The following is a 58,886-nucleotide window of genomic DNA, read 5'->3' as shown; positions in this document are numbered from 1 at the left end:
ATTACGCTCATTTTTTTCATTATTTCAGGAACACGTTGATGGTCTGGATCGTAATCAAACACAATCCATTGAGAGGGAATGGCATTTGAATTAATTTTACAAAATTCATAAATTATTAATAATAATTAGCACGTGGTCCATCAGCTGACACTTCATCGTGGCTCGAACCATATTGAACAGACATAAATTCTTGTCATACTTTTAAAGCGCTTCATCATCACTTTATCAAATATACGTTGCAATTCGATAACTTTGATCATTTTTCGAATCTTTTATTGCTATTTTTGTGTAATTAATGTAAATTAATAGAAGTAAAGGAATCAAGTACTGGAATTCCATGACACCCACAAGAGTGGGGCTGACAGGCAAGATCGTCGTAATAGCATCATAGGCTCCCGAGCCAAGGGATTTTTTGGAACCCCTACCTGAAAAATTCTCGAAAAATTCAACTACGTCTCGTTTTTCTGAGGCACCTCTTCACTTGAGGACCTACGGGCACGGCCCGGGGTGGGGGAAGCATGCGTTAAGACGGCACTGCCTAAGGTTGGCACCAGGCGTCCTCCTTTTTCAGTTTTGAATCTGGTAACCCTATCTGAAGACCACATAATCAGTGTCTTCACTTATTTGTTCGATCATCCTTGTTGTCCGAATGTTTTTGTGGAAAGAAATAATTATTTTTTCTACATAAAAAAAAATCGATTATTGCAAATGTACGAATTTTGTTACCGAAATTTTCGTCTCATGAAAAAATTTCATGGCAAAAAATGACAAAAGAACTCTTCCTATCTCTCTTTCATCATCGCATGAGTTGCCTGAAATTTCGAGATTAAATGGCATCACCAACAGTATATAAATCAAGCCTCTGGAGAGAGTAGGACGTCAGTGGTCTCCGCCTTGACAGTGCTGAGAGATGTCCTCCCCCCCCCCCCCAAACATCTTTCGTCTGAATATCACGTGACTCGGTGAAAACAAACACGATCCTCCGTTATTTTCTTATGGCATAAATAGGAGTTTAAAACAATTAATGAAAAAATAATTTCAGCATGGACGAGATAATTCCAAAATTAATGAAAGAGATAACAATAAAATTAATGAAAGAGATAACAATAAAATTAATGAAAGAGATAATAATAAAATTAATGAAAGAGATAACAATAAAATTAATGAAAGAGATAACAATAAAATTAATGAAAGAGATAACAATAAAATTAATGAAAGAGATAATAATAAAATTAATGAAAGAGATAACAATAAAATTAATGAAAGAGATAATTCCAGAATTAATGAGATATAATTTCAGAATCAATGGCAGAAAAAATTCCAGCATTAATTAAAGAAATAATTTCATCATTAATGAAAGAAACAAATTTACAATTGATGAAAGCAATTATTTAAGAAGTGATGAAAGAAATAATAATTAATAAAGGAAATAATTCCAGAACTAATGAAAGAATATTCAAAAAATAATGAAAGAAAATTCAAGAAATAATGAAGGAAAATCCAGAAAATTAATGAAAGAAATGATTCTCCAGTATTAATGAAATAAATAATTTAACCTTTTTTCACCTTTAGATGAGTTCTTCTCTCTATCCTTTTTTTAAATCTTTAAAACCCAATATTTAAAGACCGAACTGTACATTTCTATGGAAAAATTTCCAGGCGGGAAGTTTGTTTTGACCGAGTCCCGTCATTTCCCTGCATTTGATGTCGCTGCAGTCGCGGTAGCTGGATGCTTCCTCCAGTAGTATATAATCTCTGTCGTCTGCTTCTCTCCAGGTTACTCGTTTTGGGCGTCTCCTTGTGTCCTGAAAAAATTACTGAACTGGCAGTTCGAACTTCCAGTTCTGTTTGTGAGCTTAGCTTGTAGGGAACCGACTTCTTCTCTGTCGTCTGCTCATTAAGCGGTTATTTGTTTTGGACGTCTCCTTATGCTCAAATGAAATAACCGAACTTTCAGTTCAGATTTCCAGTTCAGTTTATGAGCTTTGTTTATAAGGAACTGAGCGGAATAAAGAATATAGTTTTTTTACTTTAAGCTTCATCATCACCACATGAGTCGCTTTCAAATTTGACATTAGATGGCAGCACATTATAGTTCTGTCTATAGTTGCGCCTACTGTCAACCCCAAGTCGTAAACCCACCGAGATTACACGCAACACTTTTTGTATTTCCTTCCTCATGTTAATGTTACTTGAATAGCGGAAAATATATTCTATACATTTTGTTTGAAATTGAATTTTTTTAGTCAGGGTGACTAAAAAAAATTTTATTCCGCAAACTTCTCTCTTCGTGGCCCCCGTATCAGTAGCCGTGGCTCCCCTTCTGCCAGATTTTCATCCGTGGACCCCCCTGGAATATCCTAGAGCCCCCTGAGGCCATATGGCCCCCGGTTGAGAACCACTGGTCTAAAGAAGGAGTTTTCAACTTTTGTAAGACAGTTCGGGCAAAAAGAATTTCTATGAAAAGCCCAATGGCCAAATACTGCTTGCTGTACGTACATCTTGATTCTCACAGTAGCATCATAACGGGGCTTACGCACCACCATCGTGATATCTCACGATATATCACTCTCTCACATGGTGGCGGCACAGGGCTTCGAGGCTAATAAGGAAGCCCTTCATTATTGGAGAATTTTCACTTATTCTGAGATAATTTTTTTCATTAAATATCAATTTTCATTAATACATAAATTTAATATTTTTATGTCTCATTAAATATGACATCTCATTAATTTGAGAATTATTATTTTTTTTCATTGTATATAAATTACATGAATTACATAATTTTGAAATTATTTTTTCTTCAAATATGGATTTCCATTAATTGTGCAATTATCTTTCATTATACATAAATATGAATTTTCATTAACTCTCAAATTATTTTATCCACTAAATTAGAATTTTTCATTAATTCTGCGGAATTATTTTTTCATCAAATATGAATTTTCATAAATCATGATTGCTTACCTTAAAAAAAATCAAATTGCCTCCCTTAAAAATCATACCCCCTCCTTCTGTGGGGCGTGGGTCCCACGTTGGGAATCATGGACTTGTGACACCTCTCTTTCAAATGTTTTATTTTCTCGCTCCTTCTCTCAATGAAAGGATCTACCAATAGTGGAAACCTGAGAATTTGTAGAAATCAGGGGAAATTGTTCTAGGCAGATTATGTTTTTTACATGCTTGCAAGTTTCAAGGAGGTTAGAATCCCTTATAGGAGGTGGTTTTCTAACCTCCTTACTTGCAGGTATACAGGATTTCACTATCACAATCAGGTTTTTAGCGATTCAATTACAACAGGCGATGTGCTACTGCAGTGGCTCTCAAACTTTTGTCACCCGCGGCTCCGTTGCTCCCCCCGCGTTCACGGTTCACTTGCGGCTCCTCAGAATTGTTTAGCAAAAAAATAGTTCTTATAAAAGATCCATTACTACTGCTACTACTAAACCCGACATGCAGCTCGTTCATATTCCTCTGCGGAACTTTGAACTAACGAACTGGTGCATGTTGGAATGTGTGTATGTAGGTATATATAGTGAACCTTTTTTTTTTTTTTTCCGTGAAGCTTGTTTCTGTGTAATGTTTGTTATGTGTAGTGCTGCCACCTGCCATCAATTTTTCTAACTATGCATGAAGTGTAATGATTGAATAGTATACCGTTGTAGGCCAGTTGCTCTCCGCGGTGAGACTTTTTAACGGGGAGATCGGCTCACATTTGTGCCTCGAATGCAAAGTATGAGAGAGAGAGAGAATAGGCACACAAATCAATATCACTAGCTCGCCGCGACGGCCTAGACAAATTTTGGCGATGGCGATATACTTGGGAGCCGCGACGCACATTTTCAAAAACACTATGTACTGTACATGGAGATTGGGAGGAAGTTCTATCATTGAATATTCGCCATTGTAGTAGGTGGCGGTTTTCGGTCGAGAAGCAATTATTTGTTGTAATTCTTTTCTCGTTTTAAAACAAGCCTCGTTCCCCCCCCACCACCTCCTCAAACGAGATTTTAAAACATATTCTCAACTCATGGACTGAGACCAAATGTGTCCCTAAGAGCCACCTGAAGTGGCCCGAAACCCCAAAACCTAATTTTGTAAAAATTAAGTAAGCGGCACATATACAGATCACTTGAATGACCCACGCATGGCCCTCTCATACTGGAGCAGGGCCCCTAGGCTGGGACATTCGTCGGCTTCCCTCCCCCAGATCCGACTTTTCACGGGCCCTTCAACAGTCAATTTATAGAATGAAAAAACAAAAAATAATGAGAATCATCCCGAATCTCCAAGGGCTGGAGTCTTGTCAATAATGAGTCCGTGGCGCATTTGCAGATCACTTTAGTGACACGTGGCACAGTTCTAGAGCACTTAAACAGCCCGCAGAACAGATCCACGTCACTTAAGTTACCCGCAGCACAGTTCCGGTTCACTCAATCGGCCCACGGCACATTTCCACATGACTTGAGTGACCCACGGTATATCTACAGATCACTCTGGATACACCCACGAGGTATTTATAGATACTCAAGTGACGTGTGGTTCAGTTCCAGACCACTTAAGTGATCCGCGGCACAGTTCCAGAGCACTCACGTGATGCGCGACGCGCTTTCAATCTAGAGAAGCGGCCCGCACTCCCCTGTACGTTGAGCGCCCTTGAACTAAACAAAAATACAAGCAATTCACATTCATTCATACTGGCACAAAGGACTAGGGACTTTATTCACAGTTTGGCACAACAACAGACATTTAAAATTCATCAGCAGAGGAAACGGATATACATTGCTTATATAAGGGGGGGGGGGGGAGAAATAAAACAAGAATTTTTAAGTAACGAACGAATAACGATAAAAACTCTCTCACACTTTTCTGCACAATCCACGGGGGGATAAACTCACGAAACATACAGAGTGGCCATAAAATAACATGCGAATGAATTCGAGAGATATAGCTATTTCAGAGTATATGCGATCGGAAGGGAGAGGAAACAGAATACTAGCTCTCGCGCGGGGTTACGGCAACAAAATTTAGAAAAATTCAAACCTCGATACTCACTTTCATGCATTGCTGTTGATTAGCTCAGTGAAAAACTCATAAATGGCATTGGAACGATACCTGTAGCCATATAGGCGTAAGTAGGATTTTCTGAACGGAGGGCAGGGCCGTAGCGTGCCTTCTCGGGGCAGACATTTTCTTAGGGGGCTCTTGAAAGGGGGAAAAATATGCAAAATAAACGTATATTATTCGTGAGGCCCCATTTGGGCTCGGGGACCCGGGGGAAGTGCCTTGGTTGCCCCAGCCTAGTTACAGCCCTGATGACGATGGGGGTTTTTTCATACTTTTTCTTCCGAAAAAGGGGAAGGGGCGTTTCAGGTGTTTTACTGTAAAATAAGACCAAAATCTCAGCTCAAGAGGGGCCATTCAAAAATTACGTCAGCAGACTTTTAGCCATTTTTGACCCCCACCTTGTCAGCTAAAGTCAGCAAAACTCCCCGGGTCAGCAAAATTTCGTCAGCGCAGCTTAGAATATTTCATATCACTTTGTAATGCGTAAAAGGGAGTGTCACCATTTGAACTTCTCGAAATTTTGTTGTTGCAACCGTAGCCGTATAAGAGCTAGGTTTTTGTTTTTCTTCTCATCCTCCAGCGCATACCCTGAAACGTTTTTATATCTCGCATTCGTCAATTTTTGCTTCCGCTACAGGTTGCTATATTGGGAGAGTTAGTTTATGACCACCCTGTACAGCACAATACGATATTCTGAATGCTCAATATACAATATACATCGATATTTGTCGCAACAGAAAAGACGGAAGCGGGAAAAATGGCACATCCCGCAATGAGATTCAATTTTCCAACGCCGTGGCGACCCCAATATCGATTTCGACCATCATCAAATCGTATTTACAAGATGCACTCGTTATAGAGAAATATTTCAAAAGCTGTGCTGAGAACATTCATTTAAGCTGGGAGCTAGTAATATACATGTTATAAATCGATTATATATAAATGGACGATTGGAATGAATGAAACGACAAGAAAAACGACTTCAAAATGAGATTAGTCTTTTTACACAGGTTTGCCGTCAGCGTCATCTTCAGGTTTCGGTAAGGCTTTCACCTGGATGACACGGTAGCCGTCGACGTCGTCGAGTTCCTTGGACCAGAATTTGGCTGCGATCGACTTCTCTCCTGGAAGTTTCGGACGGATCTTGCAGGTGACTTCGACGTCTTTTCCTGGCTGGACTTCCCTGGTGGCAAAGTGGAGAAATGAAAAAAAAAAAAGAAAATTATCTCAAAAAAGATGCTCAAGTATTTTCAGATTCCAATTAACAATCGAATATTTACAGCAGCGACTGTTCATCAGAAGCTACGGAGTGTCTTGATGAAGAGATGAGAGAGGAGGGAAAAAGTTCCGAAATTCCTCGCCAGAGAGCGTGTTATTCTTTTATTCAGAACTCAACGATTAGAACGAAATAACGATCAAAATGATGGCCACAGTTACCGGCTGAAACTTAGAATTGCGTGCTTCATAACCTTTTTTTAATCAGTGTATGCTTTGAAATGTTGCATATGTAGTGCTGTAATGCTGCTATCTTTCAGATCTGGCAGACATTCCGTTGTCACACGGCAGACCGAGTCCTTCAGAATGTCCCTCCTCCCTTCATAAAGAGAATTCACATCATACATGCTCCACCCATCGCCCGCGGGACAAATGTGGCCTCTGATGTAATCCGCGACCTCAAACATAATTTTTTAAAAATCAACTAAGTGGCACATTTCCAGACCACTTAAGGGATCCACAGCCAATAAAGTCAGACCTCGTTAATGAGTCACTCTTGGGAGAGCAAAAATATGACTTGATAAGCGGAGTGACTCGTTAAACGGAGTAAGCCATAGCTGTACCGATTCCTGCTTGAGGAAAATTGGAACTTCCAAAAAGTGATCCGGTAAGCGGAGTGACGTGTTAACCGGGTGACGCACTAACGAGGTTTGACTGTATATAGAAACTGGAGTAAAGACTCCCTATACAGTCAAACCTCGTTAGTGCGTCACGCGGTTAACACGTCAGTCCGCTTACCGGATCGCTTTTTAGAAGTCCCAATTGTCCTCAGGCAGGAACTAGCACAACTATGGCTTACTCCGTTTAACGAGTCACTCCGCTTACTAAGTCATATTTTTGCTCTCCCGAGAGTGACTCATTAACGAGGTTTGACTGTACAATAACAAAGATGTACGCGAGCCGACGCGGAGGAATGCGAAAGTGGGCGTGACGGAACGAAGTAGGCAAAACATTGCCGATTTCAGCATGGGGAAACTTCCATCTTCAGTATTTTTTTCCGTTGTTTTCACATTATTTCATTAGTATAGCTGCCCATCTGCACATACACAAATGGTGATATCGCGTTCTGCCTATAATTGCACCAATCGATGGGGAAAATTAAGGGGTCTCATACCTTTTAACATGGGGGAAAAACTATGCTCAAACAGAGATTTTATTAAAAATACTATTTATAAGTATCGATTTATTTCAATTATTTTACACTCAAAAATTACACGATCCTTTAAGTTAACTTAAAAAAAAAGGATTAACTCCTTAAGGACCTTAACTCCCCGAGGTCAAAAAATTCTACAGTGGGGGAAAAGCAACCAACACATTTGTGGCACCAGTGTCTGAAAGGGATAAATTTTCGCTAATTCTGAATCCAGATCAGGTGGGGGGAGCCCAGGGCATTGTCGTCTTAAGAGCATCATGGGTCCCGGGCCAAGTGATTTTTCTTTTTTCTGAGGCTCTAACTGGCAAATTTCGAAAAATTCAACCACTTCTCATTTTTCTGAGGTCCCTATTATCTTGAGGCCCCCCGGGCCGTGCCCCCATGCGTTAAGACGGCACTGGTCCAGGGTAGCCCCTCCACTGCACTTGCACCCCCCCCATGCCCCGTGTAACGCATGGGTGTGCCCATGTAAATGTCGTGAACCATATGTTTTTGAAACCAATATATTAATAAGGGGCCATTCAAGTATTACGTAAGCAGATCTTCAGCCACTTTTGACCCCCCCCCCCCTGTCAGCAAAATTTCGTCAGCAGCTTAGAATATTTCATATCTTCAAAAAGGGGTGGCTGATGACGTAAAAAACCTTCAAATCCCCCTCCCCCCTTTGTCATCAAAAGTCAGCAAATCCGAAACTCCCCCCCCCCCTCGATGCTGACGTAATACTTGAATGACCCCTAACGTTTTCGTACAATATACAAACAAAACGGATTCATACTTTTTCACAGGAATCTTCAACGGTTGACCAAGTCCGGGACCTTCGATTATGAACATCCCTTTCCGCAAGCACTTCGGCAAAGGATTTTTAAGCTGCGCAGTAACCTTCAGCTCTTGTTCTTGGATCGCGTCTCCCTCAACCTGGAAACGAAAACACATTTGAATGGCAACGCGACACAACCTTGATTGATATGCATTTCACACAAGCGTATCGGATCAAACCAACGGGTTTTTCGAACCCGGTTGAAAACTAGAATCTCACTTCGATCTTGATGTCCGGTTTCCTGACCCTGAAATCATCTTGGGCGAAATAATCGAAATCCGTCTCTTCGACGGTGGCCATCGCCGAGATATTGAAAGACGCCTGGTCGACCAACGCCCTCTCGTAGTCGTCGTATGACACCATCATCGAAACGATTTCATCTGGAATTAGATAATTATAGGGGGAAAAATAATAATAACGTCGTAATTGAACTTCGCGGATCAATTAATTTCGCTGGAAAAAAATTGAATTTGTGGAAACACATGACACAATCGTTTTTTTCCCCCTCGTCACTGGAATTAATCAAAGCATTTACGTCTAGTGTATAGTCTAGTGGAAACGCATGGAGTAGCAATTATTTCACTCACCACTTCCCTCTGCGACTTTGGCTTCGAATTTCTCCTTTTTCACTAGGTTTTTAGGTTTGCCGTTGTACATGGTAGTGATGACTCTGAGGACACCCTTGACCGTGTAGGTCTTGCTCTCACGCCCTTTGTTTTTCATCATCAGCTTCACCTGCATGGAAAAGTAAAAAAAATCAATAGCGAGAACCATATTGGGATATAATTATTTAGAGCCTGGATTACACGCACTGAAAAAAGTGGCAGAATATTCAAGACATGCGCTAAAAAAATGGCGAAATATGCACTAAAAACCCCAAAAATGTTGTTTTTCTTTCCCTATCAAGAGTCATACTTTTTCGAAAATTGGGCGGTCCTGTTAAAAATTCGCAAAATTGCGAGATTCAATGAGACTTTTCGAATAGACGTCGTAATCATCATCAGCATCACTCCTGAGGGACATACACTGGATGATCCCCATATTAGAGATCAATGTTAAAATTGCCGATTTTAGTGTAGAAATGCGGAAATTTAGTGGGGTTTTCCGCCATATCAATTATTTTAAAAATTAAATTGAATCTTTGGTTTTCGAAATATTCAGCTCGCTTAGAGATACGAAGCCCAGAAAATCAAATATAAAATAATGAGCCAGACCCACTTTTGAGGTGGGTATTCATGCAATAACATTGATTTCAAATTTTTATTTATATCTTCTCAAGCGGAAAAATGAAAATTAATGTCTCCGCATTGTCTTATATTATCCAATTGCCTCAATCCATATAATTTAGGATGTTTGGAAATTAATTATGGGCCCATATAAATTAAATTCCGCAGCTTTAGTCAAGCATTTTTTGAAGGAAAAACAGGCAGATCGGTAACTTGAAGTTGAAAAAAAACTTCGGAATTTCTAGCTCCCATTAAAAAGACGAAAAAACGATTCATTTCTATGTTTCTTTAATTTAAATTTGTTTCTATCATGAATCGCACAGGAAGTCGCCATATTGGTTACGTTGAATGTCCATCGAAAAATCACGTGATCCAAAAAGCCTCATGGTTAATACGGGCAAGTTGGTCACGCTATAAGGGGTGTTCACCACTATTTATTTCCTTTTGATTTGCCCGCGTCTAAAATTAAGGAATAAAATCAAAAACAAAAAACCTTGTATAAACTTTTCATTTACACTCTTGAGAACTTAATGTAAAAGAATCAACTCATTTCATCTTCTTTAAAGAAACTTGTTTGAATACAAATACAACGCCACAACAGGCAAATTGCCCAACGAGGTGGCTGACTTAAGAACATCATGGATCCCCGAGCCATTTTTTTGGAGGCCCTACCTACTACTGCTACACCACACATGCACCCCGCGGAACCCCCAACGAATCGGTACATGCGGGAATGTGCGTGTACGTGTAGACCGCACACCTTTGACCTTTGAGACCGGAATGACGAAAAATGTGACTGAGCTTTCACAAAAACTTTGAAAATATGCGCTTAATCAGAAATATTTCTTCAATTTTATGCATTTATATTGCAGCCGCTGTGGTGGTCGAGTGGTTATAGTGACGGACTCGCGATGCGAGGATCCGGGTTCGAACCCCACAGTGGTGGTCGACTGAAGTTGGTTTTCTGTGGTTCCCAACTTCAAGGCGCAAATGCGAGCCGATCTCCCCGTTAAAAAGTCTCGCCACAGAGAGCAACAGTCCTACAACGATAAATCATTCAATCATAACACTTCACTCATAGTTAGAAAAACTGGTGGCAGATGGCAGCACTATACATAACAAGCATTACAGAGAAACAAAAAAAAACTTCACGTCAGGTTTCACTACACGTACACGCACATTCCCGCATGTACCGATTCGTTGGGGGGGGGGTGTAGCAGCAGTAGTAGGTAGGGCTCGGGGAATCATCCATGATGTTCTTAAGTCAGCCACCTCGTTGGGCAATTTGCCTGTTGTGGCGTGGTATTTGTATTTGTATGAAATTAATGTTGAAAAGAAGCCGAAATATCTAAAATGCATTTGCATATAATCCGGGTTCTCATAATTATGCTGCAAGATATTTAAATAAAAAACCTAGACAAGATCTTGCAACAACTTGGATTAATAAATTTATGTCAAATTTTGCCTCAACCAAGCTTTAAGCTCTATAAACGAAGGAGATGGCAAATAAAGGTTTTTAAATCCTTACGTACGTTTCGCCACTCAATGAGTGCCGTCTTCAGAGGAGAAATAAGTAGTTAGCAATGGGCTATATAAAGGCGCGTATACACTTGCACGCCGATCTTGTAGCGTACGACCCCCTGCTGCAGCGGTTCTAATCCGCTCGTGTGGGTACACAATTTTCATTTGTGTTCCTTTCTTTCCTTTGTGTCCGTTGAAAAAGCCAATTCCATTTTTGGGCCCAGTTCAAACAGCTCAAGAATCATCCACAACATCGTACAAATTGTTGAACAACCAATTGCGAATGCTTTCATTATCCGAGCGCTAATGCACAGTCAAACCTCGTTAATGAGTCACTCTTGGGAGAACAAAAATATGACTTGGTAAGCGGAATGACTCGTTAAACGGAGTAAGCCATAGCTGTGCCAATTCCTGTCAATTTTCGTCAGGACTAGTCTAACACATCTTCACTGGTTGCTCAGAGGATAGAATGATAACCCGTCTGACAAATTAGACGCTGAAAGGTCCCAGGGTAGTGAGATCTTTTAGTCGATAGCTAACTCTTTTGTATGCGCGATCCGGTCTCCCATTTGAAAAAGTCTCTCCTCAGAGAGCAGGCACACCTGCAACACTATACTGACAAGAAAATTCAAGCATAAAGTATTACCTTTACTTCAAAAATGGCAGGTAGATGGCAGCATGAACACGAAACAAGCTCAATTCGACAACGTAAATACGTTTGGGACACGCATACACTTTGAACACACATTCCGACGTGTGCCGATTCGCTAGCAAATTCCGTAGAGGAATATGTACGAGGTGCATGTACGGTTAATTAGTAGCTAACTTTTGTGTAAGGATTTAAAAACCCTTTATTTGCTATTTTAGTTGTTTATAAAGCTTAAAATAACTTACATATTTGAAGGGAATGAAGAAGAGGTGGCAGCACACTGCGTGGTTTGGTAAAGGTCGAAACACGCTACATTGACGCAACGTGATTTCACGTCATGTCACAGACGTTGTGAATTCGTGAAAATTCACAACGTCTCTGACGTGACGTGTCAGTGCAGTGGTTTCGGTCGTTAGTAACTGCGTAGAACGTAAGCAATCTGAAACACGCGATTGCTGAGTAGAGGAAAACATTTCAAGCTAAGACGCCTGCTCAAACGAGTAAAATACTGTAAAATCATGCGGTCCGTTAGTAAATACTTACGTTAAAAGGCGAGCCGATGACGATGTCGTCGAGGAGCTGGAAATCGAATTGAATGTCTTCGAAGTTGTCGTTGAGATAGTACCTGGAGAAAGAGTTTCCACACTGGCGTAGGGCTCGGAACATAACTTCGCGTTCTTCATTAGTTCCTGTGGCGAAAAAATGAAACACAATTGGGTAATTTTCATTTGCCTCAAGGGCAATTATAAGTCAAGAAACTGAAGAAAATTGCATATTTTGACACACAGGGACGGTCCTGAGTGTTTTGCGGCCCGGTGCAAAAACAAATTTGCGGCCTCTCTAAAACGAGTTCCCTCCATTGTTCAAGGGTAGGGCCGCACTAGAAACGGAAATGTACTCTGTTGCCCGGGAGTAGTATAAATTTTTTTCAGCCCACAAGTAGATACCCTTTCAGCCCGAGAAAGCGTGTTCTGCCTTCCCCCGTGCAATTTTGAACAAGTGGTTGAAGTTGAAGGAAGGACCCGGGTTACCACATATAAATGGTCCCCTACCCTTCTTGACTTCGGGGTTTGTCAAAACCAGCCAGAGGGTTCAGTGTCTGAATGTTAGGGATTCCCTGTCTAGTTTTAGGCTATTTTTCTCAGTTAGGGGCCGTTCAAGTATTACGTAAGCAAATTTTTAGCCATTTTTGACTCCCCCCCCCCCTTGTCAGCAAAAATTCGTCATCAGCTTTGCACCTCTGAATCCTAACTCATATTTTCATAAAGGATGGTTGCTGACGTAAGCATTATCCAAACTCCCCCTCCCCACTTGTCATCAAAAGTCAGCAAATCGGAAACCCCCTCCCCACATCGATGATGACGTAATACTTAAACGGCCCCTTAAGAAGTTAGGGTGGGAACATAGCGCGTCCGTATTTCCGATTCTGGAAACCCGCGTCACCTCCGATTGCTTAAAAACCCGAATTTCAACTTTTTTTAGCTTGAAATTCGGGTTTTTAATCAATCGGAGAAGACGCGGGTTGCCAGAATCGGAAATATGGACGCACTACGTTCACACCCTTAGACATGAAATCAGAATATTACTCGTTTCGAAGCCACTAAAACTTAGCGGCCCGGTGCGGCCGCACCCTTCGCACCTGCTCAAGTCCGATCCTGCACGTACTTACTTTCACTGTACTTGTAATTGTTCGTGATGTCTTCTCTCTCGTAAGATCCGATCGCTTTGGTGCTTATGAAACAACCGATTCTAGAAAAAAGAAAAAAATATATACGTATTGAGACAGTATATGACGTCATAATCACTGTTTTCTCAAACTCGTCTACGCTATATAGTTAAAAGCTTTAATAGAGGATAACTAACGTACGCATCGGTCTTGTTCTGAATGAGCTTCAAGGCAAGGTTCCTCCCGCGGAACTTCCAATACACGATGTCGGCATTGACTTCTGCGAAAAGGAAAGGTCCATCGAAAGCTTTCTGTATCTCACCACGTTTTATGGCGGCGACACTGCACGGACCACACCTGTACATGTCTGGAATCAAGATTTGTACGATAATAGAATTAGGCACTCGAATTTAGTAAGACGATAATGATCATAATGTAAGATGAAACTCGTACGAGAAAGGGGACAGAATATCACCACCAACCATCGGACTCTTCTTGCGGAGTGGCATCGATGGCTTGCCATCCACCGTAGCCACCGGGTTCCAGATCCGGTCTCTCCATCCACACCTCGTTCCACACGTGGAAGTTCCTGAAATGTTCAAACATCATGGAGGTTGGTTAATGACTAGAGCTCGGAAGTTTGGGCACTAAAAATGCTTAAAACACACACACACACACACACACACACATGCAGGACTCCTTCAAGCGCGGGTCCCTATGTGGCTGCACTCGTCCCGCAACTCTGAAAGCGGCTCTGGTCATTTTAATCGAGTACTGAACATGAATCTAAAATAAATTAGCCATGGTTGTTTCCCAGTTCATTTATGGTGGGAAAAAAAAGAAATTGGAACAACATGAGCTTCAGGATAAGAGCCTTGTCAGCTTTTACCCTTCTCCGTGTGAGCAAACTGATGACCTCTTGGGGCAGTCATTGGTCAACTATATGGAAGAAATGTAGCTCAGTGTTTCTCAACCTATGGTCCGCGACGATGGCATAGGTGGGTAGACAGGCAGAATTGATAAAATTAATTCATCCATTGTAATTGATATCAGTAATATCCATATGGGTTCAAATAAAATTATACCTTCATATTTCGGTTCATCATCCGTCATCGAAACGAATGCAGGAAATTGCGATCCTAAAATACGGGATGTTACTAAATTTTCCCAAAAATTGAAATCTATTGCTTTAAATGCAATTTGATAATTACTGCTAAAATTAGTGAAGTGTGTGGAAATAAATTATTGTACAAATCGCAGTAAACAAAAAATGTATTTCACAAAAAAAATATTCAAATGATCAGAGATGACCATATTTCATTGAGGAAAAATAGAATTCGGTAAACTAGATTTTAATGGCAATCCATAAAATACGGGACATCACCTATTGTCATTAAAAACAACGACAGGAGAGAGTAGCTGCAATCACCAATCGTAATTAAAATTCCAAAAAAAAAAAAAATCGAGGACAAATATGTGAAATGAATGTTTTCTAATTTTTTGCCATAATTATCATTATATACATTATTACTATGAAAACGCGGTGTATTCACACACAATTTTTTACTAGTAAATATTACAAATTCAAAGAAGTATCGTTGAAAAATACGGCACAAATGTTTTAAAAAAATATCGGAACAATTACAGGAATGTCCCGTAATACGGGACACAAGGGGTCCATCACATTGTTTTAGACACTTTACTGGTCCTTGTTTTCAGAAAGATTGAGAAGCACTAATGTAGTCCAATGCGCGCGAGCAAGACATGTTACGTGAAGCCTGGGAGAAAAACAAACAAACTTCTAATTTTTGTCATCTTTTCTCATACATGGAGCTGCGTTCGTCTGAAACAAAAAAAATTCATGTCTATAACATCATCAAGCCATAATGCAGGGCAACACCAAGTTCTATATCTCTCAGGCACTCACGCCTATTAGCGTTTAAATCGGATTGGAACAGTGAGTGGCTTTGGGTGACTATCTAATAGTAATTAATGCTAAGAAAATTTGAGATTTTAAAAGGAATAATCATATTCTTTTTGAAATTCTCAAAGACAAAAATATCCAAGTTCTGCAGAATATGGCCTCTGAAATTCACGAATAAACTTAGAAAAAATGTTAAAAACTGGTATTTATGGCAAGAAAAATTCGAAAAAGGCGTTTTCACAGAAAAAAATTTGGAAATAGGCCAAAAAGGCATTTTTGGCATTTTGCCTGAACTTCCGGGCTCTAGTAATAAGTCACACCTCTGTATAACGTCATCCCTGAGGACCACACACAAAAAAAGACGCCATAAACGAGGTGATTTAATAACGACTAAACCCAGGACAGTGATGTTATAGGCCGGTCAACATTAAAAGTGATGACGTTATACTAAGTTAGTTAACACCGTATGCGTGAAGGGATCCGAAAAGTTCGGGACCTGATGTTCGGATCCTTTAGTTGAGGAAAAAAAGTTTTAAGGTGTCCGACTATACCTTTCTTGTCACTTTTCTTTAAAATGGTTCTGGAGTGAACTTTAAATACATTTTTTTATAGAAAGTAGCTCGAAATGGTGAAAACAGTGACAAATTTCGGTCTATCTATTATATTTCCTATGACAAAGTCGTTTTTATGTCAAATTTTAGGTAAAATTCATGTGATATTCGAAACACGATTGCAAAAAATTTTATTTATGAAATGCTTTGTGATTTTCACAGTGCATTTAGCTAGTAATGTTGCAGGTTATGAACCAAAACTTAAAGGATTGCATGATATGCTCATAAGTTACACCCAAATATGTTTATGTACGTGTGAATTTTTTTAAATTTCATCCTACATTTTGTCTATAAAATACTGTAATTCAAAAAATATATGTGATAGACCTTAGATTTTGGTTCATGATCTCAACAATATATAGCAAAATATCACATTAAAATTTCGTAAGGATGCAATGCATCAATTTTTACAAATCATGTCACAAAGTCAAGTAAAATGTCAAAAATATCATTCTTCGTAAAACACGTTTAAAGTCTTCATTCGCGTATTACTTGTACGTAAAAACGCAACACTAAAGTGAACGTAACTTTGATTCTAAGCATCATATAAACAAAACAAGGCCCGTTTTGGAATCACAACAAATAGGGCTTTTATAAAAAAAAAAAAAAAAAAAAAAAATGAAAATCCATATTTTCTTCTAAAATGACGTTTTCAACGTAGTCGGATACCTTAAACTGGTCAAGATGAAGAATTCACCATGTTTCTGAACTTTCACATTCCATTACGAAATTTCTATCGAACTTTCCTTCATCAGGGGGCCTATCCAGACAAAATTCAGGTCTGTTTTCCGGACCCTTCACGAAATTCTGGATCCAAAAAACGGACCCTTCACAAAATAAAAGTGAATGAAGAACTATAAATTCGGCAATTCATTTCTTGATTATTTCACTAGAATATTCCGCTTCCCACAAAATTACTTATTTTCAGAAAATCAATGACCCTTTTCACAAAAAAAAAAAAAAGGAAAATTCACAAAAACAGGATCCTACAAGAAAAAAAAAGGGTCTGGACAGACCCCTGTTCATGTAATAACATTTCATTTTGTATATTTTCGAATTCCTTAATCCTCAGTTCTCTATGGAATATAAATGTATATAATATATTCACCTTCCGTGGTTTCTCAATCCTCTTATACACAAAAAAAAAGCAGCATGAAAAAAAATCAGACATTAGATCGTTACTTCAGTTGCATCTAATGGTAAATCAAGCAATTGATCGTAATTTTAACGTTTTACTGTACATGTTATTTTACCATGAGGAATCGACGTTCAAGTCTTCCATGGAGTTGCCATCGTCATCGTAGAAGTAATCGATAGTCAAACTGTTGTGGGTATCGTGCGCCGATGCGAAGTTGGTGACACTTCGAGCCGGAATCCCGAGAGCTCTGCAAACTGTACAAGAACCAAATGAATTTGTGTTTCTGGTTTGCGATAATGTGGGAAATTACAAACTTTATTAAACGCGAATCCCATTATAGCGAAACTTTTTTACAATTGAAACTGTTGATTTTTTTTTTTTTTTAAGCGATTAAGATACGGACTCACTGGATGTGCACACTCCAGAGAAGACCCAACACTGTCCGTATTTGACCGGCTTCTTGGTCTTGTAGAATTGCTGGAGGATGGCGACGCTACCGCTCCAGAAAGTAGGAGGTTGTCCACCGCCGTAGTCATTGGACCAGTTCCCGACCAGCACTCCGTTGTCATCCTGGGAATTTACCTTTATTGAAAGGTGGAAAATAAAAAGTCATCCCTTAGATAATTATTATCTATTAATTATCTTAATTACAGCGCTCTATGTAAACACGTAACCTTCAAAAAGAAACGAAAATTCAACAGAATGGCTTCATGGTGTCAACGAATGCTTACCACAGCAGATATATGTCTGGTCAGTTTGACAGGATCAGTTCGGTCGACGATCGGGAATTTGGAGATGTGACTCAAGAGATAACAACAGCACTCCAACACGTTCTCTTCAAACTAGTAAAAATATAATGAGGCATTAAATTTCTATATGGAAGAGTATAAATAATCCTTTGCCTTATATAATCGCAATCGGGGAACTACGAAAAAGGGGAAAATGCAACGAAAAATACGAAAACCTGAAGCATTTCAACACACTATGGGTACTTCAGCAGTGACGTCTTAACGCGTGGGCCAACCCGGGCACGGCCCGGGGGCCTCAAGAGAAGAGGGGACTCACAAAAATGAGATTTGTTTGAAATTTTCTAGAATTCACCTGGTAGGGCCTCAGAAAAACCACTTGGCCCGGGGGCCCATGATGCTCTTAAGGCGGCCCTGGTCTTCAGAGGATAAATATATTATCGTCCCTTCCCCATAATTGAATGTGCAAATTTTCACTTTTTTGGGTTTATCAGCTGGTTGGATTCCTTATTTTGCTGTCCAAGTTTTTCCAGAAACTCGAACGTTTAACTCCCTATTGAAACGCATGTTACAAAGAATTTTAGGGAAATGCCACTCATAAAGCAACATGGGAAGAGTAAACATTCAAATATCATTTCCCATGTTTTGGAAATTTGCACATTCATGCTTCTGGCATGGGGATGGGGGCACGATAGAAGCACTGTCAACGCTGACCGGGGATCCCTCTTGTGTTGGTAACAGAGTACTAACTCCCGGTTGCTCAGTGGAATAATATATGACTGTACAAGTCAAACTTCTTGGTCAGAATAAAGCTGAGCACGTTTAATATTTGCTCCGATCAGAACACGTTAGACAAGTGTTTGTCAACCGCTGGGCCATGAGGATTCAGTTTTCATTTTTTTTCTCATTTATTTTCCAGTGGTGATGTGTAATGTTACGAACTATGGACGATAGATGGCGCAATCCTTTATCGCAACCTTCCGTTGGCAACGAGAATTGATACCGGTTTCGGTTTATCGGAGGAAGATGCTATTGGTTAGAACATTCTAGAAAGTACCGCCACTCCAGACATTGGTTCAACCTCTCCGTACGGTGGCGCCGCCGACTAGGAAACTGTAAAATAGAATTTTGTAGAACGTTCTTTTTCTCGAAGTTTCTCCGGGGTTATAAATAGTGCGGCGCTCACAGGATGGCAGGCAAAAAGAGACTCGAATAGAGAGATTCACTGCAGTTGTGTTTTAACTTTGCGAAAAAGTTGTTAGCTCTCCGATCAGCTTGTAAATACGCGTAAATTGGTGTTTTGTAAATAAATCTGTGTTTGTCCGTCGGACCGCTTCTTGTTTTGCAATCTCGAAGTCTTGTGGAAAATTATCCGGAACAGTATGATCGAGTCTTCCACACTCCCAAAAAAAAAATCCAATCAACCGGGCCGTGGGCTTCCAAAGATTGAGAACCACTACGCTGGAAACCCTGAACTTGAAACCATCGTGTCAATTGCTAAAAACGTGGCTCAACACCAAAGTCGTTACGAAATGAGTATAAAATATCTGAAACCGCACGAGGAACTATTAAAAAAAAACATTAGAGAGAGGCTACTGAAAGAAAGTGTAGTTGTGCCCTACGATCCAATAGTCTCATTCAAGATCAACCCGATTCTCAAAAAGTTTAACTCAGCAACCAAAAATGCGCCTATACTAAAAACATTCAAGCCCATTTAAAAATGCAATAACACAGAATAAACAATGGGGGAATTTATTACCTTCCATATGAATGATTGGCATCTGGGTTACATAGGACTAGGCTGACCATATTTCTTCGAGAGAAATACGGGACATTGGGATTCCAAATACGGGAAAATACGGGACATCGCCAATTATCGCCAAAAATGACGCCAAATCCAAAAAAAGTTGCCAAATATTGTTGAAATTACGGAAAAATCAAAATGGTGGGAAATGAACAATTACTGCAAATTGAAGTGAATTAAAATGAATTCCACGAAGAAAAACGTCAACATGAATGTGGGAGATTAATATTCTCTTTTATAGTTGTAATTATCATAAAATAATTTATGAGTTGAAAAAATAATGTCAATCTTTGACTTCAATAAAAAGTAAATATTCAAGTAGGCTTTGTGTAAAATACGGGAAAAACCGGGACGACCATAAAAACAGAAAATACCGGGACTGTCCCGGGAAATACGGGACGTATGGTCACCCTACATAGGACAGACTAGCAGACTATAAAAAAGATTAAACCCTTTCAGACATGAGCATTCATTTTTTGGAATTTTCAAATTTTTTTTTTTTGCATTTTCGATACTCAAAAAATGCATTAAAAACACAAACGTCATCAAATTTTTTATTTCATTTATTCTTTTTTTTGTGGAGAAATATAATTCATTTCCTTCAAATTTTCTCAGCCGTTATGATACAGGGCATATTCATCTCTACACACAATTTTTTCCATAATTTTATCGCTAAATTTTATGTAATAAATAAAGCTTTTCCCGGAGGCCCTTTCTCCTGGAAGCCATATTAAAAAGTTCAACTTCAAGTGCTGCCCCAAAAGTTCATATTGACCTATATATTTCTAACTCAAAACTTACACAATCTTCTAAGTGATGGCTGCTGTAGAATTTTTCTTTTGACCTCAGGGAGTTAAGCCCTCACTTAGAAGATTGTGTAAGTTTTGAGTTTTATATATATATATATGAACACTCCCATTCCATTAAGATTCTTAATTTAAGAATCAAGAATGTGAAAAATCTCTCACTGTTGAAAAGAAGACCAAAGATTCAAATATTTCATGGAGCCAGAGTTTTTCATAAAGGGCACGGCTGATTAAAGCCCGAAATACACTACACTGATATTATGAATTCTGATTCATGAAAATTCACAACGTCTGTGACATGATGCAAAATCACGTCACGCCAGTGTAGCGTGTTTCGGTCTTTAGACCTCTACGAAGGCACTTAGTAAACGATAATAAATAAACACCACCGATCGCACTGCCATAACCTAAGTTCATTACAAAGCGGAATGTAAGAAAGTTCGAATAGACACACCCATTACATAGCTCCATTTCGCAAGCAACCAATCAGGACGTTGTATTATACTTCATTCGGACTGCGACGTTTGATTTGTATAATGACGCATATTTTGCCACTGAGCAACCAGGAGTTAGGATTTGGTGACCAACCAAGGTGGGATCCCCGGTCAGCGTGCTAGTGGTTAAATTACATTTATCCTCTGAAAACGGCATCAGATATTCGTATTTGCCTTTTGCGTTGGTTATTAAATTTTCAACTAACATCGTGGCCGTATCGCTGGCCAAACTTCGAACATTGACCACAAAAGATACACAAACCAAAGAGCAATGAATGAGACGAAACAGTTCATACCTGCCCATAGTTCCACGTACAAGGTCTCAACCTCGTCTTTGTTCCTCTCCAGATAAGTCCGCTGTCATTCAATACGTATTCCTGACGCCATGTCTGGTCCTCCATGTATACGGAATCCTCTGCAGATTACAAATGAAAGTAATTTTTACCGTATACTCTTAATTTTCGTATTTTGCGATTGTATTGCAGTAAATATTTTTTTTGCAAAATATAGTATAAGGTGGAAGAACTCACGTTTGCACCAAGGGTTGAACAGAAGGAAGATGGGCTTGGGAAGAGTGTATCTGAGAGCTTTGGCTTCTTCTTCTTTGTCCGTCTTGATCTTGGTGTCGACATCGACCAACCATTCACCAATTATACATGATGCTGCCGGTGTCACCTTATGAGAAATCGAGAACTTTTATAGTGTGATTCCGGCCTTATAAGCATGGAAATTCATCATAACTACAAGTACTGCTATTACTTGTGGAAGTAAGGGGCCGTTCAAGTATTACGTCATCATCGATAGGGGGGGGGGGTTTCCGATTTGCTGACTTTCGATGACAAGCGGGGGGGAGAGGGGGTTTGGATAATGCTTACGTCATCAACCACCCTTTATGACAATATGAGTTAGGATTCAGGGGGGGGGGCAGAGCTGATGACGAAATTTTGCTGACAAAGGGGGTGGGAGTCAGCAGTTTGCTGACTTTTAGTGACAAGGGGGGGGGGAAGGGAGTCAAAAATGGCTAAAAATTTGCTTACGTAATACTTGAACGGCCCCTAATGCATAAATGAATGTATTATATAAAGGTAATGTGAGCTATATTTTAGACGTAATAGGTAGGTATATGAACAACATCCACGTCAGGGGTCTTCAACGCATGGCCCGCGGGCCACATTCGGACCTCGGAGCTTTATTGTCGTGGCCCGTCGATCATTTTCAGAAAATGGTCGCGAAAACATTAAAAAAAAGATTAATTCTAGAATTACTGAAAGAAATAATTATAGAAAGAAAAATAAAATATTTCAGAACGAATTGATGAAAGAATAAATACCAGAATTGACAGAAATTCAGGATTACTGAAAAAAATAATATTTTAGAATTTTTAAAACAAATAATTTCAGAATTATAGTGAAAAAAAGATAATTTATAAATCAATACGAGAGAAATATAATTTCGTATCTTCCGATAGAAATTATTTCACAATCAATAAAAGAGAACAATAAATCGATTGAGAAGGAAAACTAATTTCAGAATTACCAAAATAAATAATTACAGAATCATTTAAAGTGATTTAAGATTGACGTTATTCTCAGAATTAATTAATTTAATCATTAATTATAATCAAAATCATCAGAAACTTTTCAGAAATAGTGTTAAAAATATTTGCATCACGAATCAAAATTGATAATTAGTAAAAGGAATAATTTCAGAATATGTCTTCAATTATTTTTGTCCTTGTTTAACTTGGGACCCAATTGGTCCCCCTTCTATTAAGGTATCACTAAATCACATGAACTGGTAGCCCGCGGGCTTCGTGGGAAGTTTCGATTTAGTCCACCGTGTCTGAAAGGTTGAAGACTCTAATCTGTGAGCATATTCAACCGACCATCTTTCAAAATGATCTTCACTATACAAGGATGACATGACGTCACTCTCCGCTACCATACGAAGGTTTTTAACAACTGCCTGTTGCGAAGATATATTTTGGAAAGAGAGAAAATTCAGCGGCCCCTGCGGGGAATCGAACCCACGTCCTTTCACTTTCAGGGTGAATGCCCTAGACCACTAGAGGCACCGAATCTCTCAATCGTTCCTTGGAGCTCGTGTACACTGAAAGGGACCGTACATGGACGGCCGGACCAGACTCAGGCCAAGCTCACAACTGCTGACGCTGCCACCAGATGGCGACTTATACAAGGATGACGTCACTCTCCACTACCATACAAGGTTTTTTAACAACTGGCTGTTGGCCGCTGTGGTGGTCGAGTGGGCCGCTGTGGTAGTCGAGTGGTTATAGTGACGGACTCGCGATGCGAGGACCCGGGTTCGAACCCCACAGCGGTGGTCGGCTGAAGTTGGTTTTCTGTGGTTCCCAACTTCAAGGCGCAAATGCGAGCTGATCTCCCCGTTAAAAAAGTCTCGCCACAGAGAGCAACAGTCCTACAACGATAAATCATTCAATCATAACACTTCACTCATAGTTTGAAAAACTGGTGGCAGATGGCAGCACTACACATAACAAGCATTACAGAGAAACAAAAAACTTCACGTCAGGTTTCACTACACGTACACGCACATTCCCGCATGTACCGATTCGTTGGGAGTTCCGCATGTGTGGTGTCGGCTCGGGGATCCATGATGTTCTTAAGTCAGCCACCTAGTTGGGCAATTTGCCTGTTGTGCCGTTGTATTTGTATATATTTTGGATATCTCCGTAGTCTAGTGGTCTAGGGCGTTCACCTGGAAAGTGAAAGGACGTGGGTTCGATTCCCCGCAGGGGCCGCTGAATTTTCTCTCTTTCCAAAATATATCTTCGCAACAGCCAGTTGTTAAAAACCTTCGTATGGTAGCGGAGAGTGACGTCATCCTTGTATAAGTCGCCATCTGGTGGCAGCGTCAGCAGTTGTGAGCTTGGCCAGAGTCTGGTCCGGCCGTCCATGTACGGTCCCTTTCAGTGTACACGAGCTCCAAGGAAAGATTGAGAGATTCGGTGCCTCTGTAGTCTATTGGCTAGGGCGTTCACCCGGAAAGTGAAAGGACGGGTTCGATTCCCCGCAGGGGCCACTGAATTTTCTCTCTTTCCAAAATATGTCTTCGCAACAGCCAGTTGTTAAAAACCTTCGCGTGATCTTCACTAGCCCTCACAGAGTTAGTCGATCTGCATGGTCTCTAAGTAACAATGTTGTTAGTGTAGCGTCTTCTATTATTTCGGGGAAGAAGGACCAGACCCCAGGTCTGTGCGCCCGAGCGGCGTGGTAGCAAGGTGCTCGTCTACCACCGCGAAGGTTGCCACCACGGTCCCAGGTTCAAGCCTAGGGGAGAATATAGATAAAATTTTTTCCTAACAAACTTGAGGCGACCACCGATAGATGGTGCCTTCGTTTCCAACCCAACTCATTAATGGCAGTAAATTGCGATATGGCCAGAGTTGGTGTTTGGTGAAATAGTAGACCCCCCCCCCTCCCGGTCTCCTGCTCTCGATATGGCTTGGCTTTGGACTAAACTAGAGGACACGTCCTACCGAGTCATGATAGTACTGAAAAACTAAAATGTCTTTTTGGTTCGATACAGTAAGAGATTTTTCCGGTGGCAACATAGCGTAGTTCGATCTACGAACGGACAAGGAAATGTTATAGCTGATGAAAATCATTTTGAGAAGAAAACAAATTTTTTGGAATTTGTCAAGAGTACTCACGGTGACGGTCATCGTGTCATCGTCCACACTCTTCAGCTCCGCCTGCCATCCGTCACCTGGCAATGTAATGTCCGAATCCACAACGACCGGTGTGAAAATCATCGACCCCTGAGAGTAGGACGGATTCTTCGCACCTGTACGCACGTGGTAACAGAGAAATGAATTAATTTCCGCAAAATACTTTACATCATTCCAAAAAAGACGCGACAGATAAGAAACAAAATATGTTCTGGGGGAGACGAAATATTATATATATCTTACTCTTGACGGTAAAGACCAGGCAAACGATGTCCTTTTCCTTGTCGAAAGTCCTCTTGAACTTGATCTTAAGAGCGATGGGGAATCCCCGACGAGCCACCAGAGCCGGTGTGTCTGACTGGACGAGGTCATAATCATCCGTATAGTGTGCGGCCGAATTCTCCTTGACGCACAGATCCACGGACTGCACTACCAGAACGCTCTCCTTCGCTGCGTCTGGTACTGTTCAAACAAAAGCAAGAGATAGACGCACCAATGTAAGGTTTCACAAACCATAATACAAGAAAACACAAGCACTACACACATTAATCTTCACTTAATTAATGTTCGGGGACATGGGGTGAAGTGCCCGAGGCATTTTTTTTTTTTGACAGCCACCCTGGGCCCCGATTTTCTATGTCCTGAAGGAAAGAAATACGGCATTCATAAAAAAGACACGTATTTTCACGGAATGTGCATAAATCCTGAAAGATCCTTACACGAGAGCCCCCAGAAAAATCAGTTTTGTCCCAGAAAATCGGTTACCTGGTGGTATATGCGGACACAGGCTCCTCGAACGTGGGGTTGGGCGAATGTGTACCTCGGCCCTTACGCCTATGCTAATAATACAATTTATCTTACACTAAACGGGGAAGGGGTGAGAGAAATCACACCTTTCGCATCAGCCTATGTATGGCGGCGATTCTTAACCAGATCTCCACGGGTCCCTTGGAGGGTCCTTGGAAATTTTTCAGGGAGGTCCATAAGCTTGAATGCGAAAACAATCAACTTATTGCTTTACATTATTGTGTACTGAAAATTATTCAGAGCAAAGGGTCCGTGACCCTTCATTGCTTGTTGGGCAGGGAATGGGAGGTCCCTGGCATTCGTTTTAGTGGCGCAAAGAGTCCGTGGAACACAAGTTCAGAAAATCTGCTATCGGGGGCGACTCGAGAAAGAATCTCTACAGGCGGGACCAATTTTTGGCAACCCCGACCCCGTTTTTTTTGTTTTGCAAAATATGTTTTCGTCCTTTCAGGCACGTAGGCCTATGTTTTGTATTCATTGCTATACATGCGAATACATCTAGGATTCCGAGACCATTATGTATCAACTGAAGATAGGATAAAAGCGTATTTTTTGTGATTATGATATAAAAAGTAACCTTGATAAGAGAGAAAGGAAAGAGAAGAGAAAAAAATCTGATCTGTATTATATGGTCGTCCTTGACCACAAAAATATATATTATTATTATTTTCTCCCATCCCCTTGATGTATGTAATTTTTCCCATCCATTTCTATCCATTAATTTTTTTACCCTCGCGATTCTTACTAAATAATGAGAAATGCCATAAAGGCGGGGATATCATCGTAACAGAGCCCATATTTAGAAGATGAAACACACACACACACGAGGCTATTCATTCCCATATCCATTCATACACTGAAACTACTGGTGCGTACGTTCCAACTTTCCGCGATTGCGTATACATATGTTAGGGTAAATGTGACAAGTCCAGTTATTATGCGTAATAACCGGTTATCATACACAATCGCCGACCGTTTTGGTAAGTTTTTACAGGCGATTACGCATAGTACCTAAGCGCCGTTGGTAAATATGATAAATCGTACTGAATTCATCACATTTGCCTGTTGTCGACGCATGGTCGTCGTCAGTTCGTACTGGTAAATGTAATAGATCGGTACCATTGCCAGAGTCTGAACCGGATAAAATGAACTCTGATTATTGTGCTTCGAGCAGTGCCGTCTTAGCGCATGGGCCCACCCGGGCAGGGCCCGGAGGCCTCACAAAAATGAGAATTAGTTGAAATTTTGGAGAATTTGCCTGGTAGGGCCTCAGAAAAATCACTTGGCCCGGGGACCCATGATGCTCTTAAGACGGCCCTGGCTTCGAGTTACTTAAATGATCTAAAAAAATGCCGCGGGCCGCTCAATACAAATGCAAATACAAACACGAGGGCCACAACCGGAAAATAGAGCAACGAGGTGGCTAAATAAGATGCCCATAAAAAATTTGGATGTCAAATATTACCAATGTATTGTAACCCAATATAAAAGCATATACCTATTGAAAAGTGAACTGTTAATGCTTCGCGGGGAGCTTAAGTGAGAGTGTGCCGTGCGACACTCAAGCGATCTGGAAGCGTGTCACTGGCCACTGGGGTGATCTGGACGCGTGCTGCCAGCCACTTAAGTGATCCGCAAATGTATCAGGTGCCACTTAAGTGAATTGGAGGTGCGCCATATATGGGTCACTCAAATGATGTAGAAATGTGCTTGGGGCTCGCTTAAGTGATCTAGATATTTGCCGTTGGCAACTTGAATGATGTGGAAATGTGCCACGAGCCACTGAAGTAATCCGGGAATGTGCGACGGGTCATTAAATTGATTCGATCTTCTTTCGTGGGCCACTCGAGTGGTTCGGTTATTTGTCGCGGGCAGATAAGGAGGATTGGTAGATCATCAGATTAGTAGCTATCAGATAAGGAGAGCCAAATTTGGCCCTCGGGGTCATGGGTTGCCCATTCAGAGAGCATAAAAAAATCCTGTAAACGGTGACACAAATTTTATTGAAATATCTGGATTTAATGGCGAGCTATGAAATTTCTGAAAGATTGGCGAAGTTCAAAATCGAATTATCACCAAAATTTTTAGTTGTCAGTTCCACAACGTAGCCGGTCAATTTGTCGCACTCAACTTGTCGCGATCAACTCGTCGCGCCTCAATTTGTCGCGGTACAAATTCGTCGCAGTGCCAATTCGTCGCGGTACAAGTTTGTCGCAGCGCCAATTCGTCGCGGTACGAATTTGTTGCAACTTCAATTCGTCGCGGTACAAATTTGTCGCAACTCCAATTCGTCGCGATACAAATTCGTCGCAGCTCCGATTCGTAGCTGTACAAGTTTGCCACCGTGTCTATTCGTCTTGACGTCAATTTATATATTACAGCGCAGAATCAATTCGTCCAACCGTCGATTCTTCACTGTACATGTCCCACGCGAGCTTGTATGTAGGTTTTTGTCTTACACGTGAAATAAAAACATGAACAAAAGTGTACACGCAGTTAACTGAAAATAATTAATTTTTGTCAATGCAGAAAGGTCATCGACATTAAAATTGCAATATCAATTACATTTAAAAATTTAACTTCATATAAAAGTTTAATTATATTTGAAAATTCAGTTATAAAAATTTGAAATGTTAAATAATTTATTTCTGCTGTGATAAAATTTCAATATCATGTGGAAAAATTTCGATTTGTATGATATTCCCCCAAATTACAGTGAGCCTTTCTTTAACGGTAAATTTCTATCTGCCCATTACAGTATTAATATTACAGTATCTCCATAAGAACCTGAAATATTTAATTAATTAATAATTCAATTAAATTAATATTTAATTTCACCGTATAAGCCGCACTTACAACCACACAAACAAACCAGCCAAAGATATGCGACTGATTATAAACATAAGATTAATGGCTATATTACACTGAAGAGCCAAAAAAACTGGTACACCTGCCTAATATCGTGTAGGGCCCCGCGAGCCCGCAGAAGTGCCGCAACACGACGTGGCATGGACTCGACTAATGTCTGAAGTCGTGCTGGAGGTAATTGACACCATGAATCCTGCAGGGCTGTCCATAAATCCGTAGGAGTAAGAGGGGGTGGAGAAAGGCGATGGTCAATGAAATTGTGACTAAATGTGTGGTAGTTTTTTGTACACATGAGTTTTGTTTTATTATGTGGTCTGAGTTATTAAAATCTCAGAAAGAAAAGTACAGCGTGTTGGTATGATGAAATCGAGTATTTTCTGTTAGAACAAAGGGTTTCGCTGACGAACAATAGCGAAACTTTACATCCACTGTTATTCCGAAAAACGAACTACTGTTGTTAGAGCGGATTTCTGAAAAAGGGATATTACAATATGTTCAGAAGGATATATATTCTAATCTAACACAGGACATTGCAGTAATATTGCGCTACTACTATTGCAATAATATATATTAACTTTCGAAACAGGGGTTCCAGAGGTGGCTCGAGCTTACCCGCCACCCAGATATATATATATATATATATTAGAAGCCCCATCCCACTGTCCTGAAGACGACACTGTCATGAGTATGACAGTGTTCCAGCTCAGCGGATTTCAAGATAAACCTCATTCACGTCCTCGTACACGTCCATCAGCTCGAAGCAATTGGAACCGAGACTCGTCAGACTACGCAACGTGTTTCCAGTCCTCAACAGTCCAATGTCGGTGTTATCGGGCCCAGGCGAGGCGTAAAGCTTTGTGTCGTGCAGTCATCAAGGGTACACGAGTGGGCCTTCGGCTCCGAAAGCCCATATCGATGATGTTTCGTTGAATGGTTCGCACGCTGACACTTGTTTATGACCCAGCATTGAAATCTGCAGCAATTTGCGGAAGGGTTGCACGTCTGTCACGTTTAATGATTCTCGTCAGTCCCGTTCTTGCATGATCTTTTTCCGGCCGCAGCGATGTCGCAGATTTAATTTTTAACCGGATACCCGATATTCACGGTACACTCTTGAAATGGTCGTACGTGAAAATCCAAATTTCATCGCTACCTCGAGATGCTATGTCCCATCTCTCGTGCGCCGACTATAACACCACGTTCAAACTCACTTATATCTCGATAACCTATCATTGTAGCAGCAGTAACCGATCTAACAACTATTCCAGACACTTGTTGTGTTATATAGGCGTTGCCGACCGCAGCGCCGTACTCCGATTGGTTCCACATCTCTTTATTTGCATACGCATGCCTGTACCAGTTTTTTTGGCTCTTCAGTTTATATCTATGCGACAGACCCATAGTCATCTTTCTTATTGGTGATTACATTGCCTTTGTCGGTGCTCATCCTGTGGGCACTATGAAAACTTCATCGAATCGTCATTCATACGCACTGTACATTTCCACCCTTGATCTGCGCCCAACTCCCTTCGCTGTGAGAAATAGAAATCCCAACAAAAGCGGGAAGTGCGGCTTATACGGTGAAAATGAAATATTAATTTAATTGAATTATTAATTAATTAAATATTTTGGGTTCTTATGGAGATACTGTAATGGTAAATGTTGGTGACTCTCGAAGGGGGGGGGGGAACTCTGGAGCCCATGGGGCAGATAGAAATTTATCGTTAAAGAAAGGCTCACTGTAATTTGGGGGAATATCATACAAACCGAAATTTTTCCACATGATATTGAAATTTTATCACAGCAAAAATCAATTATTTAACATTTCAAATTTTTATAACTGAATTTTCAAATATAATTAAACTTTTATATGAAGTTAAATTTTTAAATGTAATTGATATTATAATTTTAATTTCGAGTGTCATGTACATGAAGTTACATACAATGGGCCAATTAAAAGTCTGATTTCATTCTTTTTACTCGAGAGTTGTTACTTTAGAGTTGAAAAAAAAAAATCAAAAATCGATTGACATTTGCAGTGGTGACAGAGATGCTGTTGGTGCCCAGGGTACTTTATGGAATGGGTAGGATCACCCAGAGAAATGATTCAGAAATCAAAATTTCCTACTTAAAGATCAAGACAAGAACCCACAAGTTCCAAACACTTCCGGCATCTTTGGCCAGTCAAAGGTGCCGACATGAAGGAAACATTGAGGAGGTGGTGGGGGGGGGGCTAAAAATCGCCATTCATTCCGTTCATAAGGGACTCAAACCCGTACTCAGGCGGCGAAAGGGTGCATTGAATTGTATATTCATGAGTTAGTGGAGTTGGAGGGGGGGGGGAGCCTCAAATGGCATCAGCCCCCAGTTCTGGTGCCTATGGTCGGACTGTTTGAATATTATTTCGGTGTGATAATACAAAGTGATTTGAAATGTACACTGCATTGCAAAAAAATAATTTGAAAATAATACTTTTCGCAGCTGTTACATAAAACTTAGATACGTTGTCATAAAAAATTCCTTAAAGATATATTCTCTGCATGGATACATAGAAAGCGGGAACCGCGGCCTATACGATGGAAACTAAATTTTCAAAATTTATTTGATCCCAATTTATTATTTGGGTGAGCTCCCAACGCCCCTCACTACGAGAAATGGAAATCCCGACAAAAAGTGGGAAATGCGGCTTATACGGTGGAAATTAAAATTTAAAAATTTATTTGATCTCAATTTTTTATTTGGGTGAGCTCTTCAACATCCCTCACTGCGAGAAATGGAAATCCCGACAGAAATGCGGCTTATATGGTAAAAATTAAATTTTAAAAATTTAATGACTTCAATGAATATTTTCCTTCATTTGTTAAAAATTAAAACAGATGGGAAGGAAGAACATTTCCAATAAATGAGGAAAAAAAATTAGTTCCATTTTTTACGCCTAAAGCAGCTACCCTATTTATAAGATCACAACAAACACATGAATTTTAAAGAAATTCAAATTTGTCGCGATGAAATGAGTCTACGAAAAATTTGTACCGCGACGAAATGAGCCTGCGACAAATTTGTACCGCGACGAAATGTGTCTGCGACAAATTTGTACTGCGACGAAATGAGCCTGCGACAAATTTGTACCGCGACGAAATGAGTCTGCGACAAATTTGTACCACGACGAGTTTGTACCGCGACGAATTGACGCTGCGACAAATTGAATGCGACGAATTGTCCTGCGACAAGTTGAACGCGACGAATTGACCTAGACCCGTTCCACAAACATCCTTCTAGCTACAATCGGTCAAATTCACCAAAAACTTGTCTACTTCTAATCTTTTGATACAGCCTACAATTAACCCATATCTGTGCACTGGTTCAGGAGAAATTTAGTCTTTTGTTCGGAATATATACATCACTGAAATCAGCGTTTGTCGAAGTAAATATTCGACGAAAATTCGGAATTGGCGGATAAAGATTTTGGTTGCAATTTGATTTTGCAGAAAGAAATGCTACAATTAGACACATTACAGCTGTCTACAGGATATCTGTATTTAATAGCGAGTTTTTCAAGCGCCGAAGAGATTGATGGAGTGTGGAAAAATTGAATTGTCGCCAAAAACTATTAAAATTACTTCAACGAACGCAGGTTGCAGTGACGTATTACAGTCGAATCCCGTTTTAACGAATACCGTTATAGCGAAAATCTCGTTTTAACGAACACTTTTCTAATCCTCCAGATAAGTTTACGTAGGGACATTTTTAAATAACCTGGAATTCCTTTATAACGAAATTTCGTTATAACGAAATGATTTCTACGGATCTTACTCTTGGAGTTCGTTATAACGGGATTCGACTGTATAAAAGACTAAATTTCTCCTAAACTAGATCACCCCGATATGGTTTATTGTGGGCTCTTTCGATATATGGTGCAATGGACAAGTTTTTGTTAAATTTTACCGATTGTAGCTGGAAGGGTGTTTGCGTAGTTGGCGTTGTGAACATTTTGGTGACAATTCGATTTTGAACTTCGCCAATCTTTCAGCAATTGTAGTTCACCATTAAATTCAGATATTTCGATGAAATCGGTGTCATCTCTTATAGGATTTTTTATGTTCTTTTCAAATATAGGCTTTTTTTGTTTGTAGCTATCACAGAAATTTCACAAATTCGGGGTTTTTTCAGACGTGACGCAACTTTTTTCCAATGTGAATAAAATTGGATAATTAACCACCATAACTCGAAAACGGTTCAAGATAGGTTAGGGTTGCTAGGGGTGTTTCGGGCTTCACTTGGGATCGTCTATCACTTCCTTCCGTCCGACAGAACAGGCCACGTTCACCCTGTATATATCAGTTTCGGGCTCCCGGGCGGCAGAAATACCGCATATCTAGCCCTCGGACTGAAATGGTAAGGGAAGGGGGGGGGGGACACCTGCTATAATGCTTTGAAACTCGTCAAGTATGCGTAAAAAAAAAAATCCAATCTCTCCGTTAGCAAAGTTTTATAGATTTGTCTAGGACGTCGACGGGGCCACCTGCAGTCAATGTCAACGTCGAGGACGGGGCCCTGACTGAGCGCCCAGCACGAAACGAAGAAAAATCTGTGCTATTGAAGGCCAACGTTGTATGTATTTTCTTTTCCTTACTCTATTTGTCCGTCGTCCTCATTTCGTGGCTGAACTCGATGATCCCTTGCGCAATCCATGGTGGATTCCCACCTTCTTGTAAAAATAAAAGTCCTTTTCAGATGCAACCAAAGAAAGATTATGAAAGGCTTTAGCAATTTCTATCCTAAAAGAGACCTCTGGGGGGGGGGGGGGGACTAGAAGGAAAACGCACCTCATCGACGCTCGAGGGGGATCCAATGTAAGATTGTGTAAATCATTATTAGTTCCGTTTCATCACAAGACTATTCAATACACCACTGGCGCCATCTTAACCAAGGACGATTGCCCTTCATATCGTTATAGATATAAATATCGGATATACATTTTCGATCTATCGATTTTCCCCCCGATCCTTGTATTTGGAATGATAAATATTTTAATTAATCTAATAATTTAATATTTCTGGAATTAATGCAGGATATCACCGTAGGTCTCTGCAGACTGACTTTGCCATAAAGTCATTCGATTTACTGTATCCTAAAAAATTTCTTGTTAATTTCTCATTTTAATTTAAACCATCTAGAAATGCGTAGGAGGCATGTGTCTTGAGTTCCCCTCCCCCCTTTGTCTCTAGAAACGAGTAAGAAGCTCCGAGAAATGCGCAGGATCCGTACAGGCTTGCGTAACACAAAAAAATTGAAATACTTTGTAGGTGGGCGTACTCTTCAAAATGCGCACAGGAGTCTTTGGTACTCCTAGAAAAATGCAAGAGGTGTAAAAGTCTTATTAATATATTCATTTAATTCCTTCAGGATTTATGGATCCCTACGGGACAATTATCCCTACAGGGCAATTATCGCCAAGAAAGCCCGCGATGCGCTAGCCATGTATCAAAACTTGTTATTACGTGGGTCGAAGCTGCTGCGGGTATAGATCCAACTTATGGCTATTACTACAGTAAAACCTCGGTAAGTCGTCACCAAAACTGGTCTTTAACCAGCTTCCTGAGAAGTCGTTCTTTTTACCTTCCTTTTGTCTACGATTATTAGTGATTTTTCCCCCTCCATACGATACATCCTTCTACAAACAGGCTACATATAAGAGCGAAAGAGGGAACAGGTAGGTAGAGGGTGAAAAGAGAAATCTATATTTCGTGTACCTACTCTCTTATCTCTGTCTTTCCTCTTATCTGTACTTATTTATTACGCTGCTTTCCTCTTTCATCTGTTTTGTTTTTCTTCTTTCACCTTCTAACGTGTAGTTAGATTAGAACAAGGTTACCATATTTATCGCCTATTCGTTAAATAGAGATCATCTGAATTTATTGCCAATAGCTGGTAAGCGAAACGGTTAAATCCAATTCTTACTGTTAAAAATATGAATTAATTGTTAAAAAGGAAAACAAAAATTGTCGTTTTTGATACGATTATTTTAGTCTTTATTTTCTCACATACCATTCGGCACATTCTAAAATGCATGCTCATAAATTTTTGTGTGTGTCTTTGGAACAAGCGCGTATCTATGTGTGGGTGATCGGGATGATCACTCCACCCCCCCCCCCCAAGAGAAATGCGAATATGATAATATTACATTCAATAAATCTGTTGAAATTTATTTGTATCAACACATTTTTGAGATTAAATAACAAATTCTAGAAAACTTTGACCAAAAAAAAAGAAGAAAAAAACACTGGGATTTCTTTCGAACAGAAAAGTCAGCACAAAGAAAACACTGTGACTGTCCCGGAAAATACGGGACAATGGTGGACGTATGGTCACCCTATTCACAGTGGGGGAAAAAGAAGAAGAAGAAGAAGAACAAGAAGTCGCCCCTTCCAACTGCTTTGGAAGCACTGTAAAAAAATATGAATGAATTTCATTGAAATAGGAAACGCAGGGGACAAATATAGTTTCAGTTTTGCAGTTTTTTTTCAATAAATTACACATTAAACATTAAAATTTTCCAAATAATTTGATTAGATTTAACAAAATGTATTTATTGTGTGTGAGTGTGTGTGTGTATTTATGCTATTAAAAACACATTAGTTGAAAACATTAAAGAAATGTACTCATAGGCGTACACGGAATGTTCTCGATGGGGGGGGGGGTTTCAGATTTTTTTTCCTTCTGAGGGAGGGGTTTACGTTTTTTCCTTCAAAATAACACCATGATCTTGGCTCGGGGGAGAGGGGGGGGGGTTAGAACTCCAATCCCCCCCCCTTTTTGCGTACGCCAATGAATATACTCATTTTGAACGTCCCTTGTTCCCCCCTAAGGGGTCATTAAAGTATTACGTCATCATCGATGGGGGGGAGGAGGTTGCCGATTCGCTGACTTTCGATGACAAGGGGGGAGGGGAGGGGGTTTGGATAATGCTTACGTCATCGACCACCCTTTATGAAAATGTGAGTTAGGATTCAGAGTGGCAGACTGATGACGAAAATTTGCTGACAAGAGGGGGGGGGGGGGTCAAAAATGACTAAAAATTTGCTTACGTAATACTTGAACGGCCCCTAAGTCGTCACAATTTCCCCGAAAACATGAGTGACGATTTATCGAGGCTTTACTGTATTATTATTATTATTATTTTTGGTCTGAACCAGCCCACACACAAGGACAAAATTACAAATAAATCCTCAAAAATATCTTAAAAATGTTAAATTTTCTTTTTATAAATTTCAGGTTAATCGTAGTCTGGATAATGTTTTGGCGAAGGCTGATGTGATACAGTTAAAAAAGCTCTTAAAAGATACTTTAAATTTCTTCTCGTGGTTTTAGTGTGGGGGGATCCATATGCTGCCGAGAGGAAAGAGTTTCCTCAATATGTGTTTCCTTATTTTATTTTAAAACCGAAAAAAAAGACTTCTCCCAGACGTTTTTCCCGACGAAGTAAGTAGAAAAACACAAAAACTCTCCTTGAAAAACATAGACTCTATTAGTATCATTCTTGAACCTCGCGCTTCTGGAATTTTTTCTAGGAAAGGATGTGAAACAGATGCGAGGATAGGCCTGAGTAAACAACAGCCACAGCCGACATTCCACGAGCGTGAATCGAGAGTGGAACCAACCGACCCCTTATTTATCTACGGCTTCTCTCTCTCTCTCTCTCTCTCTCTCTCTTTCTGTGTATATATTTTCTCCGTTATTTCACTGCAAAAATGTTACAAGAAACGAACTGAAATATCGTCTTTGTTTTTTTTTCTGAAGCATCCATACCACCAGCAAGGCGCCAGTCGATCCAGCCACGATTAGCCCCGACCGTAAATAAATAAGGAGTTATAGTGGTCTGTGAAATATCGAGATCTATTACCGAGACATGTATTTCAGAGATTTTCCAGATTCCATGGGAAGGACATGCATTTACCCTTTCCGGAGCAAGGTGGAAATCACTAAACTCCACTGTCAAACGTCACATATTTTTTTAAAGAGTACCCGGGGGAGGGGGATCCGCAAACCACAGGAAACTTTCCCTACATTTCTAGCTGCATTGTTAGAAATTTAGCGCATCGTGATTGGCCGACATGACTGATGAAACATTACGTCACTCCTGGTGAAATTTTTGCTATCGACGTTTAAGGTGTCCGACTATACCTTTCTTGCCACTTTTGTTTAAAATGGTTCTGGAGTGAACTTTAAATACATTTTTCGATAGAAAGTGTCTCGAAATGGTGGAAACAGCGACAAATTTTGGTGTATCTGTTATATTTTCTATGAAAAAGTCGTTTTTACGTCAAATTTTAGGCAAAATTCGTGTGATATTCGAAACACGATTGCAAAAAATTTATTAATGAAATGCTTTGTGATTTTCACAGTGCATTTAGGTAGTAAGGTTGCAGGATATGAACCAAAATTTAAAGGATTGCATGATATGCTCATAAGTTACACCCAAATATGTTTATGTACGTGTGAATTTTTTGAAATTTCATCCTACATTTTGTCTATAAAATACTGTAATTCAAAAAATATATGTGATAGACCTTAGACTTTGGTTCATGATCTCAAAAATATATAGCAAAATATCGCATTAAAATTTCGTAAGGATGCAATTCATCAATTTTTACAAATCATGTCACAAAGTCAAGTAAAATGTCAAAAAAATAGCATTCTTCGTAAAACACGTTTAAAGTCTTTATTCGCGTATTACTTGTATGTAAAAACGCAACACTAAAGTGAACGTAACTTTGATTCTAAGCATCATATAAACAAAACAAGGCCCGTTTTGGAATTACAACAAATAGGGCTTTTATAAAAAATAAAAAAGTGAAATCCATATTTTCTTCCAAAATGACGTTTTCAACGTAGTCGGATACCTTAACAATAGATACATTTAATTGTGCTTGAATCAGACATCCAACGTTGGAGTAATGGTTATAGTACGAGATTCGCGTACACCGAAGGTTGTGCGTTCGATTCGATCTGAAACCAATCCAATTTTTTTTTTTTTTTTTGCTGTCATTTACTGATTTACTGAAAAATGTTTCCATTTTTTCTCTCTGATTTAAAATCAAATGCAGTTCAAGTGCATCGAGAAGACAATAATAACGGCTCGTCACAGCTATCATTTACTGATTCAATAAAAAAATGCATTAATTTTTCTGTAATGAACTTTGAAATTCAGTTTCGTCCAGAACTCCGCCTCTTGTGACGTCTTGCTAGCTTTTTTGCTCGCAGTACCCAATCACCAGCGTGCTAATGCTTCTTGTGTTACTAAGAGAGTAGGGATTGTAATTACGTGACCGGGAAGGGTGGGGGGGGGGGCATATACGCTCAACCCATGGCCCTCAGAGTCATCTGATGTGGATGACTTGGGGTCAGATGACTGGAAATGAGGTCAATTAATCCATCTCCATCCGACTAAAATAATCGGCTGAATAATCAAAACACAGTATAATGACAGGAAAATTTTTTTTTATGGAGAGTGTAGACGAGAAACAATCTTTGTGTGCTTTTGAAGTGTAAGAATTCTGATCCCAACAGAACGATACCAGATGAATCTAATTATAATTATATTTAAATCTAGGGTTGCGAACGATAACGAAGACTGGTCATAGGTCGAACGCGGTATGACTCATGGTCACTGGATAAACATTTTGCCCCTTTTTCCGTTTATAGATCAGATAAATTTTATCTATATCCTCGCGAATAGACAGAGTTAAAACGATTTCGATCGTATTGATAACACATGATCGTAATTATAAAAAGACCTTTTTCAGCCAATGTTCAGTTCACGTCAGCAGAATTATTCGGATTGTGAAGGCAACGGAAATAGAACTGTTTGTTTTATACAGCGCGTCTCATAAATTCGTAAATAGTTTAGAAATTCATAAAAATTAAAGGAGATTGAATATTATTGAAATGCGGTTTGTGTGAAATTAGTCAACTTTAGTTTAGTTTAATAAAGTTATTTTCATGAAGGAGGATTTTTTTTTTTTTGGTAGAGAAATAACCAAATAAATAATTTAGTTCAAATTTTTGACGAAAGAGGGCGTTACACGAAAGAAAGTAACATGATTTTGGACCTGAACCTTTCTTCGATCTCTTCTGTGCCCGATAAAGTTCGCGAGGATTAAGCCAGTGATTCGTGGGTGAGGTAAAACAGCTTCACCCATAGTGCTTTATCCATAGGAGAGCCACGCTCTATTTTATTTCACCTGCATAGCCTTTTGTTTCCTCTGCGCACAGAATTTCGATACCTGTGCGGAATGGCAGAAATTAACATACTACCTTATACTTAATAATTTTATAGGGAATTTTTTTTCTGCCCAGGAAAACACTCCATGTACGCAGAAGCGGTACCGTTGTAGGGGCCATGGTGCTAACTTACTTCCCAATTGTCTGACGGGGTTCCAACCTCGTCCGTCTCAATCATGAGTTCAATCGGCCATGACACGGGGACCCATGGTTCTCCACCCCACAGTAGGGCCCCCTAGACTGAGATCTATGGTGGGTGTCAAGGTCAGACTCTTCACGGAACCCTCTATGATGAATTTATAGTGTGAAAAAACAGAAAATGATGATAATCATATCCGGCCGTCCGGGCTGGAGACCTGCCAGCCCCCCCCCCTCCCACACACCCCTTGTGTAGAATAATGGCTTCTACGATAAGATCTGGCTCAATGTGTGGCTAATGACAATAAATGCATACATTACGAGGTGGTGGCGGAGCCCTCTTTCATTTTGCCCTAAGGCTATGAGGCTGTTGAAAGGAGAAATTTTACGTGGAAACCCCTGGGTTAGTGCCCCCTCCCCCAGAGAGAGAGAGAGAGATGGAGACTTGAGTGCAGCGTTTCCCAAAGTGTGAGTCGCGACTCCTAGGGCCATCGCCAAACTTTGTGAGGAGCGTCGCAATGATTTTACAATATTCATTTGTGTGCCTAAAAGTGGTTTATGTCTTGAAATGGCTCTTTCATGAATGTGCAATCTGTAGGCTATATATGTATATAATTTATTTTCTGTCTCTGTGTGTGTGTGTGTGTGTAAGTTCTCTATGCAAACCTACAATTTTAGATCGATCGTCGCTAAATTTTGCATATATACCAAACGAGGTCCGACTTGAACGATAGGCTACTTTAAAAGTTCATCAGAATTTGTACAAGGTAATTTACTTAGGACGTTGATCAAGTGCTCGCGAGCACGAAATCGGACACAAGCATCGAGCACTCTGGGTGCTCCCGGGCAACGGGTTGAAGATGCCTGCGCTAGTGACGAAAGTTTGAGATCCACTGCTTTACTGTATTGCGACGGTCAGGGAAAAAGACAAGCAGTGAGGTTAAATAACAACATAACTTTCCACGTGCTACTGTTTTTCTCCTCTCAATTTAGGCAATATTTACTCAGCAACAGCTGCCGAATCGGAAAACAAAAGAAGACCACAAAAAGAAGGCCCAGGAAATGTGGAGTCGCTATTTTATTTTCTTATTAAAACGGAATAGAGCGGCGACCGACACAAAAGACCATCATCAATGGAAGGAAGATGGTCGTGACATTTTTTGCAGTAATTTTCGCATTAGTGAGAATGATCTATCAAGACTAATTCGCTACGCCATCCTCTCTCTCTCTCTCTCACTGAAATTACTTGGCCATCACGCATCATCAGTGCAACAGACAGCTCATACGTAGGATAGGAAATGATACACGATGCCGTCAAAAAAATTCCTGACCTGCCCCAACCGAAAATGAAGGGGGTCAAGTTACCGAAAAACGCCACTGGTGTAGAAGTTGAGTCATGATCTTATGAGTCATGTAAATAAGTTTTATGATGAGCAATATTGCCGCTGAAAAAATTAAGAGAGAATCCCAATCAGTACATCAAGATGCAGTACATCATCAGGCATCTTCAACCCGTTGCTCACGAGCACCTCGGTGCTCCTCTGAAGCACCCGCAGTGCTCGATGCTCGTGACCGATTTCGTGCTCCCAAGCACTTGATCAATGTTCCAATTAAATTCCTTGCACAAATTGCGTTCTATTCTCATGCATTCGTATGTCCAACTTGCCGAAAAGGATGCTCTTCCTTTGATAATCTATACAAGACTAGAAAAACGTTGAAGACTTCTGCAGTACAGGTTTCCGATCAGTCTGGACTAGGTATCTTTCAACATGCTGCTTGCGAGCAATCCGGTGCTGAATGAAGCGTGCTCGATGCTAATTAATACCTGTGTGATATCCCATTCAAGTTCTGATACCATTCCGCTTTCTCAGTTTGAGCGTATGTTAGAGATGCTTCAAAAGGGTGCTCTTCTTCTGGTTAAGGACACGGACGGTGCTGAAGAGTCGAAAAATTTTGAATACCTCCAGGTCTGGACGATCCTGGGAAATGAATATGCATTAGGACGGGATCAAGTAAAGCACAAAAAGTCTGTATCTGCGGACCGAAAATAGCTAAATGCTCCACCAGGAAAGTCCGCCCGTGCGTACTGTCCGCAAAGTTATCAATTTTTTCGGACAAAAAGCAATATTATCAGTATTACTAGGATTTGTATGACTTTGCATATTTTTTAATGCATTTTTGCATATTTCTCTATTTTTATAGAACATCATTTTTTCCATGATGCTCAGTAATTTTAGTGCATTTTTCATGATCTTCAGAATTTAAGGCCATATTTTCTTATTTTGTTGCATTATTTTACATATTTCAGAATAAAAACAAGGAGGGATTCTCCTCCCCCCCCCCCCAAGCTCTCTCTTCCCTAGCTTCATTTCCTGTAATTTACAATTTTACTCACCTTTGACATCGTTTTTGGCAATGGTTGGCAATTTTTCGGCGATATTGGCAACTATTTTACAATTTTATTTGTGCACATTATGCATCATTTTTGACAATGGTTGAGGATTTCTCGAGGTCGGCCTATTTTATAAAAGCATCCTTTTAGGTTTTTACGGCATATAGTGTTAGTTTTTTTTAGGGCAAAGAGCATATTCTGTTGGTTTCTAGGTCATAAAAATCCTAGCCCTGATTACCAGCGTTTAAAATTCTTCTTATCCACCTGATTTGACCATTAGTGACTTGACGATACTTCTGGGAACAATTCGACAGTTAAAAGAATCATAAATCAGTAGATTCGGGACTCAAAAAAAAAAAAAAAATGTGCAGGGCAGCACGAGGGCTGCATGGAACCCCTAGTCAAAAATGCATTCTACCCGGAAATTGGCAGATAGATGGCAGACTATGTATTTTGCAATCCCAAAGAAAAGTCCTTGAAAGTGTTGAACAGTCGCATATAAAAATACATTTCACTGTATCAGTCCCGGAACTTTCAACATCCACATCTTATACAAAATTTTTTCAAAACATTCCTTGCCCGAATTCTTTAAGATATAGAACAGGGTGATAATATAATGAAAGTTCCTGTACTATTTTCTTGCCTCCACAAGGAGCCATTCAAGTATTACGTAAGCAGATTTTCAGCCATTTTTGACCCCCCCCCCCGTCAGCAGCTTAGAATATTTCATATCTTCAAAAAGGGGTGGTTGATGACGTATATAAGCAACCTTCAACTTCCCCCCCCCCTTGTCATCAAAAGTCAGCAAATCCGAAACCCCCCCCCCCGGATGCTGAAGTAATACTTGAATGACCCCCAAGTCTTCTCCACACTTCCTTTGAAATCCCAGACTGCGGTTTCCGGCCCTTTTATGTGCCACTATTACTACTTCGCCAAACACCAACTCTGGCCATATCGCTATATTGCAATTTACTGCCATTAATGAGATGGGTTGGAAATGAAGGCGTTGTCTACCGGTAGTCTCGCCTCGAGTTCGCCGTTAGGGAAAATATCTTATCTATATTCCTCCCTCGGATTCGAACTCGGGACCGTGACAACAACCTTCACGGTGGTAGACGAGCATCTTACCACCACGCCACTCGGGCGATCTCATGCGCCAATTGGATATATACTCTCTTTATCTATATAATATACACTGCTGGCCACCGTAAATGCAACACCCTGAAGGAAGCATGCAAATAATATGAAATTTACAACATGCATTAGCGGAGGTGAGATATGCAAATGATTAGAATTTCAGCGCAGACGCACATCACGCGCGCCTGTGGCGCCACTTCAAAGCGCTATTTAAGGCTTGGAGATTTCGACGATTTGAAGTACGGCAATTGTGTGTTTCTTGTGGTTTTTTCAAAAAAACGATCAATTATGCCTCGTAGAAAACAGCGATCATCTTTTGATCAAGTATCCGAGTTCGACAGAGGAAGGATAGTGATTGTGGATTATCTTTCAGGGAAATCGGTAGTCGTGTTGGACGAAACCAAACAACTGTAATGCGGATATGTGATCGTTGGATGCAGGAGGGTACGACGGACCGACGTGTTCGATCGCATCCACCTCAGTGCACCACTTCACGTGATGACAGGCGTATTGTGCGTATGGCAGTGACAGATCGCTCAGTCACATCACGAACCATAGCACAGCACATTCAGTCTGTACCGCATTATCCAGTATCTGCGCGTACCATTCGATGCCGTTTACAGCAGAGTGGTCTGTCCGCAAGACGTCCATTGCTTCGTCTACCCTTGACGCAGAACCACAGACGTCTCCGCCGCCAATGGTGCGATGAAAGAAGGATGTGGACGGCACAATGGAATGAAATTGTCTTTACTGACGAGTCACGCTTCCGTCTGCAACACCACGATGGTCGGATTCGAGTCTGGAGACACCGTGGAGAGAGGATGCTGAACAGCTGCGTTATGCACCGCCACACTGGTCCTGCACCGGGTATTATGGTATGGGGCGGTATTGGATATCACTCTCGCACTCCTCTAGTACGCATTGCCGGTACTTTAAAAAGCCAGCGCTACATCTCCTTGGTGTTGGAGCCAGTTGTCCTTCCTTACCTTCAGGGCTTGCCCACAGCCATATTTCAACAGGATAATGCGCGACCACACGTGGCACGCATTGTCCAAAGGTTCTTCGTCAATCGCCAGATTGAATTGCTTCCCTGGCCAGCTCCCTCTCCGGATCTTTCGCCGATAGAAAACATGTGGTCCATGGTTGCTCAACGATTGACCCAGATTACATCCCCAGCTGCCACACCAGATCAACTTTGGCAACGCGTGGAAGCTGCTTGGTCTGCTGTACACGAAGAACACATCCAAAGTCTCTTTGAATCAATGCCGAGGCGTGTGGCAGCGATGATCACCAACAGTGGCGGCTACTCTGGCTACTGATTTTGGCAGGAACCACACTTCACAGAAGTCTATAAATTTAATCATTTGATGCTTGGTCAACATGTTATCTACAAAATAAATATTGTTGCGATATCTCTTGTCTTTCTTGGTGTTGCAATTTGGATGGCCAGCAGTGTATATTATATATTTTTGTATACTTATCTATTTTTATACCATCTACCTTCCTTTTCTTCTAATTTTCTTCTCCCCCCCCCCCTTTCTTATTCCTTTTTTAACGTGCGGTTAGCTTAAGAAAAGGTTGCCAGATTTATCGCTGATTCATCAAAATAGAGATTATCCAAATTTGTTGCCAAAAACTTGTATGTGAGAAGGAGGATTAAAAATTTCCACTAATTCCATTCAATTGGGATAAATTTTTCAATTCTGCCAATACCTGCCTTAATCTCCGTGGGGCCATCTCTGGGTCTCCAACCGTTGGCGCTACAGAACATTGATGAACATGATTCGGAAGAGGAAGGGGGGGGGGCCTCTAAAATAAGGAAATTATTTCAGGGGGTTTCGCAACAGAGCTGAAAAACGCTGTGATAATAAGAATACATGGCTATTAACTCACCATTCTCTTCTGCACTCGGTGGCCTAGGAATTCCACCACCACCACCACCAGAAGCTGGACTCTCAGGTTTAGGTATGAAGGGTTTCAACGGAGTCAGAGTATCGACAAGCTTCTCGCTGCCCGTCTTCTTCTTTAGGCACGAATAACACTTGCCCATCTTTCGGAGCTTTCCAACTCGAGCACGGTCCAAATCTATAAAACGATGATCGATAGGTAAGTATATTATAAGTAATTAGGATTTATATGACTTTGCATATTTCACTATTTTTCAACTATTTTTAAGCATATTTTCAATTATCCGAGCATTTTTTTGAATACTTCAGCATTTTTGATGAAAATGAGTTTGTTTTCTTAGTCATCTCAATTTTTTACTGAAAGGCACGTACGGGATGGAGATTTAAAGATGTTGATTTGGGTGTTCAGGACATCTGTACATTCATCCCATTGACCATTAAAGATTCCTTCTCTCTCATCCCTTCTTCAAGCTGGAAATAGATTGTTCAAGAACAGAATTTTTGCAAGCTAGTCCTGCACTTAAGACTACCTAGTGGATCCCTCAAGGTTCTCTCTCACTCTTGTCCTCTTCCTCTGAATAATAGTGTGTGGCTGCAAATGGATTACATTATCCAATCGATTCAGGGCAGGTCAGTGGTGGATTAAAGTCGGTCGAGGCCCCAAGCGCAAAAGAAAATATCGGGCCCCTTAAATTAGAAGAAAGTGTGAAGTTTGGGTTTTTCGGGGCTCCCGGTGCGCTCGCCGTTAAATCCGTCTCTAGGGCAGGTTTCACATAGAAAACACAAAGCCTCAATATTTTTACATCCTTCACTGTTTTCGAACAAAGCCATAACCAGAGATGGGGGAGGGATTGGATCTCCTCCCCCCCCCCCCACTTCCGTTGGGTCCGCCTGTTATTCATTGATTCTGCGATATACTGTATATGCGGTAGTTAGTAAACCGAAAAGTTTCATTTCAAGCAACAACAGTTAAAAGTTCGCCACAGAGAGAAACGGGCCTACAATCCTTACACTTCACTTATAGTTAGGAAAATCGATGGCAGATGGCAGCACTACATATAACAAGCATTACACAGAAACATACTTCACATTAGGTTTACAACGCGTATACGCACATTCCGGCATGTACCAGTTCATTAGAAATTCCCCTCGAGGAATGTGTACGCGGTGCATGTACGGTTAAAAGTGGTGGTAATCCAAACAACAACTGATTTTTAAAAACACAGTGAAACCTCGATACAACGATACTCTGCGGACCAAGAAACAATGTTGTAGAATGGTTGTCATTGTATCGAGAGGTAGCATCATCATCAGGCCCCCACCAAAATTATACTGTTGTTGGCGCATCTCTTCTGTGAATTAACGTTATTGAAACTACGTAGAGGATGTATTTATGAATATTTTTCCGCAACAAAAAAAATCTAATTGAATGATTGATCTAATTGAATCACATTGATTAATGAAAAATTGATGTAGTTATTTCACACTAAATACTTTCAATGTTCATTGTAAAACACTGGATGTGTGTGTACTTTTTTTAGTGTACTACACAGAATAATAGTTCTATTATTTAATGGTAAATCCGACTGCTGAATCATAAATTCTATTACTAAATGCTGTTTTTCAAATTTTTCTCATTCCCGAAAACTTGACTTGAAAGAAGAAAACTTTGTGTTAAGGGGGCCATTCAAGTATTACGTAAGCAGATTTTCAGCATTTTTGTGACCCCCCCCCCTTCCCCCCTTGTCAGCAAAAGTCAGCAAAACACTGACCCCCCTCCCCTCCCCTCCGTCAGCAAAATTTCGTCAGCAGCTTAGAATATTTCATATCTTCAAAAAGGGGTGGTTGATGACGAAAACAACCTTCAAACCCCCCTTCCCCCCCCCCCTTGTCATAAAAAGTCAGCAAATCCGAACCCCTCCCCCCCTCGATGCTGACGTAATACTTGAATGACCCCTAAGGGAAAATTTTAACACTAGAATACAGAAAAGTTCTGGAAGTGAGTGAAACTTAGACTCAAACACAGATATTCGAGTTATTGGAGCTCGAGTTATCGTGAATTTACAGCATATTTTTAAATTTTATAGAGCATTTTCTATCGTTTTCAGGTCATAATTATCATAGCCATAATAATAATAATAATAATGCATCTTCGTATCTGGATTATCAGATGATCCCACAGGCATTGAGGGTAAGAGAGAGATTTCCAAATAAAAAGAAATTGACTCGTTAAACCAGTTAAACAACATAACAAATAATAATGGCGGCGGTGGTAGTTAAAGTGTGGTGAGAGAGAACCTGCAGGTAAAAAGAAAAACCACACCGAATAGATCGATACATATATTATAATTAGTTTGCCATGAACACGATACAAGACTGCCCAGAGTTCCTCCTCCTTTTTATTTACGTTATAAGAAGAGGACGAGAGATAGAACTTTCGTAATTATTAATCAGTATGAATGCTATTAGCCTTGGTAACTATTCGAGCCCAGTTAAGGTTCTTTGAAAGGAAAAGTAAGACTATTACAGGCGGGTTTAGGCCAAGGTTATGGATCCGTTTGAAATTCTGTTGAAGTACCAACAAGCACGTGAGGATAACTGGCTTCAGCGCTGGCCAAATTGAATGAAAGCGGTTCGTTGAAATGAACGATTAAGGAACCAGGAATGAAACGACTCTTTCAATTTGTCCGGTGGCCAATTCATTAACGAGAAGTGCGAAAAAAAAGAACCATTATATCCTCATGTTGGTTCGAGGATAAACATAATTAGCGCTTCATTTGCATAATTGGTTTCTCTCTCTCTCTAGGAATAGAAATCGTATTTTCCCTTCGTGTCAAGGGTCAAGCGAAAGTTTTCGTTCGTTTTCTGTAGATTTTTTTTTTTTTGAACAGTGTTGACGCTTGTTAGAGTGGAAATGTGTGTGTTCAGATTATCGTGCGATTACTGTTGGAATCAGTGTCATCTGGAAATATAATTTTGGAGAGTAATTTCACTCCTCACCGAAATTTTGAGGAGTACTTTTGTGAAAAGAGGAGTATTTTCTTTTTTATGAGTAAGAGAAATTCTACTGAGACAAAATTACCTGAAATTATAAGGAGTATTTTCTTTCCACAACGAGATTTGGAGGAGTAAAACTGAATTGCGATGCGCGCATCTAGAAGCGTAGTAGCGAACACTGGTCCGAATACATTTCTCGTTAATTCTCGGACAAGTCCTTGGTTCTTGAATTTTCCGTCATCCATTCTGATATTTTTCAGTAATAATACTGAGAATGTAAATAATACGTACTCTGAAGAGTTCGAGTTCTATGCGGTGACGACATGATAAGGATTAGACATAATCGTTAGAAATGTACTCGTAGATATCGACACGAAACTTGGTTCCTTGAGATAGTCATTGATTTATATCATCGAGTTATATCATCTTGCGATATCGCATGAAAGATACTGACCTCTTTTTGTTAAGTGACATCTGGGGGCACTGGTGTCCACTGTTAGACGTAGTTGCTTAGGCGTTATCCAGCATCAGCCACAAAATATATTATTAAATGCGAATTAGATGTTCTGATCAGAAGCTAATATGTGATTTTGTCGCCTATAGGCTGTGCCAATTTTGTGTTCTCATTCACTTATAATTTTCTTGACCAACTATTTCCCAAATTTCCACCACTTCGAACTTTCCACCCTGAGCCATACCCCACTTAATCCCCCTGTAAATATACCTCTGATCATCATGATGTGCAATATTCGAGCAAAATGCGTACACAGTGACATTTACTCTAACAAAAGGCTGCTGTACACCCTCCGTACCTTGAAAGTCTTGGTTAATACCATCTGAAGATTGAATGCTGTACCGTACTGCCAGGGCAGTCTTAAGAGTATCATGGGCCACCGGGCCAAGTGATTTTTGTGAGGCCCTACCTGGTTTTTTGTGAGGCCAACTCTTCTTTCTCGACAGGACTGGGTACAGCCTTCTCAAGCAACATCCGCTCCTGTTGATGTAGACTATTCACGTTTGTTAAAAGCCTCCAGAAAGGTAAATAAAACTTGAGGAAAACCAAGATAATTATGGCTGCCATCAGGCGTGCCGAACTGACATTCTTAATTTCATATATTTCTCGTGTTTACCTTTCATTACTTATGCATATGGGCAAAAGAGAAGCGTCTGATTCCAGCAAAACCTTGCTTTGGAGAAGCTTTTGGCACCTTCCACTTGAATCACCAAATACTCTTTGATACGTATTTACGAGGGTCACTTACTCAAGGTCGCCACTTACGTAAGGCTCGTGAAATAAAAAAAAAAGAGGCTTGAACTGAGGTCTGGAAGACGTCGAAATTTGCGCTTCTTCCCACGCTCTTTGGTCGAAGGGTGGAGAAGCTAATAATGGGCTCTTCTTTTTTTGTTGTTTCTTAATATTCTTCCTTTATGTTTGAAAAACAAGAAGAAAGGGGTTGTTTCTTTGGGCTCTTGGAAAAGTAGGCCGCCGTAGTCTGATCGTGAATCACAGTGTTTTCAAATCACTTTTTTAGGTGAATGTATGTAAGATCGGGCTTGGGTGTTTCGTGGCCTTATGTGAAAACAATTTTGCGGACTTCTACAATATGCAAGTCCGTTAATGAGGCATATACTGTAATTGCATAGAATATTGGCATAAAAAAAAGTACAACTTTGCCTTGAAGTTATGGTATTTAAGATCCGATTACCTTTCTAGTAAAAATAGATCTATAAAATGGTACTTGATTGAGCTTTGATGTGTCTCAAAATGGTGGAAACAATAATAATTTTTGGACTTGGTATAAAAATCAGTAAAAGTTACGTTGCCACAAGGGGTCGCGCTTAAGAAATACCCCCTAGATCAGCGGTTCTCAACCTTTTTTGACTCGCGGAGCCCTTTCAAGTAAAAAAACAAATTCTATGGCGGAGCCCCGTAGACAATTTCTTAATTATTAATCAAAGTCACTGATTTATTTTTACTATTTAAAAATATTTACAATCATTTTTTTTTTAAATTTTCTTCGAGCGGCCTCGGAGCCCCTGAAGAATGCACAAGGAGCCCCAAGGGCTCCGCGGAGCACCGGTTGAGAACCGCTGCCCTAGATACTACGTCTAATCTATCTAAGAGGTATTGGCTGAGGCGCCCTCTTTTCTCAGTTTTTGAATCTGGTAATCCTATCAAAAGGCTGAACACTAGTATAGCTCATAAGGTCATCTCACATGTGTTTTTTCCATTTCTCTTCTACGTGCTACGTCCTGATGAGGGTCGATGAATCTAAATTGAAATATTCGTGAGAAGACATATTGGATTGTTACATCCAATCAACGAATCCGACTGCATCAGCGAATTCTTTTTTAGTTACATGGGAAGAATTCAATAAGACGGACATTTATTTAGCCAATTCTCGCCAAAAACTGTGGATTTATGACCGAATTTATCTATTCGTTCTTGGGGTGGGGGGTTGCGACAAGTGCGGCCGCACAGAGGTCCCGCTCCAATGTAATTCCTACACAAAAGTGGAAATTGACAATGAAATTAATACAAATTCAGGATTAAATATGTAAATCCCTGTAATTAGGCAAATACATGTTGCGAGATCTAAAGTTATAGATACCTTAGATCTCGGTCCATAACCTTAACAATAAACAGCAGAGTATCATATTAGAATTAGAAAATAAAAATCTATATTTTCCTTCAAAATGACGTTTTCAACGTCGGATACCTTAAAGCTAGAGTCTTTAACGTGTGGCCCGGGGGCTACATTTGGCCCTCGGAGCTTTTTGCCGTCGCCTGCCCGATCATTTTCAGAAAATGGTTGAAACCATTGAAAAATGATTAATTCTAGAATTAATGAAAGAAATAATGTCAGAATTAATGAAATAAATAATTTCGGAATCAATGAAAGAAATAATTCTAGGAACTAATTACTTTAGGAGAACGTGAAGAGACATTCAGATCTTCAAGAATTATGAAATTTCTTATAAATTATGAAAATATTTCTTATTAATTATGAAAATATTTCTTATTAATTATGAAAATATTTCTTATTAATTATGAAAATATTTCTTATTAATTATGAAAATATTTCTTATTAATTATGAAAATATTTCTTATTAATTATGAAAATATTTCTTATTAATTATGAAAATATTTCTCATTGAATTGAAATTTCTCCCATTAAATTGAAATTTCTCCCATTAAATTGAAATTTCTCCCATTAAATTGAAATTTCTCCCATTAAATTGAAATTTCTCTCATTAGTTCTGAAATGTTTTCTAAAAATAATTTCGAAATAACTTCTTTCATCAACATTCCTATAAATTCTGTAACTACGTAAGCTTTTCGTTGGCGGGGTGTTGCAAGAAGCGCTCCGAGGGCTATATGTGGTCCGTGGGGCCATGCGGTGAAAACCCTGGTCATACGAAGTTGTGTTGAAATTTAAGCCTTCGGAAGATTCGTTTAATTCCAGCAGTGAGATTTGTTACAGCGGTCTTTTTAGGCCATTAAAATTCAGGTAACGGGTGTTTCAACACATAATAAACAACGTGTAATTTGAGTATATGAGTTGGATCATCATATTACACACCATTGCTGCTTTTCCAATTGAGAATGACTCTTGCTGTGTCAAACTTGTGGTAACATATGTCCCTACAACAGGAGTTCGTCGCACCCTTATTCAAACAATGCCACTTTGTTTTTAACACTATTGTTTGGGAAAGGAAACGAACACGCCTCCTTCTAAAGTTTCCACCAACCGTCACCATCAGGATCTCAGGTAACACATGACGCCAGTTTATTCGCCATTGAGATGATCATCCTCTTTTTTGGATGGATTCCAAGACAGGTATGCTGCATCCAATCCACCACTGGAGGTGAAATCTATCATGTCGAGACTCGCTGACATAAATTTACAGTGGTGTAGGACCTCCGACAAAGAAAGGCATGTCCGGAAATGATTGATGGCAGAACGGATAGGGTGGTCCTCAACCTCGAAAGAAAGCCCTCGGTTCTTCTTTTGGGAGACTTCATATGTCAACAATTCAGTCCCGTTGGGTAATTGATAACTTTGTTTCTTCGTTTGTCGTCACGTTCGTTGCCATCAGGTCTCATCACATTCAGTGAAGTGAGCGACATTTTGAATCTTGGTTCCAAGATCTTTCAAATTTTACCATAAAGCATGGGTGCACAACCTCCAGCCCCTAATCCAAATGCAGCCAGTCAATGGGTTCTATCCGGCCCGCGAAGGGTGTTCCAGTAAAAAAAAGCATCAATACAACCAACATGATAAATGCCTTGGCTGACCATATTTCCTTCATAAAAATACGGAAATCAGGATTCATACGAGATATCCCCAATTATCAAAGGCAAGAAAAGTTATCAATTAGAGCTGAAAAAATTGTCAAATACAGGTAAAGTTACCAATCACAGCCAAAAAATTTCAAGTAAAGTTGCCAATTACAGCCGAAGAATGGTCAAAGGCGAGTGAAGTTGTTGAAAGGCTAAAATTGTTGAAAATTCACTAATGGCGGGGAAATAGAGGGTTGCAAGTCGCAATGAGTTAAAATGCACTTGGACGTGCTTGACAACTACGTGAGATGAATATATTTATATGGTTATAATTAATTATGATGGAGCCATAATTATCATAATATAATTTATAAGTCATGAAAATAATCTTAATTCTTTACTTCAAAAATTCAAGTAAGACTTTTGGAAAATAAGTTTAAAAAAAAAACGGGGCATTTTCATAAAAAAAAATGCAAGGGAAGGACAATGCAAAATGTTGGGAAGGACAAAATAATGGGAATGCCCCGTAAAATACGGGTCATATTGTCACCCTATGTATACAATATTCTGGCCCGCGAGCAGCAGAAATACTTGCCCCGCGGACTGAAAACGTTGAGCAATCTTGCCATAGAGAATAGCAAAATTTTGCTATAGACCGATTATACCAGAAAAATCGATGTTGGGATTACAAAAACCTTGCAGCTGTGGAGCCCTTTAAAAACCTAAGAGTGGCCCTGTGTCTATGCCTGCTCTTCCCGTAAAAATTTATGTTGTGTCAATGTATATAAGTATGTATTGTAGAGGGCTACAAAGTTTCCTCACTGAGCTAAAACATTCCTAAAACCAGCCCTGATTATTGACGCTCCTCCTAACCAGATCATGGCCCACACCACTCTGTTTCACGAAAAATATATTTTTTTTTTGTAGTGGTGTCACAATCATTTCCTTATTAATGCTAGTTTTTGTAATTGCATTTTTAATTGGGTTGCTGCATTTTGGAAATATATGACATCCATATTTACATGGGCATCTTTTTCCTCAGTCACCTCGTTGAGAATTTTGCCTGTTGTGGCCTTGTATTTGTATTTATAATACAGTAAAACCTCTCTTAATAGGCAACCCTCTTTTAAAGCCAAATAATTATTTCCCCTTGCATAGTAAAAGTATGCATTTCAAACCCCTGATTAACGACCACCCCTCTTTCACGGACGAATTTTTTTGTCCCGCCGGCGACCGCAAAAGAGAGGTTTTTTTTTCACAGTATTATTACTTATACTTATCTTTCTTAACCGATTACTTGAATTTCCATCAAAGCTGGAATTACAGTAAAACCCCTCTTAATGGACACCCCCTCAGATGCGGTCACCCTTTTTTTTGGGGCCAAATAATAATTTCCCTTTGTATAATAAAAGTGTGCTTTCAAACCCCCGATTTACGGTCACCCCTCTCTCTTTTACGGACGAATTTTTTTCTACAGCCGGTGACCGTAAAAGAGAAAGTTTACTGAATTTTTTTTCATCAATTCCGGAATTTTTAAAAAAAATAATTCAGAATTATTCAGAGCCTCTAATAATTTAGGCCCCCTTTGGCTCAGCCTCTTTGCCAATTTAGATTGAAATCGCAATGGGCCGAGTTTTCTACTTTGTTTTATAACAACAAATAAATTTAATCGATACAGAATTGCATGATATATTTATGATTTCTGTTATCACTAGTGTGGCCTTTTCCCCCCAAAGCACGGGACTAGGTGCGGCCGCACCTGTCGCAAACCCCTAAGAGCGGCTCTGGTTGGAAGTTCAGGAATACGAAAAAACACATACTTTTTTATTTCCTTCGATTTATTTTGGTAGGTACCATATTTGAATTGAATAATAAATTTGAACTTGAAATAAAGATGATTTAAAAATCCATAAGGTTATTTAAAATTTTTCGTTATACAGTCGAATCCCGTTATAATGAACTCCAAGAGACCGGAGAATCACTTCGTTATAAAGGAATTCTAGGTTTTTGTATTCTTCTTTTGTAAACTTATCTGGGGGGGGGGGGATTAGAAAAGTGTTCGTTATAAAACGAGATGTTTTTCGTTAGGGGCCGTTAAAGTATTACGTCATCATCGATGGGGGGGGGGGGGTTCCGATTTGCTGGCTTTTGATTACAAGGGGGGAAGGGGGGGGGTTTGGATAATGCTTACGTAATCAACCACCCCTTATGAAAATATGAGTTAGGATTCAGAGGGGCAGAGCTGATGACGAAATTTTGCTGGCTGACAGGGGAGGGGGGTCAAAAATGGCAAAAAATTTGCTTACGTAATACTTGAACAGCCCCTTATAACGGTATTCGTTAAAACGGGATTCGACTGTAGTGTAATCCAAGAAGAGTCTGGCTTAACAATAACATTGGCGGAAGAATCATCTTCGAGCAAATACACAATTTTTACTCAATAAAAAAAATTGCTACCGCAGGGAGTCCCCCATCGAGGGGTTAGCGCACCAACCTATCGATGAGTATGAAAAACAAGCCTGCAGTTCGGAATCGGCAATAAATTGTAGGTCCCGGTCTAATTAGACCTCGTGTGCAGAAAATGACCGTGGTGCGACAAAAATGATCAATGATCAATACTCAATAAAAAATAGTAGCTAAATGTTAAAAAGTGAACATTTACATTCAAAATTATACGATAAGTTTTTATATTTCATTAAGAAATTAATTAGATACAGATGCGTGTAATCAAAGACGATATCCATAACTAATTGAATAATTCACAAAAATAATTAAATTTCTTAAAAATTGAATTCAATCGAATGATCACTATATTAGTATCACAATAATAAGAATTAATGACTTACTTTTTAATATAGGCTCTTAATTAGCACGTGCCCAACAGGTATATGTCAAAAATGTAGATTTTTGGACGTCTTCTTTCTCACACAGAGTCAAAAAACTTCCTCGAAATTGGAAATTAAAAACTCGTTAATCCACTTTTGATGTGATTTTTGTGTCGGAAGAGGACGTTCTCCGTCACTTTTTCGTCATAAAAACTTCAAAACTGATCATTCCGAGGATCTTGAGGTTTCAGATGGTTTTAATTCGCTCGTAGACGGAGAGGATATTGGAATCAACACGCGCTACTCCTCTGTCTCCTCTCGGGATGGTCTGACGTCACTTGCGTATCAGTGGCGATTATTTTTTCTTTTTCTCGCCAAATTTGGCCGGTGCTAGAAAAATTATTATTCTTTTATTGTTCAATCTCCATTTTTTTTGCACCCACGAGTATGTTTTTTCCCGAAAAAATTCGCAACACATACGTTTTCTTGTCATTATTTCCATTCCCCATCCCCATTGGGTTTAATGTGGGAAAATGGAGTTCCGGTGCCGTCTTAAGACCATCATAAGGATCCCTCGGGCAAAGCGATTATTCTGAGCCTCTACCTGGCTATATATTGCTTCCGAAAATTTTAACCAGATTTCATTTTCACGAGCCCCCCCCTCCTCCCCGCCCCTCTGCCCTTGAGAGCCCCGGGCCATGCGTTAAGACGGCACTGAGGGGTTTCTTGACGCACTTTTTAGCCGAGACTCAAAATTAACAACACGATCAACTTCACGACCCATTGGTCTGTTTTTTATCTAAAAATTCCCATTAAATATTTCTGATTAACAAAATTAGTTTTCGAGATTAGTGAAAACCAGTTTATGATGTCTTATACAAATACAAATACAACGCCACAACAGTCAAATTGCCCAACGAGGTGGCTGACTGGTCTTAACAGATTGCAACAGGGCCTAACCTCAGGGCACCAAGTAAAACAGCCCCCGCCCCACCCAAATTATTTCCTAATTCTAAAATTGTTTCTTTCATAAATTCTGAATTTTCCCTAATTCTGTAATTATATCTTTCATTAATTTGCAATTTTTTCGTCGATAACTTTCAGTTGTTTTTCATTAATTTTCAGTTGTTTTCCATCAATTTCAGAATTATCGTATTCTTCCTTTTTTAAGTTTAAAATTCTCATTATTTTAATCTTAATTTTCATTATAATGTTTGTTTTATGAGTTAATATTTTAATGTGTATAATTTTCAGTACATCCCTGTGCAGTCTTTGATAGTTTCGTGAAATTCTGGATGCCGGTTGGCTTCTTCCCGAAAACACTGTGTATAACATCATAGCTTAGAGCAGTGGTGCGCAAACCGTACATTCTCCAAAATAAAAATTTCCAGGTACGAAATTCGTTTTTAATTAAAAATATGTGAAAAAACTAAAGAATGCCTTTATTCAGCTGAGCTAATTACCATGTATCAATGCAATGCAATTTTATCAAATTCTACTTGTACAATTGGCTCCTCCATGCCAGAATCACGAATGTACATTGTCCTTACAAAATGACGTTTGGGCGGTTACTCTACCAATGTTACTACTCTATGGAAATTATATTTTCCTAAAATGTTTTATAACGTGTGTATCAATAAGGATACACATTCGCGTTTCAACGGCACAACTTATAAGATAGCAAAGCAAAGTATCCAAACAGCTGATAAAAAAAAGAAGAAAAATGTGTACATTCGTGCTTTTGGCATGCGCGGACGATATCAAGTTAATACTTTTACAGGGTGACTTGGAGAGAATCACCCGATTTCAAAATTGTATATTTCTTAAAAATTATAAAAACACAGAATACAATGGTAAGTGATATGTGAATATACTGGGGGAAAATGAGTCTACGTTTTATGAACAATTTTGTTTAATGGTCGATTTCAAGTGTAGAATCATTTTGAAATCGGATGATTCTTTCTTAATCACCCTGTACACGAAAATCAAGGAACATGCGCTTCCTTACTTTCGGGACATCACGTTTGCTGGCAAAAAATTAGGATGTCCGGGAAACCGGGACATATGGTCAGCCTATGTAGGTGTCACCTAAAATGTTGTTGGTCAAAAGCGGGTCGCGTTTCAAAAAGTTTGCGCACCACTGGCTTAGAGGACCCCCACAAGTCTCTAGGACCCAACCTAGGCTTTTTCTTTCTTTATTTCAAACTGTGCACAATTCGGTCTATCTATCTGAAAAATTTACTTCTGAATGAGTTGGTCTCCAGAAAGTGTGCCTCATTATCAGGCTCGCCTATGCACTTGAGGCCCTCAGTTCCCGTGTGGATCCATGCGTTAAGACGGCACTGAGGAAACACCATGGTGCTCTCTGGCAGCAGGTTTTAGATCACTGTTTTCCAAAGTAGTGGACAATATCGCCCCCTGGTGGGCGATAAAATGGCCCAGGGGTGCGATAGAAGCCGCGTGTATAACATAGGATCTTATGGGTTCGCTTGAGTCGGGGGGGGGGGGGCAATTAGAGAACAAAATTTCTGAAGAAGGGGTGATGGAACAAAAAGTTGGTGGAAACTATGTTTTATATAGATGTTTGAAAAAACAAACTTATTTATCTCATCCGTCCCGTTTTCCGAAAAAGAACTCCTATTCCCCCCTTTTCCCCTAAGCCCACCCTGTCCTATTTCTGATTTTTACCGTTTCCGATGTCCATCTAAAAGGGCGATATCTCCCACATTTTTTGAAACACTGATGTAGATATTCTGTGAACGTATTTGCAGCGACGCAAGGTGTTTCGCAAGTCACTTTACTGCATCTAATTTTTCAAATCAGCGTATAAAAGTACTTCGGATAACTCGAAACTGGGTGAAAATCGAGGCTCTGATAATCAAGGTCCTGCTGTAATTTCACGTGTAGCAGTTGATTGCATCTGATTGCACAGGGTGGACGAAAAGTCCTGGATATATTTTAAAAATTAGTAGCCATCTGACCAATATGCGGTTAAACATAAAAAGATGCGGTTTGTGAATATTCGTAAATATTTTAATGCGAACCGCCCTTTTTTTATATCGATTGGTTGATTTGTTATCAATTTTTAAAATGTATCCGGGACTTTTCGTCCATCCTGTATATCCGAAAAATATTGCTTTACGCAAAAGTGTAATTTTTAAATTTTTCCGAATTTCCGTCAGTTGACTCAATTGCAGATTAGCAACAATTTCATTGATATTAATTACTCGAGGAACCGTAGGCGTACGCAGAATTTTCTCGAGGGAGGAGGGGGCTTCAGATTGTTTTTCTCTTCTGGGGGTGGGGTTACTTTTTTCCCCCCCTGAAAAATAACACTATAATCTTTGCTCAGGGGGGGGGGGGGGTTAGAACCCCAAAACCCCTCTTTGCGTACGCCAGTGCGAGGAGCAATCAAACCATGCCGTTCCTAATGACTACACTTACTACTTACAAATACTTAATGGGCCGTTATAATGTGCCCCAGCGGTAATTCGAACTTGTTGCGTTAACCCTTCAAACAGCATTGACACGCCTCCTTAAAAGCCTTTCATTTTTTGTTTGACAAGTTGAGATATATTGTAAAGCTCATTTCTCGATATATGGGGAACACTTTTCTCCATTCTCCTTAATTTGCACCTACTGAAAATCGGAAGAAAGCCTTCCTAACCCCTTGACGATCAGAGACGTAATATTGCGTCCAAATGTCAGTGGAGTAAATTCAATCCAGCTGAATTTCTTCAACTTCTTTTGTCCTCATCGCGAAGCATTATTGTAACCCAATGAAACAGATTTGTGCGAGTGTTTTCCTCATCTCTTTTCTTCTCAGCTGCCCCTCCCCGTTCTCCACGCCCCCCCCATATGACGTACCTTTCTCAGAACTAATCCTTCTATTATATACTGTACATGAAAGTGAGAAAGAGAATACGTAGGTGTGAGGGCGAAAAAGCAAGGTACTGTACATCTCTTACCAATTTGTGTAACTCTCTTATGTAATTATCTACTGTCTGTACTGTTCCACCCCACCCTTATCGCTTTTCTTTTCCTCATTTCCCTTTCTTCCTTTTTTTAAAGTGCGAACAAGGCTACCATATTTATCGCCTGTACGTCTAATACAGCTTATTGAAATTTATCGCCAACAGCATGGGGTCATTCAAGTATTTTGTCAGCATCGAGGGGGGGGGGGGGGTTCGGATTTGCTGATTTTTGATGACAAGGGGGGAGGGGGTCAAAAATGGCTTTAAATCTGCTTACGTAATACCTGAATGGCCCCTTGCACGTGAAGGGGTTGGTTAAAAAAGATATGGCATTTTAAAGGGGGGAAGGGGTTTAGTGATTCCTGCTGTGCTGCTCAAAGGGTTAACCAGTAAACTAATGAATCGGTAGCATGGGCGTACGCAGAATTTTCTCGAGGGGGGAGGGTGCAGATTTTTTTTTCCTTCTGAGGGGCGGTTACTTTTTTTCCTGAAAAATAACACTATAATCTTAGCTCAAGAAGGGTTAGACCCCCCCCCCTTTGCAATGATCGGTAGTAACTATCGATTCGTTTGTTGTTACGTCAAGAATTGCTGTAGCTCGAGTCAAAATCACAATTTTTAATAATTGTTTATCAAGTAAAACAGAATTCGGTATTTGATGGC

At 39.9% G+C, this 58,886-nt stretch overlaps 1 protein-coding gene across 1 annotated transcript; it reads right to left on the bottom strand.

Moving 5' to 3' along the window:
• Window positions 1–4,695: 4,695 nt before the first annotated feature.
• Tg (Transglutaminase) lies at window positions 4,696–54,559 on the bottom strand. The gene is made up of 17 exons (XM_089250381.1): window positions 54,271–54,559; window positions 44,129–44,320; window positions 24,853–25,071; window positions 24,592–24,725; window positions 21,428–21,572; window positions 21,194–21,312; window positions 17,779–17,889; window positions 17,455–17,629; window positions 17,163–17,301; window positions 13,857–13,963; window positions 13,576–13,741; window positions 13,378–13,457; window positions 12,252–12,397; window positions 8,900–9,047; window positions 8,532–8,692; window positions 8,271–8,410; window positions 4,696–6,250 (listed from the first exon to the last, which is right to left on the bottom strand). Exons 2-17 carry the CDS (start codon window positions 44,283–44,285, stop codon window positions 6,070–6,072), a joined length of 2,328 nt encoding a protein of 775 aa, XP_089106507.1. The 5' UTR covers window positions 44,286–44,320; window positions 54,271–54,559; the 3' UTR covers window positions 4,696–6,069.
• Between the last annotated feature and the right edge of the window lie 4,327 nt (window positions 54,560–58,886).

This window comes from Pholcus phalangioides, unplaced genomic scaffold (assembly GCF_987345545.1).
Source record: "Pholcus phalangioides strain wild (caught in Gottingen) unplaced genomic scaffold, Ppha-v1.0 ptg000024l_1, whole genome shotgun sequence".
NCBI lineage: Eukaryota > Metazoa > Arthropoda > Arachnida > Araneae > Pholcidae > Pholcus > Pholcus phalangioides.
The sequence above is the reverse complement of the archived record's forward strand: the minus strand, read 5'-3'. Positions and strand labels throughout refer to the sequence as shown.

Bases quoted from the DNA above. Each gene is read 5' to 3' on its own strand.
- Tg (XM_089250381.1), bottom strand. From the start codon at position 44,285: ATGGGCAAGTGTTATTCGTGCCTAAAGAAGAAGACGGGCAGCGAGAAG. The intron at 25,072-44,128 runs GTGAGTTAATAG...TTGTTTGAACAG, and splicing joins ACCGAGTGCAGAAGAGAATG to TACCAGACGCAGCGAAGGAG. The intron at 17,302-17,454 runs GTGAGTCCGTAT...GTTCTTGTACAG, and splicing joins CTCTGGAGTGTGCACATCCA to TTTGCAGAGCTCTCGGGATT.